The sequence below is a fragment of the Ipomoea nil genome, unplaced genomic scaffold (genome assembly GCF_001879475.1).
Source record: "Ipomoea nil cultivar Tokyo-kokei standard unplaced genomic scaffold, Asagao_1.1 scaffold3162, whole genome shotgun sequence".
NCBI lineage: Eukaryota > Viridiplantae > Streptophyta > Magnoliopsida > Solanales > Convolvulaceae > Ipomoea > Ipomoea nil.
In genome coordinates this window covers 664576-736664 of record NW_017619590.1, presented here as the reverse complement: position 1 = coordinate 736664, position 72089 = coordinate 664576, and the positions used below count along the sequence as shown (strand labels likewise).

At 37.3% G+C, this 72089-nt stretch overlaps 2 protein-coding genes and 1 long non-coding RNA gene across 3 annotated transcripts; all 3 read right to left on the bottom strand.

Annotated features, from left to right (window-relative positions):
• Positions 1–7038: 7038 nt before the first annotated feature.
• Positions 7039–7984, bottom strand: LOC109167425 (adenylate isopentenyltransferase 5, chloroplastic-like). Its single transcript, XM_019316439.1, has 2 exons — positions 7546–7984; positions 7039–7388 (listed from the first exon to the last, which is right to left on the bottom strand). Exons 1-2 carry the CDS (start codon positions 7982–7984, stop codon positions 7039–7041), a joined length of 789 nt encoding a protein of 262 aa, XP_019171984.1.
• A 19168-nt stretch (positions 7985–27152) lies between these two features.
• On the bottom strand, positions 27153–28244 carry LOC109167423. Its single transcript, XM_019316438.1, has one exon. It carries the CDS (start codon positions 28242–28244, stop codon positions 27153–27155), a length of 1092 nt encoding a protein of 363 aa, XP_019171983.1.
• Positions 28245–49064: 20820 nt separating this feature from the next.
• On the bottom strand, positions 49065–60758 carry LOC109167457. Its single transcript, XR_002051862.1, has 3 exons — positions 60672–60758; positions 57076–57077; positions 49065–49074 (listed from the first exon to the last, which is right to left on the bottom strand). It is a non-coding gene; the product is annotated as an uncharacterized LOC109167457 (long non-coding RNA).
• Positions 60759–72089: the final 11331 nt, after the last annotated feature.

The following is a 72089-nucleotide window of genomic DNA, read 5'->3' as shown; positions in this document are numbered from 1 at the left end:
TCATAGCCAATATTAATGGGCATCAAATCCCATAGCCAATGTAATGGGTATATATAAAATCCCATAGCCAATATAAATGGGTATACAATCCCATAGCCAATATAAATGGGTATACAATCCCATAGCCAATATAGTCATTTATAACACAACAACAAATTCCACAATTTCTTTTTAATACTATACTCACAAAAACAAGATTGATCATCATCTCTGAGAATAAAATACCGCTAAACCATTATTATTTAAATTTACTAATTTTATTAACAAAATTTTATTTTACACCTACGGCAAACATATAAATATATATATATATCTTTTATTTACTTATTTATTTATTATTTTGTTTTTTCTTGTTTTTTTTCATATAAATAAAACAAATAATAAAATACTATATATATACATATTTTTAGAAAAACAAAGCGTAGTTAATAAGAAACTATAAGTCTCTTTCTTTTTCGTTCATACAGTGCATACAAATGCATTTTATTTATTTATTTATTTCAAATACAATCTAACCAACACATCATACAATATCAAATAGTCACTTAATCATTTCATAATCTATATCATTTCATCTCATGACCATCAACCAACAAAATTCATTATTTTGAAAACGATAAGGGCAAAGTAAAAAAAAGAAACACAACCACTTACTTGAAGCGAATTTCTCTTAAAATTTTCCTCGTAATCTTTTAAGGATTCAAAGGCTCCTCTTTAGCTTGAAGGGACTTCTTAAGTCTTGAATAGAAGAGAAAGAACAAGGAAATATTTTTTTTTTCTATCTTGGGGATGAAGGGGTGATCGGCCAAAGAAGGAGAGAAGAAGAATAATTATATTGTTCATCATCCATACTTAGTCAACTTAATAATTAATAGGAGAATATTCTAGGTTTGTAACTTCCAATCACACATTTGTTACCCCCAATCTATAATTCATAACTCCCAATCAATAAAAAATATTTAGTTTATATTATATAAAAATAATTATACACCATGTATTATATCACATACTAGATATATAAGTATTACACTCATAAATATATATATATATATATATATATATATATATATATATATATATATATATATATATTATCACACGTTACTACATATATATATATATATATATATATATATATATATATATATATATATATATTACAAAGTATCTACTAATAACAATAATTATATATATCTATACACATACATACTTAGTTAATTTACTTAGTAAATTTATGTACATATAATATACGCACATAATTATATATGTACTAAAAATGTTATAAAATACACTTTATATTCAAATGTATATAAAATCATACGGTCCAAAAATAATTATTTTGTAGTTCAAATTAATACATAACTACTTATAACAAAAATATTATTTTTATTTATAACGACAAATATAATAGAGATGAGATTCTCTAATGGCTCAATCAAAATGGCTCGATCAGAAAGAAGTAATAATTTTGAAATGTAAGACTTTCTAATTTTAGAAAGGCTAGAAAAGCCGGGTATCACACCAATCCATGAATTAATTGAGTAATTGATTCTAATTCTTTTGAGGAATTGATTCCTAAAATCCTGATTTTTAATACTCAAGGACTAGTATTTGACTAGTCAATCTTTAAGTTGTGTTGTACCTTGTGCTTAGAGAGGAGTTTCCTTGTTCCTTACACTTTCTAAGGTTTATTAAGAGTAGCCTTGTCTTTTCACCAAGAGTTAGTATTGTATCCTAACCTAGAAGACTTCTTCATTTCATTCCTTACAATTCCTTGAAAAATATCTCTACCTTCTCTCTAGAATAGAAGTGTAGCTTATTCTCCAAGCCAAGTTGAAACCCTTGTCAAGATTCCAAGTTTTGCTTCCAAGATTCAACCTTTCACCTATTTGGGCATCTAGAAGGGTAAGATCTAAGGTTGTCTAGTCTTTTTGGTTCCATCTTAGTTGTCTTTTTCTTAAAGGTGAGATCTTTATGATCTTTTGGTTTGATCTTGAAGTGGGTTTGGCTAGTGAGCTTAGTGGAGAGCTTGTTGTGGTGTTAAGAGAAGTCTTTTGGTCTTCAAGAGGTAACCCATGCTCTACAAAACCTATTTTGCTTACCTATATGTGATTTCTTGGATTCTACTTGTGTTTTGCTATGAAATGTGAGGGTTTATGCATTTATCTTGTGATATTGCATATCTAGAGCTTGTGTTTAGGGTTCCTTTGTGCCATTGCTTGGCATTTTCCTTGGTTCAAGTCATTTTGTTGTGTTTGGTGAGATTTGGCATGTTTTGGACTTGAATTTGTGTTTGGAGAAGAAAATTCCCGAAGGGATTTGTTGTGGAACAGGAATGTTCCCGCGGGCGGGGCACCACCCGCCGGCCTACCCGCGGGTACAGGCCTCGTGGGATATTGTTCCCGCAGGCGGGACCCACGGGTGGGGCACTACCCATGGGTCCACCCGCGGGTACATGGTTGTGGTGATGTTGGGATTTGTTCTCCGTGATTTGGTTGCCTTGGTGTTTGATCTTTTGACTTCCCGTTGTTCTTCTGTGGAACTATTTGAGTGTCTTCTTGATGTTTCATAGGTCTAGAACTATATGCTAGGTATCCATGTAGGACTTTGGTGTCTTGATTCGTGCAAAGTGTTCAACATTGTGTTTCGTTGGACCAAGAGGTGTCTTGTGTGTTCCTCGGAACTATCTTGAGTTTCCCCGTTGATAAGCATGCTAGTTTGTTGTCTTAATGCTAGCGTGTGTGTTGTGTGTACCTTCCGTTTGGTTGATGATAACTTGTGTTATCCATCGTTGTTGTCGTTGGGTTGTGACCCGTTCCTTGATTGAGTATGTTTCATACCTTCATTGTAATCCGTTGTTTGACTCTCGTGTGAGTGGTGGTGCGTGTGTGGCTCTACCTGGATTGCACGATTAGTGGTATGGGACACTAGTCACCAAGGTATTGCAGCGGTCATCGTGGTGGCCGTGACGTGATTATGGAGTTGTGGCCTGAGTGATGGGTCCACGTGATTGGGGGATAACATTGTGTTATCCGGGCATGTGTTGCCGTGATTGGTGGTGGTTCGTTGGTGGTTATAGGTGGGGGACGACGGTCCCGGCGGAACAAGGTTGGACTTGGCTGTACAGGGGATCTTGGAGGTAATGGTTGGCTTGAAGGTACAAGGTTGGGGGTAGCCATAAGGTTGGAACAGGGCATAAAGAAGGCATACCAAACTCGCGATGGGCGGCAGGTTAGAGCTCTACCCGTCGTTCCGCCCGCGGGTACAAATACCTGTACAAAATAATCCCTTCGGGGATTTTTCTCTCCAAACTCAAATTCAAGCCCAAAGCATGCCAAATCTCACCAAATACAACAAAATGACTTGAATCAAAGGAAATGCCAAGCAATGGCACAAATGAACCCTAAACACAAGCTCTAGATATGCATTTTCACAAGACAATGCATAAACACTCACATTTCATAGCAAAACACATGTAGAATCCAAGAAATCACATATAGGTAAGCAAAATAGATTTTGTAGAGCATGGGTTACCTCTTGTAGACTAAAGACTTCACTTTACACCTCAACAAGCTCCTCTCAAGGCTCACCTTCCAAACCCACTTCAAGAACATACCAAAAGATTATAAAGATCCTATCTTTAAGAAAAGACACCTTAGATAAAAACCAAAAACACAAGATGAACTTAGATCTTACCCTCCTAGATGCCCAAATATATGAAAGGTTGAATCTTGGAAGCAACTCTTGAAGTTTTGGCAAAGCTTCAACTTGGCTTGGAAGAAAAGCTACTCACCTTTTTAGAGAGAAGGTGGAGCTAGATTTTTAGAAAAGTGTAAGGAGAGAATGAAGGTGGTCTACTAGGTTAGGTTACAATACCAACAACAAGTGAAAGGTCAAGAATACCCTTACTAACATAAGGAAGTGTAAGGAACAAGGGAACTCCTTACAAAGCTCAATGTACAACTTTGACTTTGGCGTTGACTAGTCAATTACTAGTCCCTAACTATTAAATTTCAGGAATTTAAGGAATTAAATTACAAATTGAAATAGGATTAATTACTCAATAAATCCCTTAATTGAATTTGGATTTCGGGGTGTCACACCTTCCACCCACCAAGCAAACTATTGGGTGCAAATGAGTGTATAAAGTAAATCACAAATCTAATGGAACCATTGAAAGATACAAGGCTAGACTGGTGGCCAAAGGTTATACACAAACAACTGGATTGGACTACCTTGACACTTTCTGTCCAGTTGCTAAAGTCACAATTATTAGGACTTTACTAGTTATTGCTGCTGCCAAAGGATGGAATTTACATCAATTAGATGTAAAGAATGCTTTTCTTCATGGAGGTCTACATGAAGAAGTATACATGACATTACCAACAGGCTTTGTTGCTCCAAAACCATGAATGATGTGCAGATTAACAAAATCTCTTTATGGCCTAAAGCAGGCCAGCAGACAGTGGAATGCCAAGCTTACTGCAGAGTTGATTCAGCTTGGTTTCAAACAGACTGTGACAGATTCCTCCTTGTTCATCAGAGGGATAGGTGACACCTTCATTGCTCTTTTAGTCTATGTGGATGATGTAGTTCTAGCCAGCCCAGATAAGTTGCAAATACAGAGAATTAAATAGCATCTTCACAGTGTCTTTCAAATCAAAGATCTAGGTCCTCTCAGATTTTTCTTAGGCTTGGAGATTGCTAGAAGCAAGAAAGGGATCTCAATAAACCAAAGGAAATATGCCCTGGAATTATTGGATAACATTGGCTTCATGCATAGCAAACCAGCTAAATCCCCTATGATCACTTCAACAAAACTGACAAAAGGGAGTGGCAAAATCCTAGCTGACATCACTCAATACAGAAGATTGGTTGGTAAGATGTTGTACCTCACCATCACCAGACCAGACATCAGTTTTGCAGCTCAGCAGTTGTCAATATTCTTGGATTGCCCCACAGACATTCACCTACAGGCTGCTCATAGAGTCTTGAGGTATATTAAGAGTGATCCTACTCAGGGTTTATTCTTTCCAGCAGATAACCAGCTCAGTTTGAAGGGATTTACTGACTCATCAGATTGGGCTGCATGTCCAGATACCAGACGTTCTGTGTTTGGCTTTTGTATGTTCTTGGGATCAGCTATCATCTCTTGGAAGTCCAAGAAACAACCAACCGTGTCCAGGTCCTCCTCAGAAGCTGAGTATAGAGTTATTGCTGCTGCATCATGTGAGATTCAATGGCTGCATTATTTGCTTGACTCTCTGGAAGTGAAACTTGAATCACCTGCTGCTCTATTCGCTGACAGTAAATCAGCCATGGCCATCGCTGAGACTCCAGTTTTCCACGAGAGAACCAAGCATATCGAGCTAGACTGCCATTTAATCAGGGAAAAACTGCAAAAAGGAGTGCTTAAACTATTATATGTTTCTACCACCAATCAACTTGCTGATGTCTTCACTAAGCCACACACTCCAGTCACCTTCAATGCCTTCATGTCCAAGCTTGGCCTACATAACATGTATGATCTAGCTTGCGGGGGGATATTAGAGGAGATAAATCAAGATAGCCAAGTCAGCAAAATTAGTTAAGTTCACAGTTAGTTTGCTTAGTTTGTTTCTTCAGTTAGCAGACTATTAGCTTCATGTATATAGCTTCCTTCTTCCTCTTCTTGTAATAGATGATAAATATACAGAAACTAGACATCTTTCTCCCAAATTCTTCCTTCTAAATCTTCACACATTTGAGATACAACAAAAATACAGAAAAGATCAGGAACAAAAACTGGATCATTTGATATTTTAGGCGTGTAATCACTTCCCTATAAGCATTATTTAAATCTCCCTCAGAAAAAAGCAACAAGGTTCAAGATTTAATCTTATGGGATACAAGAAGATGAATGAAATTCTCAAGTTGCTTTGTTTGAGAATTTCCTGTAGAACTGTAGGACTGTGAAACATATATCTTGGTGTCCTGCAAGTTGATTGCCTCCATCAATTGCCTGTTTGTTTTTTTTTGTATCTTTCAAATGTCTCTACAACATATTTATATAAAAATATTTTGACGGTTAGAAGAGGTTACATGAAAATTACAAAAGTTTAAAACTTCAACTTCCACAAGATATATCATAAATAATATTTCTGCCATGGGAAAATATAATTACTTAAACCATGCATGTACATTTCGTAATAAAATGTATCCACTTAAGTTATCTACATCTAGTAAATAATTATGTAAAATATATATTTATATCATCTCATGCATCTGACCCTGCAAAATATAATATACAAATATATATATTGAACCTTCATGCATTTTGTTTGCATATAAAACATATTACATACTGTACATTTTAATCCACCCGAATGCTAAGTATATAATCCATTCGTGTGTCAATTTCTTAACCCGAAACATGGCTTACTACATGAAAGGTTAATTACCTTCATGCCACCTGAATGTACAAAGTACATTATCCATGAAGTCCAGCACGAGGCATTCATTGTTTTGTTAAAATCAAGCCGAATTGATAAAGAACACGCATATACATAACAATTCAATACTCCAACCTGAATTGATGCATATACATACCCATGCCATCCGAATTGACCTATTCGTTAAACAACGAATTGTACAAATTTAAACTAAAATAACATTTATAACTCCACAACTCCAAATATTATTTAAGCTTTCATGGTAGTCCGGCCATCTGAAACATTACCTCCATTACTATATAAATTTCCAACATAATAAAGAATCACATATATAATACGTCTGGCATTCATTCAAATCTTTCAAAGAAATAAATAATAATATAGAATGTATAAACATAGTACTATATATATGGAGAAGAATTATATTATTTAAGTTAACTTGTTGTTTTATTCATAGAAACACGATTAATGCAAAGAAAACACCACAATGAAACTCAAAATGTTCATGTCTAGTAAAAATTAAACATTCCCTCTACTTTGGGAATTAATTATTTTGAAAGATATTAGGAAATTAATCATTTGTTTTTAAAGTATTGTTGCAGGATGTTCAAGCTGGCTTGGGGTTGAAAACCATCTTCATCCATGCTGCTTCTTGAGCCTGTTTGTCACCTTCGATCTGGAACACGGTGGTGGGATCGATGCGTTGAATGGGCCATGCCAACTCGTCCCTGAGCTGCCGGATTTTGCCTACTTGATGGCGGATTAAGCCTATGGTGTTGGTCTTGATTTCAGCAATGGCGGTTTCAAGCAGCGCCTTCTTCTCATCAGCGTCGGACATGTCTTTGTTGGCTTCAGCTCTCAGATACTTGTCCATTTCAGGAACTCCAATGGCTCTTCGGATACCCTTTGTGTAATCTTTGTCCGGAGCAAAGATTCCTCGTACCTGCTCAACAAGACCTACATGCATATAATTAGTACACCAAACAAAAATTATGCATGAATGATGAATCTATGTCTCTCATGATCTCTTTTATAGAGTCATGCAAATAGACCAGTTAACCAAATTAGTCTGACCAGTTATATACGATTCTACCTAGAAATGAATTTAAGTTACCTTGATTAACCATTTGGTCAACTCGTTTGGACACAAAAGTGTTCAAAACATTTGGAGAAACATCAAGCGAAATGAAGCAGACAAGGTCCTCCACCAGGGCTTCAATGAAAGAATTTGACCCTCCGACGACGATCGGAACCTTGCCGGAGTTGATCATTTGCTCGATCACCGACGTGGCCTGGAAGCAAAAGTTGGGGGCAGTGTATTCTTCATCGGGGTTCCCAACATGCCCTCGCAAATGATGAGGCACGCCAAGCATCTCGACCTCAGGAATCTTGTTACCCAGAACGTCAAGTCCTCTATAAACCTGAATCTTGTCGGAGTTGATTATCTCTCCTCCAATGCGGGCGGCGAGGCTGACAGACAGCTTCGATTTTCCCGATCCGGTGGCTCCCATGATGGACGCCACCACCTTCTTGTTCACAGCGTTCATCGCCATCTTCAGTAAATCGATTGCCTGCCGACGCCTGCCTGTTTGATCTGTTCATAGCAAATGATACATAAACACACATTAAAACTTAAAATGATATGTAAATACAATGATCAAAGTCCGATATGGTCTATGTAAAGTGTATGCATCCATATACGATAGATCTATGTCAAGTATATATATAATATGGTCTAAGAAAATATTACTCATATTGAAAATGTCTGTAAAAACGAGAGTGATAGGAAAATGGGGGTATGGGTGAGGGTATATATATATATATATATATATATATATATATATATATATATATATATATATATATAGAGGCGGGTTCAGGTGCGGCAGTGTCTTACGGTGCGGTTATTTCTTACGGTGCGGCAACACCAATAGTTCACCAAATATGCACCATCAACGTTAGGAAATACACCACACAAAACAGAGTAAACAGAGCCCTGCATCACCAAACACACACCATTAGGTGTGAGTAAAAACACCATACACTGTTCGGAAATACACCATTGGGGGTGGTGAGTTATATGGTGTGTTTTTTTGAGTCTGTGGTGTATTTTGTGATGTTTTATTACATTTCATTGGGGTGTGTTTTTATTACACTGTTGGTGCATATTGTTAACACTGTTGGTGTATTCTGGAATTTGACCACACCGCCGCACCGTAAGACATCGCCGCATATGAGCGCTCTTCTATATATATATATATATATTTCTATAGGAGTGACGAGTATGGCAAGTGAATATTAATAGATATATGAATTTAGTAAAAAATTAACTTATTATTTTTTTTTTCTAATTTTATTAATTCAATTTAGTATCCTAATTTGTTAAATTATTAAATGATTTATTGAGGAAATGTATTGTTCAACTTTTTATTTAATTTAAAATTAGTACAATAATTATATATATTCCAAAAATATAGATACATTGATCATTTGTACAAACTGGGACGAACCCAAAATTTTATTTAGGACAGAAAAGATTTTTAACTAATTAAGGAGCTTTACTGAAGAGAGTAAATGGCTCTCCAAATTAGTTTTGATTTTAATTTAACATAAATATTAGAGCAGTAATACTTTTTAGTTAAAATGTACGCAGTAATTTTGTATATGCACCTCTAAAAAGTATTATAGATCTCATATTAAGACTATAATACAAGACTTATTTTTATGATAATCATTTCAAGGTAACTATTATTTTCTCTAAATTACACAAATTTTATCACTCTCATAATTTCAAATGTTATTATTTAAAAGTCATTGTTGCTCCAAAATTATTACCGCCGTTTTAAATGCTTCAAATGAAACCTACACTCTTACAAGCATATTGTTTTTAGAAGTATTGTATGAATCAAATTAACCACACACCAAGCATGTTACGTTGCTCATTTTTTAAATTTAAATATAATGTGCTACTGATCTTTATTTTTAAATGATGTAAATATATGTATAGATGTTGGGATTATACCTCTAGACCCGGCCCAGTGGAGTGAGTATATTGAGTCTAACCTACTTGGAATAGCCAAGGAGTTGAGAAAGAAGAGACAGGGCGAGGTAGTAATATAATATTATAGAGAGTAGTTGACCGGCGTTCATGAGAAAAAATAATTGTGTGGGGCAAAGTGAAATTAAAGAATGGCGTTATAGCATTATTGTATTGTCATATATATATATATATATATATATATATATATATATATATAATATATATAATATATATATTTTGTTATAGTATGTTTTCAACTATACATTTAGATTTTAACATAATTTTAATGTACTTAATTATTATTTATTGTTAGAATCAATTTTATTGAAACAATGTATTATTCAAATTTTAATTTAATCTATAATTATTACAAAACTAATTTTTTACGCGCATTGCGCGATTGGGATAATGCCCAATGTTTTTTTTTTTTTTTTTTTTAAATAAGTACCTTAAAGTATATCAAGGCAAGATTATATTGGAATTGTTCATGCATAGATAATCGAATGTTGAATTTATGTATTTAAATAGGTAATTCTAAGTTTACAAATGCAAGATAATATAGTCAAGATTGATTCTAATTGTCAATAAAATAATTGTATAGGTATGGTTGCATGAAACCAAATACGGGACATAAGGGAGAGTAAATAAAAATTAGGGCATAAAATGTTAAATATATACTAATATTGAAGAGCTAACTGCTGATTGCCAAACAGGGACATTGCGAGGTAGTTTCCCACTTCAATTTGTTGTGTGATTTTAATACTCTTTTCAGTCAATAAATCCCCCCAAGTAGTTAATATGATTGGCTAATTATAATTTTTATTTTTTTTATTTTTTTAAAACAATCATTGTTATTTTACCAAAAAAAAAAAACAATTACTATTATTATTATTATTATTATTATTATTATTGTTATTATTATTATTATTATTATTATTATTATTATTATTATTATTATTATTATTATTATTATTATTATTATTATTATTATTATTATTATTATTATTATTATTACTATTACTATTAAATATATGTATACCCTTAGGTCATTTTACATGTTAATCTAAAAAGCAAATTTTTTCAAATATCTTTTTACCAACCGTTGATATAATTTGCTGATCAAATCCGCTAATATAATCCGCTAACTACTGATTGTCAAACAATGACATTGCGAGCTAGTTCTCACTTCATTTTGTTGTGTGATTTGAATACTCTTTGTCAACAAATCTCTCAAATAGTTAATATGATTGGCTTTATTAATTATATTTTTAAAATTTTTTCATGATATTAATAAAATACTTGGTAAATAAATATATAGCATTATTTTGTATTATAACTTTGATATTTAATTAAAATATAGTGCACAAAAATGATTATATAGACAATGTAGTGAATATAATCAATTGATGAATTTGAATGTAAAGAATTTTTACATTGGAGAAATATAAAGACAATATAACTAATAAAATTATTTCTCTTAATTAATTTATTGATAATGAACAATTTTTTTTAGTGAAGACAATGTAGCGAATATAATCAATTGATGAATTTGAATGTAAAGAATTTTTATATTGGAGAAAAAATAAAAACAATATAACTAATGAAATTATTTTTCTTATTTAATTTATTGATAATGAATAAGTTTTTTTGAATAAAGACGTGGTAGACACATAATTCTAAATTAAAGAAATGCACAGGGCCGGCCCAGAGGGGCGGGCGGGATGGGCACCCGCCTTGGGCCCAACGTTGGGAGGGCCCCTAGTTTGGCTTTTTTTTTTTTTTTTTTTTTTTTTTTTTGATAAAGTTAAAAAAAAAATGCTTACATATGTAAAGATTTGAATCAATGATTTCAAAATTATTTTATTAGTTTTTAATATACTTAATGTCAAAGACCTTGTTGTCCAATGACATTAAGTTGTTCCCTCATAGGGGAGGTTGTGGGTTCGAGCCTCAGTGGAGGTGATTTGCTCTTTGTGCTTCATTTGGTTGAGAAAATAGTTATGAATAGCTACTACATTGTAATATATATTTGCAAACGTCGAATTAATCTATAATTGCACTTTATATAGGGTCCAAAGTTCTTTGAGCTTCATTTGGTTGAGAAAGTAGTTATGAATAGATACTACATTGTAATATATATTTGCAAATGTTGAATTAATTTATAATTACACTTCATATAGGGTCCAAAGTTTGAATGGGTACTACTCCTTTGGCAAATTATTGTATGGACCATGAATATCAGGTACATACATTTTTAATATATTAAAAGTACATTATTTTTGTATTGAAGATACATTATATAAAATAATGTATCCTTAATATTTTAAAAATGTACTTTCAAAAAATGTACCTTACGTACATAAATAATGTACCATTAGTATATTAAAAATGTACTTTTTATTTATGGTCCATACAATTGTGTGGATCATGGTCTATGTAATAATGATTGACTCCAAAGCTAATCTAAAATGTTTTTTTTTAATAAAAAAAATTATATATTTATAAAAATTCAAAATTATCATTTAATTGTTTTCAATTAACTCATACAATCTTTTAACTTCATATAGGGCCCTTGTTTTTATTTTGTCCCGGGCCTATAAAATGATACGACTAGCCCTGGAAATGCATATGTATTATTTTTTGTTGTAGCTACTAAATTATTATTTAATACAAGTAAATAGATTACTAATTATGCCAACTTTGATTGGGATGAGGTTCAAACCTAAGAACTTTTTTATTGAAATCAATGAGTAAGTTAACAGTGAACTAACAGAAATTAGCGGAAAAGATAATATTTAATGGAAAAGTTAATGGATAATCATATTTATTAAGGATAAATTAGGGAATCTTAAGGAAAAATTAAAATATGATTAATCTGAGTTATTCATTTGATTAAAAATTTTGACCGTCATTTTTTTTACCCGCCTAACTCTCTTAGACTCTTATTAGTATATAGTAGATTTAGATATATTCTAAAAATATAGATACATTCGATCATGTGTACAAATTTAGATTTAGCCCAAAATTTTATTTATGGAGGCAAAGATTTTAACTAATTAAGGAGCTTTATCAAGTGAGTCAATGACTCTCTACTTCAAGTCATCGAATTTTGAACTTCAAATTTAGATTTAGCCATAAATATTAGAGTAAATTTTATATGACATCGTTCAATGTAAAAAGTTATATAATTTTTAGTTAAAATGTATTAGCCATATAAAAAGTATTATAAGGCCCCTGATGAGACAGTCTTACAGAAATTATTCTTATGACCATCATTTCAATCTTACAGCAATTATACTATGGACCGCGGTCTAAAAACGGCGCCTTTCTTTAAGTAAAGAAACGACGCCATTACAGTTAATCGAGTGCGCATTTTTTGGTGTGTTAATTACCAACTGAAACTACAGTGTATCTAAACTAACACTGCCTCACGTATTATTTTTATATTATCAAATGAAACTGCAATTGAATTGAAATTAACTATAGTTGTGTTGAGATGAAACTGCAGTGTATGCAAAATGAAACTGCAATTGAATTGAAATTAACTATAGTTGTGTTGAAATGAAACTGCAGTGTATGCAAAATGAAACTGAATAACAATTTCACATATTTGAGGGAATATTGCCCAACGAAATTGTAGTTATATCATAATGATACTGTAGTTGTATTGAAATGAAACTGTAATGTATATAAAATGAAACTGAATAATATAACATTTCACATATTTGAGTGTGTATTGTGCAATGAACCTGTAGTTATATCGAAATGAAAATGTAGTTGTGTTTTAATGAAACTATAGTGTATATAAAATGAATTAAATAACATTTTCACATATTTGAGTGTATAATATCAAATGAAACTGTAGTTATATCGAAATGAAACTATAGTTGTGTTGAAATAAAACTGCAGTGTATACAAAATGAAACTGAATAACAAAGTTATTTTTTGCTAACCGCACGGAACGGGTGCCGTTTCTTTTCATTAAACAAAACGACGTCGTTTTGATGCGCAGTCCACAGTATAATTTGCCTCAATCTTACCATTATTTTATAAAAATTACACAAATTTTATCATTCTCATAACTTCAAACATTTTATTTTAAACTCATTGTCGCTCCAAAATTATTACCACCATTTTAAATGTTTCAAACTCATAACTTTCCAACGAAATCTACACTCGTACAAGAAAATTGTGTTTCAAAGTATTATATCAAATTAGCCACACACCAAACATGTGCCTTATTTTTTAAATATAAATATAACGTGCTATGGATTTTTATTTTTAAAATTGTGTAACTTTAGATATATAGGTGTTGCAATTCAATCATTATATCATGCACCAGGGCGCACAATGCATTGTGCGCCCCGCCCTACACAAAACGACGCCGTTTTGATGCATTGTAAAAAAAAATTCTCTTATAATAGAATACACATAAACTATTAGCAGAATACACATAAACTTTTAACATAATACACATAAACTCTTAACTGAACACACATAAACTGTTAACGTAATACACATAAACTCATAACACAATACACAGAAACTTTTAACTGAATACACATAATGAGGTTTGGTCCGTTTTAACGGACGGAGTGGCGTTCGTTATGTCAATCCCCGTCAATAGCAATTGAAACGACAACGTTTTGTGCCTGAGTGTACATTACTATGTGCGTTGTGGTGCACGATATAAATTGCCATTGGAATTATACCTGGCCTAATAGAGCGGGTATATTGAGTTTGGCCTGCTTAGAATAGCCCAATGAGAAAGGTGAGAGAGGGCGAGGTGGCAAATAACTCAAGAGTAAAGTTATAATAGAGATCGAGTTGACTGACATTCATCAGAAAAGGCAATTGTGTGAGACAAAGTGAAATTAAAGAATGGTGTTTATCAACTGTTATCATTCCAATATTATATTGTCTTGTCATATATATTTTTGTTCAGTGTTAAAGTAAGTTTTGTCAACCACACATTTAGATTTTAACAAAAATATAATGTAATTAAGTATTATTTATTGTTATAGTAAGTTTTGTATAAGATTGTCTCAAAAAGAAAGAGCGAAGAGATAGATGAGAACTATATTAATTGTATTAAATAATATATTATAAATGTGCAGATTACAGGAATATATAAAGAGGGAGTCTTAGGTAGACTGTGATAGGGAAACATAGTCTAACTCATGAATTGTTATGGATGGTAATGAGGTAAGGTGGGGCAAGGGAGTATACTCCCTATATATCACTGTCGTCTTCCACGAATTCCCACACATACTGGTACACACTTTGGCATTCTTGTTCCTGATAGAAAACCTTTCTTCATCCCGATCCCCGTCTCTGCAAAGAATTTTCGGAAACGATGAATCCCCATGACCCATCATCTATCAACCTTAAGTCATGCAAGTATAATTCGTAATACTTAAGTAAAAAATAAAATTCAATAACTATATTTTTCCCGATCCTCAATCCTGTTGTAATGGAGAAGGGGTATCCTCATCAAGAACATGGGAAACTGACATTCCAATTAATTCAAAAAAGAATATGAATATGTAATTATAAAACGTACACATCCAATATGTATACAATACAAGCACTCTACAACCTTATAATAATTTTAATTCAAACAAGAATATGAATAATTTCCATTACCCCTGCCTAAATCCCTAGATTTTCCCCATCCCCAATCCCGTTGTAATGGATAACGGGAATCCTCATTAGGAACTTGGGAAATTGACCTTCCAATTAATTGTGTCTAATTTAATACTTAGAACAATAGATACGTTGTTTATTATATATCTTTCTATTATAATTTGTGTCAATGCAAAGGGATATGAAATTTGATTTGATATATTTATTATGTATTTTAGGAATGAAGGGTTTTGTGCAACTCAAATTTGTCAATGCAAAGGGATATGAACTTTGATCTTTAATATTTATATATTTTGAGAAGGATTTTCTGCAACTCAAATTTACACCCATGTTTTCTTAACGAAATAGGACATCTTATTTTATTATTAATTGAACTGGAAAAAAACAAAACAACATCTGGCAAGTTCATGAACCTACCAATCAGCTCTTGAACCCTTTCAACACTAGGCCATATCACTGTCCCTGCTCAAACGAGCTATACATTATCATGGCAGCATCCGCTCCGCACCGCAAAAAACGGTGAGCTCATTAAGCTTTTTGAGCACCCCTCTTGGTGAGCTGTCGTAGGCTTCCAAATTAAAACCTTACAAACGTAGTTGTGGGAGTAAGGATCGATCCCACGAGGAGTAACTAGTTTAACTTTTGTGCTCAAATTAAAGGTAGGGGGGTTTGGAATATATCGAGAATAAAGATAAAATAAAAGAGAATTTAAATAAACAAGAAATTTAATTGAACGAATAAAGCAATGAAAATAATATATCGAAAACACTTATAATAGGAGACCTTGGTTAGTAAAGATCCACCACCGGAATATAACACTGATCATTGATTCATAAAGCAATTAATATGCAATTGAATATTTGTCGTGAAATTATTTCATTTCCGTTTTCCCTTAGTTGTAGGTAACTAAAGCACACGCGGTTTAATTACCCCTAACTACTAAATAACCTAAGACAAGCGCTATAGATTTAATTTAATAGCAGCAATAGGAACTAGGAAAACCGACAAACTAAATAACACAAGCACAAGCGGTTGCATTTAATTTAGAAAAATATTCTACCCGAGTCCAATTATCACTAAGCCGTCAATAATTAACCCAGTTGCTACTGAATATTAGGATAATTTGTAGCACAACATTATCTAATATAGCAAATAATTATATCAAGTAAATAACTAGTAGGCCTCCCTAGCAATTAAATGATACAACTATTCAAATAACTTAGAAGAATATTTAATACCCAAATGCATAAAAATTATATAATAAAAATAAATAAATAATCTTACAGCATAATCAATTCTGGGGCTTCAATTCACTAAACCAAGCTAAAGAAATTAGCAATGAATGGACATTGATAACAACTTTACAGAATAATCGAGAGGGGAAGAATGAACGTTTTAGAATAGAAATCTTCCACTATTTATAACTTTCCAAAATGGACCTAGGCTATTTTCTACCACTCATTTTCCTAATTTTTCTCCACCAAGCGACGAAGTCTTCCGCAGGAGATGCCGCACGCTGTCGCATAAATTGGTCGACGAGATTTTCTGCCGTTGCCTTCGTATTGTACGTGCTGCTTAGGAACATAACAACAAACAAAAATTCTCTTTTTTTTTTTAATTATTAAAGTTTAAGACTTATGTCTTGGGCTTTGAATTCACTTAGTAATTAAGGAAATGGGCCCTTGAAAAGCAAATAAACATAAAACCCAATACTAAGCCCAAAATTAAAGTAAAACATTTATTTTAACTACTTAACTCTTGAGCTCTAAAAACATTGCAAATAAAATATAATAACAAACAATAAATATAAATATATTATAAAAACCTATATAAATTAAAGTGTAAAAATATGTTTGTCAAATTCCCCCACACTAGAACGTTTGCTTGTCCTCAAGCAAAAAATATTATTTGCGAAGTAAATCAAAAAGAAATTTCCAAAACTCGTAACACATCATGAACAACAATCTGAAGCACACTGCAATTAATAAGGTAGCACCCCTGTCTGAAAATTGAGAGAACTAAATAAGTAAGCCATCACAGGGATATCACTCATCACTCAAGTGTTTGATGGGTATTAATTTCACTCAAGTTCATTCCTATAAAATTGCTCTACCATAGGCTTGCATATCTTCTCAATCACCACTACAAGAGTCATGCATGACACAAATCATAAGGACTTTCCACAGGTTGCAATGGGGCTAGGGTTAAGGTAGGGAATATTTAGGAAAGTAGCTTAAACAAAAGCTTCAAACTAGAGGAGCAAATAAGTACAAGTAATCTAACACCCTCAATTTCCATTCAAAGCATTTCTCATTGACACTTCAACTGTCATTCTAAAAAATAAAGACTTCTTCAATATTACCAGAAATTCCCCTTGCTTCATTTATTTAGAGGTAACTTCAGACTCAGAAGAAACTGCTGATTCTTTCTCATTTTTCATATAAATTTTCAGCAACATCTTTTTTTTTCGAACATATATTCTCCATTTTTTTCATTTCATTCTTTCAAATTTCCATACTTTTTTTTTTTTTTTGAATCATGAACTGTCTCCATTTTCTTTTTCATAGAAGACCAACGACAAATTGGCAATGAAGATACAACCCACCTCACTCTCAATCATATTAACAAAAGTGATCTCCCCCACACTTATTCTTCACAACTCACGTAGATTTCAAGCATAATCCAGAATTTGCTCCACTAGTTATTCAGCTGGGTGAAGGCATTATTTTTAGATATAAAAGGCTTGTAATGTGGTTCAAAATAAAGAAAAGAATGGCCATAAAGCTCAAAGTGCGTGGTTAACAAGCGGAAATAAATCATAGGACAAACCGGTTATTTGGCTAGTGAGGCTCAAGATCAAATAATGGCCTTAATCACACTTGAATCATGCATGGTCTAATTAGCTTTAAAAGAGAATCAAGGCAAGTTCTAGAGAAACAAAATTATGGAAGAAATCTCACAATAGAAAGAAAATAAGACCGAAGTATCAGTCAATGGCTCAAAACACTCACAGGTTTATTGCTTACTTAATATAGCCACTACATATCAAACAAGAAATGCTAACAAAGTAGTCACAATTTGCCAAACTATTTATTCAATCATGTTATGAATTCCAATAAAGGAAAAATAAAATAATTTTTTCCAAAATAATACTTATTTTGCATAAAATACTAATAAAATATTTGTGAAAATTTTTGAAAATTTTGACATATGCAAACAAATAATAAAACTAAATTCCCTCCCCCACACTTATTATCAACATTGTCCCCAATGTTGAACAAAAAAAAAAAGCACAGAAAAAGGGTTATTGAATGGGAAATGGAATAAAAGAAAAAAAATGGAACAAACACACCTTAGGTTGCCTCCCAAGCAGCGCCTTTGTTTATCGTAGTTGGCTCGACTTATGATATTTCTTTAAATTTCCATCGTCTTTTTGAGTACCTTCGATGATTATGAGTATTCAAAGAAACAGTCCCTTCATGCAGATTAGTACTCAAAGATGATTTATTATTTCTTTCTTTTTCATTCGAAGCAAATTCATCAAATGTAACAAAGTTCAAAGAATCAACAAAAATTGCAAAATTATCATCACTAGGAGATTTCATGGTATCATAAATATTAAAAGTCACAAGTTTACCATTAGACTCCATAGTAAGCATACCACTATGAATATCAATTTTTGTTTTTGCAGTTTTTAAGAATGGCCTTCCTAACAAAATATGATTATTATTTTTCATATCAAGCACATAAAAATCAGCAGGAAAAACCAAGTTATCAACGTCAACAATCAAATCCTCAATCACACCCCTAGGATATGTAGTAGATCCATCAGCCAATTGAATTATTATACTAGATTTATTCAGGGGTCCAAGATTTAAAGAAGCATAAATAGAATATGGCATGACATTAATAGAAGCTCCTAAATCTAACATAGCATTTTCAAATTTCACCCCACTTATCATGCATGGAATAGTAAACATACCTGGGTCTTTGCACTTTTCAGGAAGATTGCTTTGACTAGCCATAGAGACATTCTCTTGCACTTTCACTTCCTTAGTTCTTTCATTATTTCGTTTCTTTTTCATAGTGCATACCTCTTTTAGAAAATTTGCATAGCGAGGTACTTTTTCCATAGAATCTAAAAGTGGTTTATTAGCATCACATTCACGAAAGGTCTCATACAGATCATTATTTGAGTTTCCTCTTATTGGTTCTAAAAGAGCTTGAGGAAATGGGGGTACTGGTTCATAATCAGAAAAAGAAGAAAGCTTACCTTGGGACTTCTCTTTATTATTGGCAATGATTCCTGCACTTATTTCCTTATTCAAATCAACATTCTTTTCCAGCGACATACTTTCAACATTAATTGCAGTTACATTCTCTTTAGGATTGACAATTGTTTGAGAGGGTAGTTTGCCAGAGCTCTGTGCTTCCAACTGACTAACCGTAGTTGCTAGTTGGCCCATTTGTCTTTCCAAGTTTTGAATACTAGCCTTTGTTTCTTGAATACTAGCTCTTGTCTCTTGTTGGAATATTTGTGTTTCTTGTTGAAACTGCAAAGTGTTAGTAGCAAGAGATTTAACAATATCTTCTAGATTCATACCTGAGCTAGAGCTCTGGGTTGGTTGTTGTCTTGAAGGAAATGGTTGTCTGTACTGCTGAAAATTGGCACGATTCTGAACAAACTGGTTCCCTTGTGAGTTCCCATAGCTAAAGTTTGGGTGATCCCTCCATCCAGGATTATATGTATTGGAAAATGGATCATACTTACCTTGAGGTTGTCCAGGAAAACCTCCTGCCATGTTGAATTGTTCAATAGGTTCTTCTTGAAGAGTTGGGCAGGCATCAGTTTGATGCGCAACTACCGAGCAAATTCCACATGCTTTAATAGTTTGCATATTTCCTACTGCTAATTGACGGACAAGAGTAGTTAAACCAGAAATTTGTTGTTCAAGGGCAGAAATATTTACCTCATTCACTTGCTTAGACGGTTGGACTATTCTATTGCCAAACTGTTGAGAATTTGCAGCCATGTTTGCAATTAGAGTTCTTGCAGCGTCCGGTGTCTTGTCAACTAAAGCACCACCGCTTGCAGCATCAATCATGCTTCTATCCATTGGAAAAAGTCCGTCATAAAAGTACTGAATGAGTAATTGCTCACTGATTTGATGGTGTGGGCAGCTTGCACAAAGCATTTTGAAACGCTCCCAATATTCATATAATGACTCTCCATTGTTTTGCCTTATACCACAAATTTCCTTTCTAATGTTGGCCGCCCTTGAAGCTGGGAAATATTTTTCAAGGAATAGTGTCTTTAAGTTATTCCATGTGGTGATGCTTCCGGAAGGTAAATAATATAGCCAATCCTTCGCTGAATCTTTCAAAGAAAATGGGAAGGCTCTCAACTTGATTTGTTCTTCAGTAACCCCTGTGGGTTTCATACTTGAACACACCACATGGAATTCCTTCAAGTGCTTGTGAGGGTCTTCACCTGCAAGTCCATGAAAAGAAGGCAAAAGATGAATTAATCCAGATTTTAATTCAAATTGGACATTAGCATCCAGAGCAGGGAAAGTGATGCATAAAGGTTGGTGATCTAAATTTGGAGCTCCGAGCTCTTTTAAGGTCTGATTTTGAGCCATGGGTTCCTCTTCTAAATCAGAATTGGTAGAATCGGTAGCCAGATCACTAAACTTCAATTTTCTCGAAGCTTGTTTCCTCCACCTGCGTACAGTTCTTTCAATTTCTGGATTGTATGGCAAGACTTCTTTGCTAGCAGATCGAGTTATAGGCATAAACCGTTAAAGATAGTGCAACAATTATGTAAAAGTAACGAAAGAAAAGATTTTTTAATTTTTTTTGGGACAAATGAAAAACAATTAAACAAATAACGAAATAAATAAATAAATAAACACAAAATAAGCTAGAAAATCTCCCCGGCAACGGCGCCAAAATTTAGTGAGCTGTCGTAGGCTTCCAAATTAAAACCTTACAAACGTAGTTGCGGGAGTAAGGATCGATCCCACGAGGAGTAACTAGTTTAACTTTTGTGCTCAAATTAAAGGTAGGGGGGTTTGGAATATATCGAGAATAAAGATAAAATAAAAGAGAATTTAAATAAACAAGAAATTTAATTGAACGAATAAAGCAATGAAAATAATATATCGAAAACACTTATAATAGGAGAGCTTGGTTAGTAAAGATCAACCACCGGAATATAACACTGATCATTGATTCATAAAGCAATTAATATGCAATTGAATATTTGTCGTGAAATTATTTCATTTCCGTTTTCCCTTAGTTGTAGGTAACTAAAGCACACGCGGTTTAATTACCCCTAACTACTAAATAACCTAAGACAAGCGCTATAGATTTAATTTAATAGCAGCAATAGGAACTAGGAAAACCGACAAACTAAATAACACAAGCACAAGCGGTTGCATTTAATTTAGAAAAATATTCTACCCGAGTCCAATTATCACTAAGCCGTCAATAATTAACCCAGTTGCTACTGAATATTAGGATAATTTGTAGCACAACATTATCTAATATAGCAAATAATTATATCAAGTAAATAACTAGTAGGCCTCCCTAGCAATTAAATGATACAACTATTCAAATAACTTAGAAGAATATTTAATACCCAAATGCATAAAAATTATATAATAAAAATAAATAAATAATCTTACAACATAATCAATTCTGGGGCTTCAATTCACTAAACCAAGCTAAAGAAATTAGCAATGAATGGACATTGATAACAACTTTACAGAATAATCGAGAGGGGAAGAATGAACGTTTTAGAATAGAAATCTTCCACTATTTATAACTTTCCAAAATGGACCTAGGCTATTTTCTACCACTCATTTTCCTAATTTTTCTCCACCAAGCGACGAAGTCTTCCGCAGGAGATGCCGCACGCTGTCGCATAAATTGGTCGACGAGATTTTCTGTCGTTGCCTTCGTATTGTACGTGCTGCTTAGGAACATAACAACAAACAAATTCTCTTTTTTTTTTTTAATTATTAAAGTTTAAGACTTATGTCTTGGGCTTTGAATTCACTAAGTAATTAAGGAAATGGGCCCTTGAAAAGCAAATAAACATAAAACCCAATACTAAGCCCAAAATTAAAGTAAAACATTTATTTTAACTACTTAACTCTTGAGCTCTAAAAACATTACAAATAAAATATAATAACAAACAATAAATATAAATATATTATAAAAACCTATATAAATTTAAGTGTAAAAATATGTTTGTCACCTCTCTTTCTTTTTTGGTACAATGTTTTTCTTTTTGATTGATTCATAATATATGCCAATCTTAATTTCCTTTTTGCCATTATATATATATATATATATATATATTCTGAGATGATATGATATTTATAGGGCTACAAATATGTGGAAAATTGAATAAATTATTGATTGTATTTTTCTTACAGTAATGTTACACGTTGTCACGAATATTTTTTCCTAACATACATTATATGACTTATTATGGTTATTTTATTGGATTTTTACTGTTTTTTTTTTTTTGAAAGATACTGGCTCTATTACAATGTAGTATTTGTTCCTTACTGTTTAATGATTAAGAGATCGAGTTCTATATTAATAGTGATGCGATGTTTTCATTTTAAATTTACTTGTTAATATATTATCATCTTGACATGTAATTACATATTTACATTTCTTTATAGTTGGTTATTAAATGTATTAAAGTCCAGCAGCGCCTTCTTTGGTGCTATTTTGTGCTAATCTAAACAAGAGTCCACAGAAATGTTGATATTTTTCTAAATTTATTAATTCAACAAATTATATGAAACTATTAAAATTTACTTCGTAATAATTAACGTATAAATATATTTTTGTGCGTTTTTTTTTTCAATTTAATTTTTTTTTAAAATGACATAATAACTATTTAAATTTATATATTCATCAAATTCAAAAATTAGATGCAACCTTTAGAAGTTTTTTTTTTTTTTGAAGGTTTATAATGCTGTATATTAATGAATAAACTGAATGATAGAGTCAGGAGGGACAGAGTCCCAGTACATAGAATGATCCTGATCGAACGCTAACGAAGCTAAAGTATGGGCATGTAAATTTAAATTTCTAGAAACATAATTTAAAGAATATTTTGCAAATAGCGATATAGCGGTCCTACATTGGTCGATGATGATCCCAAGGTAAGAGTAGTTAGCCGTACGACTTGAGTATAGATAATTCCGAAATTCCAAGCAATCCGTTAATATGTCCACCTCCGTAATATCCCGATTTTTAAGCCAAGATAGTACCTCCTTGCTAGCGAGCGCTTCGGCCATAGTAGTGGAGAGAGCCCCGGAGATCTTTCCACTTGCTGCTGCAATAAACACGCCGTGGTGTGAGATGAGTACTGCTCCATAAGTTGCCTCCCCGGTATGTGATCTGTATCCCGCATCGACGTAACATCGTGGAGCGCTGCCAGGTCCGGCTACGGCTGTCGTGGCGGGCAGTGACGTGGAGACCGTGGGCCGTGATTGGCGATAGGCCTGTACGGCTGCCACCGACTGGCGCCAAGTCTGATTTGGTCTCGGGAGGGCATGCTCCCATACCGCAGTATTTCGGGCACTCCAAATATTGTATAGAATAGCCGCAGCTAGACCACACTGTTCCTCTATCAAGACATTAAAAATCCCCATAAGCCATGTTGACAATGAATTAGTAAGAATATTAGTAACAGGCAATCCCAACAATTCCCATACTAATCTAGAATAATCACACAGTATTAACGCGTGCATGGCGTTTTCTTGCGTTACACGGCACATTGGGCAATTCGGCTCAATCTCAACTCGCCTCCTTATTAGATTATCGGTAGTAGGGAGGATATCAGAAACTGCTCTCCACAAAAAAGTCTTCCATTTGGGTGGTATCCTTAATTTCCACAAAGTAACCCATTTATCAAAATCACCTGGGTTATGCTCATAATTCCCTTGAATCTGTCCATAGGCATTTTTAACCGAATATATTCCACTCATTTCCCCCTTCCAATACCATGTGTCCTCATAGTCAGGGCTGACAGGAATCATAGAAATTCGTGCCACATCCTCGGGAATAAATAGATCAGCCAAAATATGAGGGTCCCAGGTATTAGTTTGCTGATCAATCAATCTTGCCACCTGGGCATGTCGCAACTCCTCCGGCATTTCTGTCTGGACTAACGGACTGGGATTATCCGGTAACCAGGGATGACCCCATATTAAAGTTTTTTCACCATTCCCTATCCGCCTTCTCACCCCTGAACAAACCATTCCATGCGCAGCCATTATACTCCTCCAGCAAAAACTTGGGCAATTCCCTATAGTAGCATCAACAAAAGTAGTATTCGGATAATACCTGGCTTTATAGATCTTCGCTGCTAAAGTATTGGGATTTATGAGAAAACGCCATGCCTGTTTTCCCAACATAGCCAAGTTAAAAGCCCGTAAATCCTTAAATCCCAATCCCCCATATTTGTTAGGGATACACAACTTATCCCAAGCTTTCCAATGTATTTTCCTTTCAGTCCCTGACCCCCACCAGTATCTATTCATGGTTCTCTCAATAGATGTGCACACTGTCTCAGGTAACAAAAAAACACTCATAGAAAAGGTTGGCATAGATTGAGCCACACTTTTTAAGAGCACCTCCTTACCAGCCTGAGTAAGCAGCTTTTTACTCCATGAACCAATCCTTTGTCTGATCTTGTCCTCCACATAGGAAAAAACAGCTCTCTTATTTCTGCCTACAAATGACGGGAGCCCCAAATATTTTCCAAAATTCGTCGCCTGGTTGACTCCTAAACACGCCGCCACTTCCCACCTTATTTCTTCCTGGGTATTCCTGCTAAAACATATATTAGATTTATCATAATTAACCTTTTGACCAGACAACTTTTCATACTGGCGCAAGCACCGTTTGATCACACCTGCCTCCTCCATATTTGCTTTAAAAAATAGTAGACTATCATCCGCGAAAAATAGATGGGAAACGGGGGGTGCACCTCTCGCCACCCTACAGCCATGTATTTCTCCATCCTTCGGTGCTTTCTGTAATAGCATGGAAAGACCCTCTGCACATATGATAAACAAATAGGGAGATAGGGGATCTCCTTGCCTGAGCCCGCGGGTCGGCATTACCTGTCCACCAGCGGCTCCATTGACCATAATCGTATATCTCACAGTTGTGACACAATGCATAATCAGATTCACCCACCGCTGATTAAAACCCATAGCACATAGCATTCTTTCCAAGAACGACCATTCCATCCTGTCGTATGCCTTTGACATGTCAAGTTTAGGGCACTCCATCCTGTTAGACCAGACTGCTTTCTATTCAAGTAATGGCCCACCTCTGCCGCAGCAAGAATATTATCCGTGATCAGACGCCCTGGAATAAACGCACTCTGGGACTCCGATATTAGATCCCCCATAAATGGTTTCATCCTATTCGTTATCATCTTGGCCATTACCCTGTATATAACATTACTGAGAGCAATCGGCCTCATATCAGCCACCCTTTCCGGTACGTTCTTCTTGGGGATTAAAACAATATTAGTATCATTGAGACCCTATGGGAGATTGCCTGTATTCAAGCAGGTTATTATAAACTCAGACACATCCCCCCTACTACATCCCAGAAGTGCTGATAGAAACCTGGATTCATTCCATCCGGGCCAGGCGCCTTGTCCGGATACATAGAATTTATTGCATCTTTCACATCTTCTGGTCCAAATGGACGCAATAAAGATTCATTCTAACCAACAGTTACTCGCGGCTCAAAATCATCAAACAGAGCATCATCATAGGCAGTATTCTCAGTTTCATAAATTTGTCGAAAATAGTCAAGTATAACAGAGCACATATCATTTCCCTCCACCCATATACCATCATTATTCAAAATTCTATTCACAGTATTCCTTTTTTTACGAGCAGAAGCATACCTGTGATAGAATCTTGTATTCGCATCCGCACCACGAAGCCAGTGTTGCTTCGCTCTCTGTCTCTAGAACACATCCTCCTGCGCCTCCAGCTGGGCTAAGAGCACATCAATGTGATGAAACTCGGCTAGTGCAGTCGGGTCCCTCCTATTCCTGATAACACCCTGCCTCTTCTTCAACTGCCCTATTCGCTCCCCAAACTTATGAAAACTCTCACCACCCCACTTCATCAGCCTTTCCCCACACCGCTGCTGACAATTCAGCAATCCCTCAACCCTCCCCCCTTCCCATGCCTCTGCCACCACCTCCCTACACCCCTGATCTTGCAACCATGCCATCTCAAACCTAAAACCCCGCGCAACCCTTCCCCCACGTACGCATGGCGCGTCCACACTAAGGAAGAGAGCCGTGTGATCCGAGGGTCGAGCTATAATATTATCCACCTCCGCATTGTCATTTAGCCCACACCAATCAGTTGTTGCTAAAACCTTGTCGAGCCTTTCCTCAATCCAATTCTCCGTTCCCTTACTTTTTTCCCAAGTAAACTGGTGGCCCCTCATAGGTAACTACATTAAACCACAAGCATCCAGAGTCTCACCAAAGCCTCGTAAGAGATAATTCGGGTATGGATTCCCCCCTCTCTTCTCGTGCTGGAACAGTAGATTATTAAGGTCCCCAATAACCACCCATGGCAACAAAGATCTAGCCTTCAAACTCTGTAACAAATCCCAGGACTCCCATCTCCTACCACGATCAGAATGTCCATAAAAGCATGTCATTCGCCATTGTTTCCCGTTCTGAGCCCTTACCTCCACATCAACATGATTCGTAGAATAACTCAACAATGTTGCCAAATTATTCTTCCTCCAAAACAGAGCCATACCACCATACAAACCATCATTATCCACATAAAACAAACCCTCGTATCCAAGTGTGACACGGAGCCTTTCTGCATGTATCCGTGCCACCATAGTCTCCATTAGAAATACAAACTCAGGCTTCTTATGGGACACAATGTCCACCACCTGTCGAACTATTCGTGGATTGCCCAAGCCACGACAGTTCCAGCTGAGCGTACTCATGAGGACGGGCGGGGCTGAATAGTAGCTCCCGCCATACACAAGTTTTTTGAAACATCGTTCATTGCTACATCCCCATCCTCCGATCCAACACATCCTTGTTGCCCCTCCCTGCGGCGTTTCCCAGTTGCCACCACCTCACCACCCCTCGGCATGGCACTACCCGAACCCCCACCACCCCTACGGCCTTCGACCGGCCTCCCTCCATCCCCCTCGTCACTCTCCGGCTCAGACATCGGCATCGGCAACGGTTTCCCCCCAACCGGTATAAGCCAACTCTCGCCAACCCCTCTTGCCGAACCCCGATTGCCTCCTGCCCTCAACTCAGCACCGTACGAGAGCTTGTCCACCGGCACCCGACTCTCCCGGGCCTTCAAGCAGAAAGTGTGGACATGCCCCATGAGTCCACAGAAGAAACAAAATTTGTGGAGTCGTTCATATTTAAAAAAAACCCAACATGTAGTCTTGTCTCCTTTAAGGAGCTTCATACCCCTCCTCAATGGCTTGTTTACCGCAATCGAAACCCGAATACGATAAAAAGTTATCCATGGAGCCCCAACAAATCGGTCATCATGCTTAACGAACTTGCCAATAAAATTACCTGCTTGTTCAAGAACTTTCTGCGACGTATAACCCATCGGTAAATCATGCAACTGAACCCACATATCTACCGTATCCAACGGCACATCACCCGGGCTCATCCCCCCCACAACTTCTCGACAAACAAGCGTGTTATTCTCAAACGCCCATGGCCCCCCATCCAACACGTACTCAACATCCGTGTCATGATAAAACACAAACAAGAAAAGCCCCGGTTGAATCTCAGTTACCTGAACCCCTCGTACCGGTTGCCACACGGATGCCATAACCTGTCGCATAAACTCAAGCTTGATTGCCTTTGCCGTGAGAAACCGGCCTACAATAGCCCACAATTTCTCCCCGTCCACCTCGACCTCCCCTACATCATCACCGGCCGGGGCAAACTCCTCCGCCTCTCCCTCCACGGCCATCTCCGCCCAACTCACCGTCAACTTATCCACTGCCTCCGCTGAAACTGCTTGCGCTGCCCCCCCAACGTCGGAGTCGTCCATTACTGCTAGTAAACGCCGGCGATCGCCGGATAAAGGAGAAGAAAACGGTCGGAAAACCCTAGAAACCCTAGAGAAGGTGAGAAAACCCTAGGAGCCCTAAAGAGAGATTTTAATAAATAAGTGTTAATAAAATTTACCTTTAGAAGTTATTATTTCATGTATAAATAAATTTTGAAATCTATTTAATATAACAACCAATTCAATATTATAAAAGAAAAACATATTCCACGATGAATTTTCATGATTCATGTTTGATTTCATTGTTCTTTTAAAACATTATCAACAATAAGTTAAATTTTATGCCGTGCATCGCACGGGGGCAAATATATTGAAAAGATGGCACTAGCTAACAACATCATGAGAGTCCTAATATAAAACTATATTTTTAATATGATTGTATATATTTGACCCGATTGAATAGTTTTAAGTCGAAGATACTCAAATCTATGGCAAGGATGCCGATCCCGGGGTCGGCCTAGGAGCGTTGGGTTACGGTTCAAGCCAACATATGAGGTCGGAGAAATGTGGTCAATTAATATCCGTTACAACTGTTATAACCGTTACGAGTTCTCACTCTATTTGGGAAGCATCTGAGTCATTATGTGCGGTATTGAAGTATGTAGCCATTAAAACTTATCCTTAATTATATAATTAGACATACTTATTACGTACTAAAAATGAGTTGAACCTAATTACTTAAAAAAAATGAGTCGAACCTAATTACTTTAAAAATATTATAAATAATGTCTTTTCATACAAAGAAAATAAGAATGATATTTCAAATTATATAAAGTTTAATTTTGTTGTATAGAGTGTCATCCATTGCTTCATCCTGTCCTGCAAAAGTTTACTTTCTTAAGAGGTCATAGAAAGAGAAAATGGGAAAGATGAGAAAAAAGAAAAAAAAAAACTGAAAAGTAAAATAAATAATAAATATTAATGTTTGATTACATTTAATGAGGTGGTGCAAATAGCACTTTAATATTTACACCACCTATAAAACTATTACACCTATTAAATAAGTGGTGTAAATAGCACATAGGGATGCAAATAGAATTTTCCTTACATAATTTGTATCGGCCCATGTGATTTCCATTGATGAATTGGTGCCCATTGAATTATATTTTTTTGTACACGAGCGAAAAGAAGTCGCCATTTTTTTCAAGGTAATACCCATACAAATAAATGCCAGTACATCAATATGATGTACTGGTTCTCCAAAATAAGAAAAAAAATCAAAACATATGGGTCCTGTTTGGTAAAAAATTAGTTTATAGGCTAATTTTAACTTATTTGACCACTATTAATTGTTGATTTAGTTAAAATCTCTATATAAATGTTTGGTTAATTAGATTTTTGCAACACCAAAAGGCTAAAATTCAAAAAGTTACTCCAAGCAACTATTTCAATTAGCTTTCTGAGAAAAGAAATTATACCAAACAACTATCAGCTAATAGTTAAATTACCAAACACTTTTCTACAATCAGCTAATGTTTATCAACTATTTATACCCTCTAATTAACACCATCTAAGAGCTGACAGCTATCAACTATCAGCTAACAGTCATTTTGCCAAACAGGACCATGATTTTTATTTCTAAATTTGTCTACATAGCATTATTCAATTTCAAATGTGAAAAAATATTAATGAAGTTTTTGTGTATCTTTTCGTGGACCTTTCTGTTTCTTATCCACGCACGTGCATCAGAAGACAAGAATCAACAGTATAAAGAAGAGTCGGACTGATCACCTCACTCGGCATTGGCTCAAGACCCTGCGTTCTTAGAACTCCAAATATCAGATTAGGGAAGGGCAACCGTACCTTCTGCTCTCGAGGATGGATCAAAGTGAGGATATGATAATAGATCCAGGACCCCAAATCAATAGACATTTTTGTTCCAATCCGAAACAAGAGAGCTACCAATTGCTTGCCGACCGTATGAAAATGAGCCGATGGAAGCCTGTTGTGAAGAGAAAGACGGTGCAAGATGACATATTTGGAGGTGAGCTGTGAGCTAGGTAGATAATCTTTTTCACCAGTAGGCCATGTATCAGTTTGTCCACCTGTGAGGGTCTTTGCCACCAAATCCCAGTCCTTGATTTCTTCCACGTGCAGTCCTTTCAGATCATAATACTCATTTATCATGTCAGGGTCGAAGACATACAATTTACCTCGAATGAAGATTTGCACTGGTCGCGTCCCGGTCAAATTGTCAATCTCCTCATTAAGGTTACAGTAGAACTCGTAGGTCAGAAGTTTCGAATAAGGACAAATGGAGGAGACAGTCTTCAACAAGCCCACTTCACTCAGCAAAGGCAAGATGTCGCAAACAAAGTTCAACTGGTGTTCATCAACAGACCGCTGAACAATAAGATCTCTCCGGGTCATTGTGGACCATTTTCCCTGAGCAGTAGAGGAGGCAAACTGAGGTCTATAGATAGATGTATCAGGATTCACATCAGTATGTTGAACCTCAGGCGTAATACTTCGTCATCTGGAGCGAGTATTTGGTTTCCCCTTCCGGGTAGAAGATGTGGGAACCACAGCAGGAGCTTTTTGCTTGACATATGACCACAGGATTTTGAACACTTGTTGAACAGGAGGATTAGTTTCATTATGGACAGACTCATCAGACATTCTCTTCTTCTCAGGTTGAGCCACATCAAGATTGTCATCACCAGATTCCACAACCACTTTCACTGGGGCACTCTTCCGTTTAGATTTTCTCGTCTCTTTGGATGGGGAATGAGCAGAAGGGCTTGGAGACACAGAGTGACTTGTCTCAGAAACTTGGGCAGACGAACCTCCAAGCAGACTGGTAACTTCTTGAATCTTGAAGGTGGTTGAATCAGGATGCGTAGTAGCCTCAACTGAAGGAGGTTTAGACACATGGGCTTGTGAGCCATATACTTCAACAAGAATCTTCTCATCTTCACTAGAGGACTCAGTAGGATGAATCACACGATATGGTTCTGGAATAGAAGCAGCGGGTAAACCTGCAAAGTGCCGGACATGTTCAAGGCTCTCAGCCAACGTTGAAGGAGTGTAGACTGGTACCCCATCTATTTGACCAGAAGCATGGGGACTAGAGATACTGGTAGCCTCAATTTCAGCGGGAAAGCTGGAGGGATTCTCAGACGGACAGACTTCTCTTGGAGACACAGCAATTTCAGTAGAGGACAGATCAACTTTTTCAGCAGAGTAAACAACCAAACTAAGATTGTTGGCCAAATCGGAGGATTTATCTTTCTCATCAGAAGCTTCATCAACAACATCTTTCAGAAGATCAGATTTTTTAGAGGGGATACAGGGGGGATCATCAGACACAGAGGATCTCACAGATAATAAAGCATTCACAGAATCAGTTTCAATAATAGGCACAGTGGTCGGAATAGCAGCAGAGACTAAATCATCAGGCTTATCAGGAGAGATTTCGATAGGAGATTCAGAAGTGTTTGACCTGTTACGAAGAATCTCTAACCGATGTTTGGTTTCGTCCTGGGCAGCTTGTAGATAGAGGGGTTGAGATGCTACTCGACGACGGGAGACCTCGTCTGATTCAAGAGCCCTTTGTGCAAAGAATTGGAGGAATACCCCGGCACGATTCTTTTCTGCGGGCTCTGGAATGGAAGATGGGCTAACCTCATCACTCGCTTCGGAGGCCAGCAACAAGAGCTCACTGGTATCTTCCTCCGACCAGTCTGCGTAAAACTCCAGATAATCGGAAAGCACCGTGACCATGATTTCATCCCGTAGAATAGGATCAAGCTTCAACTTCTTCTTCATAGCTAACTGGAGCAGTGTTTTCACATGCTTAATGGCTGTTTCTGGTGAATGAACCTTTCTCTCAAGCTTGATGATGATATTTCGTACAACGTCTGCCATTTATAAGCAATTTGGGTATGCAAGAAGGTAAACCCTAGGTAGAAGAGCAGAGAGAAATCAGTGAGTATAGATATGTTGAACTCTTCTTCCTTTCAAGCTTGACCCGATACACATATATAATCCCAAGGGAGAAGAACCCTATTCAATGCGGTTTGTCAGATTACATGCAGAGCTGATGTGATTGACGCAACGGTATACCTCCTTTTTAGGAATGAAACGGAGGAGTTGTAGATTTGAAATTCGAAAAAAAGGCTAATTACTTTATGGTAACTTAGGTTAAGATATTCTCTTAACAAAACATAAGGGAGTTTTAAAAGGAAGTCAAAGGCTGAAATTTGACCCATAAAAATAACACCATGTACTCTCCTTCTGTGTAACTTACTGCCTTATTAATCAATCTTGCGGATTCCCAGAGCGGATCTGAGAATCTCAAATCGATTTGCATCTAGAGGCTTAGTCAGAATGTCAGCCAAGTGCTTATCAGTTTGAATGTATTCCAACTCTATCTCCTTGGACTCTACAAAGTCTCTGATGTAGTGATGCGTTATATCAATATGCTCCGTTCTAGAATGTTGAACTGGATTCTTCGAGATATTTATTGCACTGACATTATCACAGTAGAGTGTCATAATTCTTTGAGTAAGCCCATAGTCCAGAAGCATCTGTTTCATCCAAACCAACTGAGTGCAACATCCGCCAGCGGCTATATATTCTGCCTCTGCAGTACTTAAGGAAATTGAATTTTATTTCTTGCTCAGCCATGATACCAAATTCTTACCAATAAAGAAGCATCCACCCGAAGTACTCTTTCTGTCATCAATATTTCCTGCCCAATCAGCATCACAGTATGCAACCAGACTAAGTTCACTGTCCTTGGAGTACCATAGCCCATATTGAATTGTTCCTTTAATATATTTCAAAATTCGTTTAGCAGTTATCAGGTGTGATTCTTTTGGATTAGATTGATACCTTGCACATATTCCAACACTTAACATTATGTCTGGCCGACTAGCGGTTAAGTACAACAGACTTCCTATCAGACTTCGGTAGACTGTGTTATCCACTGATGCACCAGTGTCATCTTTTGATACTTTCGTGGAGGTAGAAATAGGTGTCCTGGATGGTTTACACGATTCCAGATCAAACTTCTTGACCAGATTCTTGCCGTACTTTTCCTGTGAGATAAAGTACCCTTCAGAACTTTGTTTAACTTGCAGCCCTAGGAAATAAGGCAGTTGGCCAACCATGGACATTTCAAATTCTTCCTTCATGACCTTTACTAGATTATCAGTGTACTTTTGTAAGGTAGAGCCAAAGACAATGTCATCCACATAAATCTGAGCAATGGTAACATGACTTCCAGTAGTTTTTACGAACAAGGTTTTGTCAACACTTCCTCGCTTATACCCATGGTCTAGCAGATACTGTGTCATACGTTCGTACCATGCCCTTGGAGCTTGTTTGAGACCATAGAGAGCTTTTCTAAGCTCGTAGACATGGGATGGATGATCTGGATCTTCAAATCCTTTCGGTTGAGCCACATAGATATCTTCATGCAGATACCCATTCAAAAACGATGTCTTAACATCCATCTGAAACAGTGTGAATCCCAGTATGCATGTGACTACCAACAAGATTCTAATCGATTCTAACCTTGCCACAGGAGAAAACGTTTCATCATAGTCAATTCCCTCTATCTGAGTGTATCCTTGAGCAACTAACCGAGCTTTGTTCGTTGCAATATTTCCAGCTTCATCAGTTTTATTTTTGAAGATCCACTTTGTTCCGATTATGTTGACACGATCAGGTCTTGGAACCAGATCCCAGACATGATTCCGGTCAAACTGGTGCAGCTCCTCTTGCATAGCCTTGATCCACATATCATCCTGTAATGCTTCTTTTACACTTTTTGGTTCTATTTTTGAGGTATAGCAGGCTGATCCGGATATTTATATTAGATTGTTTCTCATTCGGCTTCTGGTATTCATCCCATCTGTTGGATTGCCAATAATATTGTTTGAAGGGTGATTTTTCTGAGTTCTGGTGGGCTTGTTCTTCCCCACATTATCGACGAGAGATATCTCTTGTTCAGAAATTTGTTGATCTTCTTCTGATGAATCTTGAGTTTTGGATTTGGTGTCCTCAGCTGTGTCTAACTCACTCAGAGGAGGTTCTGTCTCTGGTTCAGTCACTGATGCTTCTACAGATTCGTCAGTGTAGTCATCTATAACAACATTTACAGATTCCATTACAGATTAAGTTCTTTTGTTATAGACTCGATCGGCTCGACTGTTTGGAGAATACCCCAGGAAGATGCCATCATCACTCATAGGTTCAAACTTCCCCCTTTGTTCCCTATCGATCAGCACATAACACTTTGTCCCAAATACATGAAAATACTTCAAGTTCGGCTTCCTCTCCTTCCAAATCTCATATGGCGTTTTGGACGTACCTGGTCTCAGGTAGACTCTATTCACTGTATGACATGCAGTGTGTACTGCCTTAGCCCAGAAACGTTGTGGTAGATGAGATGCATGTAACATAACTCTAGCCATTTCCTGCAAGGTTCGATTCTTTCTTTCCACCACACCATTCTGTTGAGCTATTCTGGGAGCTGAGAATTCATGGGTTATACCATTCTCAGAGCAGAAATCTGAATATAAAGAGTTCTCAAACTCTTTACCATGATCACTTTTTAGTCTCTGAATTTTTATTATAGGCTCGTTCTTTTCTTTTTGAACCCTTATGCACAAGGTTCTAAAAGCATTGAAGGCTTTAGATTTTTCTCTTAGGAAATATACCCAGCTGAACCGAGAGAAGTCATCTACACACACAAATATGTATTTCTTTCCACCAATGCTTTCAGTTTGTGTTCGCCCCATAAGGTCTATATGAACCAGTTCTAGGCATCTCTCAGTAGTAATAACTTTTACTGCTTTGTGAGGAGTTCTTATTTGTTTCCCTATGGCACATGCACCACAAACCCCTTCTTGTTCTATTCTGATCTTAGGTATCCCTTGCACAACATCCAATTTGATCATTTTATCCATGTCTATATAGTTTATGTGACCCAGTCGTCTATGCCAGAGTTTTGATTCATCTGATTTTGATAGGTGACAAGCATTTTCATTTGTCAGTACATAACAGTTGTCAGAGGATCGTGTTCCTTCCATTACCAGTTGATCAGCTTTATCCCTGACTCTACAACAGTTATGATTGAAGCAAACATTCCAGTTTTGATCACACAACTGACTGATGCTAATAAGATTTGCTTTCAGACCACTGACTAATAGAACTTCTTCTAGATGTGGTAAGCCTGGAACATTTAGGGTACCTTTTCCAATTATTTTCCGTTTTTGTCCGTCTCCATATGTAACTGATCCACTGCTCGATTGAACAGCCATAAGACACTTGACATTGCCTGTCATATGTCTGGAGCACCCACTGTCGAAGTACCATCTTGCTTCGGTTGTAGAGGCGGTCAGAACTATAGTGGGGTAGCATATTACTTCTGACTTCCTGACCCAAACTTGTCTTGTGAACGGTGTAATAGTCTTGTTGTAACACCCCGTGTTACGGCCTCCAATCCCGGATTAATTATTTAATTAATTCCGTTAATAATAATTAAAAAGAATTTAATTTGGTTAGGATTCCCTTTAATTAATTAATGTGGTCCACCATGGATTGTGGACCCTTGCCTAAACTAGAGTTTTAAGCCTATTAGGAATACAGAGGGAAAACCTTATACTAGTTAGATTCTAATTAGGAATCCTAGACCTATATATCTATTGGGAATAAATAAAGTAGGCCTTTATTATTCAGATTATGATTAGGATTCCTGATTCTATAAATAGGGGATTAGAAAGCAATTAGAACCCTTATCACCCATAGTTATATCACACGAAAATATTCCCGGGAGATTCCCCACCACCAAGCCTAGGGAGATCAAACGGATGGGAAATCTTAGAGAAGAACCTTAATAGCCAAGGGAGGATTAATTAAGGCTAAGAGGTAACCCATGTCTCAACAAAACATATTTTCCTTGCTATGATCTCCTTCTTTGGCTCCCTCTATATACTTGTGTCTTGATGGATTTCTTTATGATATTTGTGATATAATCTTGATTGATTGATGTGATGATTTTATGAGGGATCTTGATGATCTTGATGTTAAAAAAGCGATTCTTGATATTTATGTGATGATTCTTGATAAATCTTGATGGTTCTTAATAATGAAAATAAAATATGATTTTGATGATTTGGGTGGGATTAGAGCCCTAGGTTGAATTGGGAATTGGTATTCTGATGTTCTTGATTTATATTTGGGTGGGAATTTGCATATTCGGGTGTTGTTCGTGTCTAGAAGCCCTGTTAGGATGTGTTCTATATGATTCTTGCTTTCGATCCATTAAATGCCTATGTGGTGTCGTTAATTGCGTTTAAAAGTGTCTAAGCATGGTTTGGGGTTTCACAAAGGATCCCGCGACGCGTATTTGATAAAAGAGTCAGTGGGGGGTAGGTGGGGGTAGGGGTACCCGCCACCTACCCGCTGCCCAAAGTGAGACCGCCAGGCAGCGGGCAGCCGGCGGGCAGTCATCTGCCCGCTGGGCACCCGCTGCCCGGAAGTTGTTGCCGGCGGGCAGCCGGTGGGTCGCCCTCCACTCACCGGCTACCCGCTAGTTTGTCACCCACCCCGGGTCTTTAGCTTCCCCGTTTGATGTTCCCTATTCCCCGTGGAGTCCCAACGGACCCCGCTTGTCGTGCTTGAGTCTAGTTTGATGTTTCGGGTGCCGTTCGTAGGATAAAAGAGTCTAGGAATTGCATGCTAGTCGAATCGGTAACTCGTTGGCCTAGGTGGAATTCGTATGAACCCCTTAGGACTATTCTTAGTATGTGAATGATCACACCTAAGCTTATTTATATGCCTCCCCCTTCGCAACATGCTATTATGTGTTATGTGTTGCATTATTCCCCAATTTGGTTGCGATCAAATTGGCTATACGGGCAGTTGGATGGGTTGAGAACCATCCCAACTATTAACCAGACCGGTTGCGATCGGTCATGTATATAAATATTATATAGAGCTGCGGTCCACTGTTTGGTTACTTATGAGCTGCGGTTCATTTCCCTGGCTGCGGTCAGTGATTCACTTCTTGGGCTGCGGTCCACATGGGCCTCGGGTGCTATGACCCACCGACCTGGAGGCGCCAGGCGGTGTGTAGGGCCAATAAGCCCGAGGAAGGCTGTAGTCCACCGACCTGAGTAATCAGGCGGTGTGTAGGGCTACGGCTGGCTGCGATCCACCGAGTGATGGGCCAGCGGTGTGTAGGGTCGTAGTCTCCGAGGATCATCGCCCACCGACTGAGTCCCTCAGCGGTGTGTAGGGCTTGATCCGCTATGACCCACTGACTGTGCCCGTCAACGGTGTGTAGGATCGTAAGTCCCCCCTTGTAAAGTGGATCACAGTCCACCGACTGAGCGCGTGAGCGGTGTGTAGGACTGTGATCCGCCGCTGAGTTCGTCAGCGGTCTATAGGGTTGGTTGCGATCAACTCCCTTCATGCTGCGGTATGAGGTAGGGTGCTGCGGGGCCGTGTTAGTGCTAAATGCACTAACCCCCATGTTCGGGGCATGTGATTGGTCCCGTGGCGCCACCACAGTGTTATTGTGTGTCACAAATGATGATTGGATGATGATATGATTGATTTGAAAGTAATCTGTGACCTTAATTGCGTATTCTTTATGATGGTTGTTTCTATTAACTTTTATCATTGATTATTGTGCTTGCCCCTATTTGCTGAGTCTATTCCTGGTTTTAAAGCTAGAGTCTCTTAAGTATATATCTTTCTGCTTCAAAATGGTTTTCATATATCTATATCTATATATATATATATATATATATATATATATATATATATATATATATATATATATATATATATATATATATATATATATATATATATATATATATATATATATATATATATATATATATATATATATATATATATATATATATATATATATATATATATATATATATATATATATTGTGACACCCCGAAATCCAAATTCAATTAAGGGATTAATTAAGTAATTAATCCTATTTCAATTTGTAATTTAATTCCTTAAATTCCTGAAATTCAATAGTCGGGGACTAGTAATTGACTAGTCAACCCCTAAGTCAAAGTTGTACCTTAAGCTTTGTAAGGAGTTCCCTCACACTTCCTTATGTTCGTAAGGGTATTCTTGATCTTTCACTTGGTGTTAGTATTGTAACCTAACCTAGTAGACCACCTTCTCTCTAAAAAGGTGGATAGCTTTTCTTCCAAGCCAAGTTGGAGCCTTGCCAAAACTTCAAGAGTTGCTTCCAAGATTCAACCTTTCATATATTTGGGCATCTAGGAGGGTAAGATCTAAGTTGATCTTGTGTTTTTAGTATTATCTAAGGTGTCTTTTCTTAAAGATAGGATCTTTATGATCTTTTGGTATGTTCTTGAAGTGGGTTTGGAAGGTGAGCCTTGAGAGGAGCTTGTTGAGGTGTAAAGTGAAGTCTTTAGTCTACAAGAGGTAACCCATGCTCTACAAAATATATTTTGCTTACCTATATCTGATTTCTTGGATTATACATGTGTTTTGCTATGAAATGTGAGTGTTTATGCATTGTCTTGTGAAAATGCATATCTAGAGCTTGTGTTTAGGGTTCATTTGTGCCATTGCTAGGAATTTCCTTTAATTCAAGTCATTTTGTTGTATTTGGTGAGATTTAGCATGTTTTGGACTTGAATTTAAGCTTGGAGTTGAAAATCCCCGAAGGGATTATTTGTTCAGGTGTATGTACCCGCGGGCGGAACGACGGGTAGAGCTCCAACCCGCCGCCCACCCGCGGGGAACATGAGCCGGTGGGTTGTGTACCCGCGGGCGGAACCACGGGTGGGAGCCTACCCGTGGGTCCACCCGCAGGGAACACTGTGGTGTTTGATTGGGATTTGTTCCCCGTGATTCTTTTGACTCGGTATTTGGTCTTTTGACTTCCCGATGTTCTTTTGTGGAACTATTTGAGTGTCTTCTTGATGTTTCGTATATCTATAACTATATGGTAAGTATCCATATAGGTTTTTGGTGTCTTGAATCGTGCTAAGTGTTCAACATTGTGTTTCGTTGAACTATGATGAGTCTTGTGGGTTCTTCGGAACTACGTTTGGTTTACCCGTTTGATAAGCATGCTAGTTCGAGGTTTAAATGCTAGCGTGTGTGTTGTTTGTACCTTCCTATTGGTTGATGATAACTTGTGTTATTCATCGTTGTTGTTGTTGGACTGTGATCCATTCCTTGATTGAGTATGGTTTCATATCTTCGTTGTGATCCGTTGATTGATTCCTGTTGTGGTTTGATGTGTGCGTGGCTTTACCTGGATTGCACGATTAGTGGTATGGGACACTAGTCGCCAAGGTATTGCAGCGGTCCTCGTGGTGGGCGTGACGTGATTATGGAGTTGTGACCTTTGTGTAAGGTTCACGTGATTCTTGGGTGGCATGTGTTGCCGTGTGTGTGTACGGTACCCTCGTGTACTATGAAATTGGTGGTCTTGTTGGTGGTTTGTTGGTGGGGGACGACGGTCTCAGGAGGGAAAAGGTTGGACTAAGAAGTACAGGGGTCCTGGAGGTAATGGTTGGAAGAAGATACACGGTTGGGGGTAGCCATAAGGTTGGAACCGAGCATAAGGAAGGCATATCAACTCGTGATGGGTGATGTCACGAGGGCTTGTGTAGCCGTTGTTGTGAATCCTCTTCTTGTGACGTGTGTAGTCATATGGGCATGTGTTGCCGTGGGTGAGTCTTATTCTTTTGTTTTGTGCATGTCGGGTTTTGATCTATTGAGTGATGATAGATCATGCCTTGAGCCGTTCTTGTGTGAAGTGTTGTTCCTTGTAGTCTTGGGATGTATTCCCGTGTTGTTGTTGAGAGTGGCGAGTCTTGTGTTGACTATTACTCTTGGTTTTGTACTTATATATATGTATTCTGTTTCGAAAATGACTTTACAACCTATATTGTATCTGTGTATGATATTTCACATGTATTGGTGGGTTACCAGCATTATTCGCTGACCGGGCGTCATCCCATGTTTTATTGTGCTCTTTCAGGTGATGTCTAGACGAGTGCGCGGTCTAGTGCTTGCTAGAATAGCTTCTACCTCTTTGTTTTGTGGCCTGTGCGCCAGTTTAGATATAGCACTTTGAGACTATGGATTTAGATGTAAACATTGCAGATGTTGCCGTAGCGTTCATCCTTTTGGTGAACGTGGCATAACACCCCGTGTTTTGGATTATGTTTATCTAGTTATCTTTCAGTCTTTCGCTGTGTTTGTTGTTTAGTTCAGTTATCTGCATGTTTGAGGCTTTTAAATAGCTTGTTTTTAGGGGGTGTTACATATATTGTATTTCAACGCGTTGGAGTGGGTTACCAGCATCATTCGCTGAACAGATATATTTGGCTTTCAGGCACAGATGAGTAGACCCCGGAGCGCGCTAGATATCCAAAGCGTAGATTAGTTAGTTTTCCTTTCGGCCTGCGTGCCATGATTATGTATTGCATTGAGGATAGTTAGTTAGTTAGCCTGTGCATCTGGGTTCTCCAGCTCAGATGTGGCATAGCACCCCGCACTCTTATATTTGATTTTGGGATTTAATGAGAAGTCACCTTTATTATATAAGCTTTAAAAGTTTTAAAATTTCGAGGTGTTACAGTTAGTATCAGAGCCTAAGTTTGACCTTAGGATAAGACTCTTAAGACCAGACTTTAGGACATTAGGCTTGAACTCTAGGTATTTAGGAACACAGGATTCAGGAATCTTAGGACGCACGGTGAGATTGTGAGCCTACCTATCATCACATAACTTTCTCTCACTCTATCCTGCATTTAGCTTAAAGAACTCCCCCTACGCTTACCACACCAAGGTAAGGGTGCAGCACACTAACTCATCAGTACAATAAATATTGACCCTAAAAACCAACAGCATGGCGCCAACAAGAAGTCAGTCTAGGACTCCCGAACCCTCCGCTCACAAATCTCTAGCTCAGAATCTACAAACTAGCCCAGGTCACTCAGGCACTAAGCGACGCAATCCTCCGCAACAACAACCGACCACCACCACCACCAAACGGAAACTCAGATGTCGCTCAGCAAGTTTCGAACCATCGCTCACCCACCTTCACAGGGGAAGAGGACCCCACACTCCTTGAAGAATGGATCCGAACCCTTGACAAAATCCTCGGGTTAGTGGAATGCCCGAAGGAAAGCCACGTAGAGATAACCTGATTCTACTTCAGACACGAGGCCGATCTTTGGTAAACCCACGAAGGACCCATTTATGAGCAACAACCGGAGGTTCAACTGGGAATTCCTAGATGCACGGCGACAAGAACGATTCCACCCCGAACCCCTAACAAAGCCTATACAGTGCTGCCGAATCCAACTTCTACAACGGGAAATTCAGGAACAAACCCAAAAGGAGGAGTAACAGAAGTGGGGGACCACTTGTAAAGAGGACGGGGAAATGCCAATTAAATGCAAGGAAGTGAAGTAGCACATAAACAACAGCTTTTCTTAATCTTTAGCATGAATTGTCGAAAAAGACTCGACATGACAAGAAAAGGCGACAGACGCGTCGAAAGTATCATACAACTAAAGCTTCCCTGCAATAAAGGTCTTACCTTGGAACAAGGACCTTGATGGTTTTAAGACACCGTAAGAAGTACATGTGACACACAAAATCGCCAAAACACCATGCGACGTCGAGGACAGCCAATCAAATGCATTCCAAGGAAGAGAAAGGCATCACTAAGCATTTGGTCACCAAAGGATTGCACAAGGAACGGGTGACAAGCCCAACCCCAAGAAAAAAAAAATAAAAAATAAAAAAATAAAAACTAAGAAGGCTTGTCATTAATCAAGTAAGGAAAGGACAAAGTTGGCTTATGACCGACTACCCGGTGAAGGTGACGAGACTGCTAATTGGAAACCGGACCTGACCTACTGGGTGGAAAGAACATGCGAGGGTCTTGACTCATCTAGAACTCGTACTTAAGGATCAACAAACACAGTACGATGAGTCATTCTATGTATTCAAGTCTCTTTTATTGTTCACGTGGGCATGGGGCTTGTCGGGACTTGAATCTGTGCATTTTTGGGATTTTTCCCGAAGGAATTCCCCCTTCCTAGTCACCTTCCCGCGGGTCCCCAACGGGACCTTGATGGGACCCTAGCGGGTCCTTTACGGGACCTTGACTGGACCTTGACGGGACCTTGACAAGAGCTTGGCAGGCGGACGACCGCCCACCTTGCGCCCACTGGTACAATGCGTTAATTTCTTAACTCCTCGTTTTATTGATTCATGGCGCACTTGTGTGCCTCGGTTGATGAACGCGAGTCTTGAGAAAGGAATCATGGGTTGTCCAAACATGGTGACCTCGGTAAAAGGCCTTGACCCGCGAAACACCGTCAGAAGAGCACAACCAATTGCATTACACAGGGAATTGTAGTTGGACTCTACGATGCAACCGACTAGGGATGATCGCCGAGAAGGATTGTGCAAACCAAGGAGGCGAGTTGGGAACTCGTGCTAAGGACTCACAAAGGCCTTAAAATCAAAACGCTAAGGATGGACCGGGACTTCCCCAAACCATGAATATCGTCAAGTAAATCAGAGGACTCCTTACAAGTTGTACGAAATCAAGAATGGCGTTGTCCGTGGTGCTAAGGAAAGAGTAAAAAGCACATTTGTGCCAAGGCCTCAAGGGTTATTAAGTACCAACGAGGAAATAAGATGACTCGTGAAGTCACCGAGATATTCCGCAACAAGATTAGGTAACCAACTACACTTCAAGAAGGAGAGGAGCATGCAAAGGCACCTTCATCATTAAAAGTAACACAAAAGGGCACAGCAAGCCGAACCCCAGGTAAGACATGAAGTCTTACTAAGAATTTCATTCACTAAAAAGGAGATGAAATTTAATAAGGAGAGAAAGTCAACCCAAAGTTTATTGACTCCCAAGAGACTTTGGGAAGAATTTGGGAAGTGCGCCCTAAAAGATTGTCTTGGTTGACCAAGCTTGGTCAAGACCTTGGGCGCATTAAAGAAGTAAGTGTTGAATCATCACGAGATTCATCACAAAAATTCCTTCAAAAGCGGTAAAAATGGATGAGACCTTAGCATGGGAAGAAAATATCAACGGAAATCTTAGAGCCAAGCAGAGCCAAAACTAAAGAAAAAGGGCCATCAGTTCATCTTGACGTCATAATCGGGCTTCAAACAGGAATAATCACTCAATGTCAAGAATCCTTAAAACCATCCTAGCCGAATTCCATCCCTTCCCTTTGACAATCGAACCCCGTCTTATTGCAAAACCCGTTATACCCTTCAAGCCTCAATCTTGATTCCCCATTTTAACGATTCCATACAAGGTAACAACCTCACCTTCTAAGTTGCAACTTTGAAAAACTATGATCCTAATCCCTAAATTCAACTTGTCCTCAAATTTGAAACCTGAACCGCCCACTCTCTTTATCCTTCTAACCCAATCGTTCCCAAAAACCCAGCATACATAGATATATAATTATATATTTTCTACGTAGAATACTTTCTCTACATAACCACCGTACTAGTTTTGACTCGTTATCCCTGTAATAATTTCTAAGCTTCGGGGACGAAGCTTCTCGTAAGGAGGGGAGAGTGTAACACCCCGTGTTACGGCCTCCAATCCCGGATTAATTATTTAATTAATTCCGTTAATAATAATTAAAAAGGATTTAATTTGGCTAGGATTCCCTTTGATTAATTAATGTGGTCTACCATGGATTGTGGACCCTTGCCTAAACTAGAGTTTTAAGCCTATTAGGAATAAAGAGGGAAAACCTTATACTAGTCATATTCTAATTAGGAATCCTAGACCTATATATCTATTGGGAAAAAATAAAGTAGGCCTTTATTATTCAGATTATGATTAGGATTCCTGATTCTATAAATAGGGGATTAGAAAGCAATTAGAACCCTTACCACCCATAGTTATATCACGCGAAAATATTCTCGTGAGATTCCCCACCACCAAGCCTAGGGAGATCAATCGGATGGGAAATCTTAAAGAAGAACCTTAATAGCCAAGGGAGGATTAATTAAGGCTAAGAGGTAACCCATGTCTCAACAAAACCTATTTTCCTTGCTATGATCTCCTTCTTTGGCTCCCTCTATATACTTGTGTCTTGATGGATTTCTTTATGATATTTGTGATATAATCTTGATTGATTGATGTGATGATTTTATGAGGGATCTTGATGATCTTGATATTGAAAAAGAGATTCTTGATATTTATGTGATGATTCTTGATAAATCTTGATGGTTCTTAATAATGAAAATAAAATATGATTTTGATGATTTGGGTGGGATTAGAGCCCTAGGTTGAATTGGGAATTGGTATTGTGATGTTCTTGATTTATATTTGGGTGGAAATTTGCATGTTCGGGTGTTGATCGTGTCTAGAAGTCCTGTTAGGATATGTTCAATATGATTCATGCTTTCGATCCATTAAATGCCTATGTGGTGTCGTTAATTGCGTTTAAAAGTGTCTAAGCATGGTTTCGGGTTCCACAAAGGATCCCGGGATGCGTATTTGATAAAAGAGTCAGTGGGGGATAGGTGGGGGTAGGGGTACCCGCCACCTAGCCGCTGCCCAAAGTGAGACCGCCAGGCACTCACTGCCCGGAAGTTGTCGCTGGCGGGCAGCCGGTGGGTGGCCCTCCACCGACCGGCTACCCACTGGTTTGTCACCCACCCGGGTCTTTGTCTTCCCCGTTTGATATTCCCCATTCCCAGTGGCGTCCCAACGGACCCCATTTATCGTGCTTGAGTCTAGTTTGATGTTTCGGGTGCCGTTCGTAGGATAAAAGAGTATACGAATTGCATGCTAGTCGAATCGGTAACCCGTTGGCCTAGGTGGAAGTCGTATGAACCCCTTAGGACTTTTCTTAGTCTGTGAATGATCACACGTAAGCTTATTTATATGCCTCCACCTTCCCAACATGCTATTATGTGCTATTATGTGCTATGTGATGCATGATTCCCCAATTTCGTTGCGATCAAATTGGCTATATGGGAAGTTGGATGGGTTGTGAACCATCCCAACTGTTAACCAGGCCGGTTGCGATCGTTCAGGTATATAAATATTATATAGGGCAGTGGTCCACTCTTTGGTTACTTATGAGCTACGGTTCATTCCCCTGGCTGTGGTCAGTGATTCACTTCTTGGGCTGCGGTCCACATGGGCCTCGGGTGCTATGACCCACCGACCTGGACGCGCCAGGTGGTGTGTAGGGCCAATAAGCCCGAGGAAGGTTGTAGTCCACCGACCTGAGTAATCAGGCGGTGTGTAGTGCTACGGCTGGCTGCGATCCACCGAGTGATGGGCCAGCGGTGTGTAGGGTCGTAGTCTCCGAGGATCATCGCCCACCGACTGAGTACCTCAGCGGTGTGTAGGGCTTGATCCGCTATGACCCACCGACTGTGCCCGTCAACGGTGTGTAGGATTGTAAGTCCCCCCATGTAAAGTGTATCACAGTCCACCGACTGAGCGCGTCAGCGGTGTGTAGGACTATGATCTGCCGCTGAGTTCGTCAGCGGTCTATAGGGTTGCTGTAACACCCCAGATTTTCAAGACATTTTAAGCTTATATAATAAAGGTAATATCTCATTACATCCCAAAGTATATCATAAGTGTACGGGGTGCTATGCCACACCTGGGCTAGAGAACCCAGGTGCACAGGCTGTCTAACTAATATCCATTGAAACACAATGCATAATATGGCACGCAGGACGAAAGGGAAACTACTCTACTTCTACGCTCCAGTTCTAGCGCGCTCCAGTGCTCTAGTCCTCTGTGCCTGAAAGCCAAATATATCTGTTCAGCGAGAGATGCTGGTAACCCACTCCAACGCGTTGAAATACAATACATATAGAGATATATACAGATATACGAAAAACCATTATAAGCATGAAGATATATCCTACGAACTCTAGCTTTTAAAACCGGGAATGACTCGACAGATAAGGCTAGACACGAGCAACAGTTATAACGAGCATAAGCAGTTCACAACAAATAAGGCAGATAAGGCAAAGCATAAACAATAATCATAACCCAACATGAACAATCCCCAATGAAAATCCCTTAGTCACATCCCCCAAGACACTCATAATCACAACTCATCCATATCACAACACATAACACACTTTGTTGGCGCCACAGGACCAATCGCATGCCCATACATGAGGGTCAGCGCATATAGCTCTGACACGGCCCCGCAGCACCATGCCCGTATCGCAACACGGGGAGGTCGATCGCAACCGACCGATGAACCGCAGCTCATCATAATGTTTGATCGCAAACAAAACAGTGGACCGCAGCCCAAGAGAGTGTCATCTGACCGCAGCGAGGATAAAGGACGAACCGCAGCTCGTATAGAAACGTTTGATCGCAACCAAACGGTGGACCTCAGCCCAAGAGAATGTCATCTGACCGCAGCCAGGAATACCAATCTGACCGCAGCCAGCTTCTGAACCGCAGCTCAGGATAACAAATCCGATCGCAACCGAATTGGGGTAGCACACACACATAACACATAGCAAGCACATGCAACCCACATTACACATTAGGAAGGGGGAGAAAACGTATAACAAAACCTATGCGTGATCCATCGCATACTGAGAATAGTCCTAAGGGATTCATGCTTCTACCACCTAGGTCAACGGGATACGAATTCAACTAGCATGCAATATAATAGACTCATAAACCTACGAACGGTACCTGAAACATCAAACTAGACATAGGCACGATAAACGGGGTCCGTTGGGACACCACGGGGATCGGGGAAACATCAAACGGGGAAGCCGGGAGCCCGAGGTAGTGTAATTTCCAGCGGGTAGCCGGTGGGTGGGGGTCCACCCGCCGGCTGCCACTGTTCCGGGCAGCGGGTGCCCGGCGGGCAGCTGCCCGCCCGCCGGCTGCCCGCTGCCGGAGCTGCCCGAGAATGCCACGGGTAGGTGGCGGGTCCCCTACCCCCACCTACCCCCCACTGACTCTTTTCATCACTTTTCGCCCCGGGAACCGTTGTGGAACCCGAAACCATACTTAGACACTTTACAACGCAATTAACGACAACACGTAGATAATTAACGAATCGAATACAAGAAACGAACGGCACATAACCTATCATGCTTTTCTAAATATAATCAACACCCAAACATGCGATTTCCCCACCCGATAATCTAAGAATAAGATCATACGATACAACCTACGGTTCTAATCACTTTTATATCAACAAGAATACGGTTCGTCTTCTAATTGCAAGATTCGGTAAGAATAACACATAAACATCAAGAGCATCACACAATTATCAAGAACAACACATAATCATCAAGAACTCCATATAATCATCAAGAATCTCCCAATATCAAGATTATCAAGATCCCCCATGAGATCATCATATCACATCAATTACCAATAATAATCATCATAACTCGCCAATATGCAATAATATGGGGAAACCCTAAGGGGGAATTATAACTATGAAAATAGGTTTGTTGAGACATGGGTTACCTCTTAGCCTTAATTAGTTCCTTGGCTATGAAGGGTCTTTCTTTAAGCTTTCTTGCTTTCTTCTAAGGGAATTCTTGGAGCTCTCTTGGGGAGGTGGGGCGTTTAGGCGTGTGGGAAGTTCTAGGTGTCTCCTAAGTCCCTTATTTATATATTTAGGAGTCCTAATTAGGAACTAATACTATAGGCTTGCTAATTCTATTTCTCTCGGAACTAAGGATTGGGTTTAGGGGTTGGGTTTATATATGAGGGCCCATGGACTATGGTGGGCCTTTTTCCCTAATTGATCATTATGATTTATTCCTTCTCTTGGGTTTATTGATTGATTAATTAAATGGTTTTAGGGGCCGTAACACGGGGTGTTACAGTTGCTTGCGATTAGCTCCCTTCATTCTGCGGTATGAGATAGGGTGCTACGGGGCCGTGTTAGTGCTATATGCACTAACCCTCATGTTCGGGGCATGTGATTGGTCCCGTGGCGCCACCACAGTGTGATTGTGTGTCACAAATGATGATTGGATGATGATATGATTGATCTGAAAGTAACCTGTGACCTTAGTTGCGTATTCTTTATGATGGTTGTTTCTACTTAATTGTTATCATTGATTATTGTGTTTGCCCCTATTTGCTGAGTCTATTCCTGGTTTTAAAGCTAGAGTCTCTTAAGTATATATCTGCCTGCTTCAAAATGGTTTTCATATATATATATATATATATATATATATATATATATATATATATATATATATATATATATATATATATATATATATATATATATATATATATATATATCTATATTGTATTTCAACGCGTTAGAGTGGGTTACCAGCATCAATCGCTGAGCAGATATATTTGGCTTTCAGGCACAGATGAGTAGACCCCGGAGTGCGCTAGAGATCCGAAGCGTAGATTAGTTAGTTTCCCTTTCGGCCTGCGTGCCATGATTATGTATTGCATTGAGGATAGTTAGTTAGTTAGCCTGTGCATCTGGGTTCTCCAGCTCAGATGTGGCATAGCACCCCGCACTCTTATGTTTGATTTTTGGATTTAATGAGAATTCACCTTTATTATATAAGCTTTAAAAGTTTTAAAATTTCGGGGTGTTACACTTGTTCTGATATTTCTCCTTCCTTTGGTCTCTGTAAAAAGATATAATACTCAGGTCGAGTGTGGCCTTTTGTTCGACATACAGCAGTGACAAATGGGTGTATATTGTCTGATTTTAGCAAATTTAGCTTTGAACTTTGAATACTGAGATTGAAATGCCACTCTGCCAAAATCAGTTTCTGCATGTGTCTTCCCTTTTTCCTTTATCTGGACTGACCTGGATGACTGTCCTATTTCATACCTGCGAGCTGATGTATCAATTGATGTACCCTCTTTGACAAACGCAGGAATAGTTTTCGAAGATTCTCCTCGTTTATAACCAAGACCCTTTTTGTCATTTTGATTTCGTCCAGAATCCAGAATTTTGTCTAGAGTTGATGTGGTGTCCATCATCTTTATGTTTTTCTTCAAATCCTCCAACTCTTTTATCAGTTTTCGTTCTCGAGATCTTATCTGAGTTATAAGATCTTCTTTTGTGACAAGTGTTGTGTTCAGTTTCTTCAGAAAATCATCCCGTTGTTTTAGATCTTCATTCAGATTTTTATTAACTTTCACCAGTTGCTCCCAGCTTGCAACAAGTTTAGCAAATTCCATCTCAAGTTGGGTATGCCTCTCTTCAAAGTCAACTGTCAAAATATACGACTCTTCATCAGATTCTTTTCCTTCGGACTGGTTTTCTATAGCTGAAAAGAAAGCCACAAAGTTTCTCACGTTGTCATCTGACTGACCATTAGATGCTTCTTCCTCATCATCACTTAGTGTAGCCACAATCATAGCCTCTTTCCTTTTGAGATAAGTTGCACATTCAGCCAGTATGTGTCCAAATCCTTCACACTCTCGGCACTGCACTGACCGGTTGAGGGACCTGCCTGTGTCAGTTGAACTGCTTCGGGGTTGTCTTGGTCGACCAGTTTGAGACTGATAGTTCTGTGTGAAAGAGGGTGTGTCTGTTTTCTGATACGAGGAGTTACTACCTTTGTATTGTGTCTTGTTAGATTGTCCTTGACTCCGTTTATTAAATTCTTTCAAGATCTTCTTAAAGTTCTTGGTTAGTAGGGCCAAAGCTTCATCATCTATGTCATCTGTGTCTGATGAGCAACAAACGCCACTGACTTGCCTTTTCTGTTGACAGCAAGATCATCATCAGTCAACACTTCAAGTTCATATGTGTGTAAGCTTCCCATAAGCTCTCCCACACTCTTTTTTTTCCCAGCCTGTGTGTTCCTGAATTGCGGTTACTTTCATTCGAATCGTTTTAGCAAAGATCGAAGGATCTTTTTGACTACTCTTTCATCAGTGAATGGTTCGCCGAGTATTAAGGCTCTGTTCATCAGATTCTGAACACGACTGTGAAAGACAGAGATTGTTTCCTCTTCGTTCATTCTAAGAGCTTCAAACTCAGGCAGGACCATTTGAAGCTTTGATTGCTTGACATCACTTGTACCCTCATGCCTGGTTTCAAGAATTTTCCATACTCGTTTTGCTTCCTTTACCCAGTGACTAAGGTAAACATAGATTCGTGCAAAGATCCTACAATAGAGTTCAGTGCTTTATTGTTCAGGTCAGAGGCCGTCATCTCATTTTCCGTCCACGTCTCAATAGGTTTTGTCGTAGTGGTTCCATCAGGGTTCTGAATAGTTGGATGGCTCCATCCAGAGAGAATAGTACGATAAACCCTGGTACCTTGTGCCTGGAGATAGATCTCCATACGAGCTTTCCAGAATGAATAGTTGTGACCATCCAATTCTGGTGGTTTCATGCTTGCATCCATCCTGAATAAAAACAACTAGCCAAAAACACACAAGCAGGCAGACTACCAACCAGAGATACTTCCAATAAAAAGAGAGCAATGCAAAAGCAACAACTTCCCGTACGGATCAAGTCACTATGTAGACTTAAAAGCTCTGATACCACATGTAATTTTGCATTTTCTCAATTTAAAGATATTAATTAAACGACTTATGAATTAGTTTGACAGATTCAGCGATGATATCAGTCAGATAGTTGAAACACTAATTCGCTTGCAGAAAGGATAAAGTAATGCAGTCAGCGAAAAGATTAACACACAAGATGTTTACCCAGTTCGATACAGTGTGTATCTACATCTGGGGGATGATCACATAGGCGTCCAATCCACTAACAGATAATCCAATGTACAAAGGTAGAGAACAATAATATTACCCAAGTGCCCCACACAAGGTACTTACCCAGTCTACACTGATTTAGTGGATTGTTGAAGATGGAGAGCCGAGCATACAGAAGTCCAATGAAATCCCTTCACTTGGAGAGCTAACTCTGATGCAGTCCACTTCAATGATGCAGTCCAATGTTATTCCCACAACTGTGTGATCTTTGTGTCCTTTTCGTTTAAGCAACGATATCTCTTCTCAAGTTCTTCATCATAATCAACAAGAACAAATTGTCTTGAGAAGAGTCATGATAATCAAAGATGTGATCTCTTGGTATATCCCGGAGTGTTTCTTTCTTCTGAAAAGCGTAACCCTAATTCTTGATCGAATAAGAGTACTTATAGTTCCATAATAAGAACACTCTCCTTAGATATCTCTGATTGTAGATGGTAGGACAATATAAGAAGAATGTAATCTTAAAGATCCGGTCCATACCTTTCCAAAATAGATACGCTGATCTTCTTTCCAAAACTGACTTCTTAATCCGCGTTCTGCAAAAAGGAAACATCTTCGTAAAACAGATCTTCAGTGTCAGTCCCTCTATTGCTGTATCTGATCAATCAGTCCTCTGTAGAACAAACTGACACCAAGCTAACCCTATCTTAGTTTTCCATAATAATATTGCCAATTATATGTTGGGGGTTTTTTGAGCAATTAAAATATTAACAGCTTCGTCCTCGCATGAAACACGGGATTAGCACAAAGATATGTCGCACCAAGATTATCACACCACAAGCGCGGCGTAGCACCAGAAAGAAAACCAATCTCTCGTAACAATGACACAAGTAACCTCCGCCCGAAACATCTGCAAGGGCCTTGTACTCAGCGTCAATAGTTGTGACAGACCCACGACACCAAATTCAAACCACAATACACTGCAAAACCATGGGCAGACTTCCTATCAACAGAACAACCAGCCTAGTCCGAATCTGAGAAGGCATGAAGATCAGTAGATGAAGAAGCAACCAACCATAGCCCAAAGTCTATCGTAGCCTTGAAATAACGCAAGACACGCTTCAGAAGCTCCCAATGACCAATTGTAGGAGAGTGCGTGCATGAACTGACAGAGACGATTTACCGCATAAGATAAATCTGGTTGGGTAATAGTAAGATACTGCAAGGCACCTACTAGACTGCGATACTGAGTAGGATTTTCATACAGCTCATCAGAAGACTCAGCCCGAGAAACCGAGGCCGGAGTAGCAAGCGGTTTACAATTAGACATGCCAGCCTGCTTCAGAATGTCTCCCATGTACCTGCGTTGAGAAAGAACCACCCCCCGTCAACAAGAACAGTCTCGATACCAAGAAAAGACCGAGGATACCCCAAGTCACGGATCTTAAACGAAGACAAGAGCCGACCAAGCAAAGTATCCAGTATAATAATATCATTACTCATCAAAATTATTTCATCAACATAAACAAATAAAAACACCATGGAGTCCCCGACCGACTCCACCGAATAGTAAAACAATGAAACATCAGTTTTAGAAGACTAGAAACCCACAAAAATAAGAAAGTCATGCAACCGTTTGAACCAATCTACTAATCTTCCCGACAACGGCGCAAAAAATTTGATGCTAGTGGTTATAACACCAAATAATAAGTTAAAATTTTAAAAGTCTATTCAAGACCAACCCTTTTAGACTTTTACCTCCCCGGGACAAACATGATCAAAATATGAATGAATATCATAAGCATTGTCTTTTGTCAAGATAATTTGTGTAGCTAAAAGAATAAAAAACAATTGGATTTCACGTATATATATTTTATAACTTATAAGATAATATGATTAATATATGGTCATGAATATATTTTCTATTTTCGAATGAAAAACTTGGCGTGATGGGAGCCGGACGGAAGCGAGGCAAGGTGAACGGAGGTTAGCCGGACGGCGAGGCGTGGCGAACAGAGGCGAGGCACCCAGACGGAGGAGGTTTTTTTTTTTGTTTTTTTTTTTTTTTGTCGTGAATGAAAGCATCATATTTGAATTGCGATTTGGGGATTTTTTTAGTGATTTTCCGCGGCACCCTCAGGGGTGGGAGCCGCAGAATGTTATATTATTATTATAATGTATAACTTCCGCGGCACCCTGTCAGGGAGGGGTGCCGCAGAAAGTTTTATTATTATAATAATTATAATAATAATAATAATAATAATAATAATAATAATAATAATAATAATAAAAATAATAATAATAATAATAATAAAAAACGTTTCGCATCACGCTAACCAAGAGGGTGTCGCGGAACGTTTTGTTATTATTAATTACACTACAAGAAATTTCACATTTAGTGACAACAGAAGTTGTCACCGAAACTATCCATTTTGGTCACTATTGAAATTAGTGACCAATTTTTGAAGTCGTCACCTGTCGTCACTATATCCTCCGTCACTATTGTAGTAGTGACGAGTTTTGAAAAGTTGTCACAATTACTCACTATTTTTGTGACAATGTTTGCTTACACTAAAAGTAGTATTTGAGTGATAACGATAGTTGTCACAATAAATGTATAATTTGAGACCAAATATGTTATTACAAAAAATTGATCTAGTGACAAGTAAAATCGGTGCAATTAATTATTTTATTGTGACAACACTTTAGTCACAATCGTTATACTTATTTGTGAGAATTGTTCTTGACGCAAAAATCATTATCAGTGACCAAAAAAGTGGTATCAATAATTACTTTGTTGTGACCATTACTTGGTCACAATTCCTTTTCGAAATAATACTAGCCAAATACACAAAATATAAAATTATTTATTTCAAAATTTTGTCATAATTAAATGTTTTAATTTAATTATTATTTGAAATAAAATGATTCATTCAACAAATGTTACTCGTCAAATTAAAAAATATATATATAAAAAGACAACATTGTCTAACAAATATACTTTGTAAGAAATACAACTGAATTCAAATAAAAGCGTTTTAAAATAAAATGTCTTGATTATTCTTCACTTCAGGTGGTTGATAGAGATGCATTGCGTAGCATATTTTGAAGCCCTTGATTGCTTGCTAAGTGAGCAAAATTTCTCTAAAGCTGCTTGTGCGATTTCTTTAAATTTTGTAACTTCTTCTTCTAAATTCTTTTCACGCTTCTTTAATTTGGAACTCGCTTCTATTTCTGCTTGAAGAAGAATCTTCTCCTGGACTTTTGAAGTTATCCCCTTAAAACCTAAACCACGTGCATAGCTTGACTTTCTTTTTAATATCAAATCAAAATGCTAAACAAGTGGTAGAGGTGCAGCTGAAATCTCTTCTTTATTCTTCTTTCCCTCTTCTTGAAATTTATTCTGCAATTAAGATAAATATTAATATTGAGTAAATTAATTTAAGGAAGGTCACAACAGGAAATATATATACTTTTATTATAAATATAAATGTAAAATACAGTAGTTAACATATATATATATATATATATATATATATATATATATATATATATATATATATTAATTATGTACTTTGTTTTTGTACGGCACTTATATTTATATATATTATATTTTGTTTTATTTTTTTTTTATTTTTATCTTTTGTATAAAAGAGGTAATAAATTTACAAGGAAATTATATATATATATATATATATATATATATATATATATATATATATAAATATAAATACGATAATAATAAAATGTTTTTTTATATACAAAATACATACGAAAGTATATATGTGTGTAAGTACAGAACATATAATAAAACATTACACTCATTCTTTTTAGCATAATACATGTTCAATACTAAAAAATTATATATTTCAACTATTATGAATATAATTTATCTAGATATGATTCATACAACAAAATCAACTAACCAAAATCTCATATTTATGAATTTTTGACTAATACATCATACCAAAATTTTGAGATAACACTTGGTCATTTCATAAAATAATTCATTTGATTCATAAATTTTAACCAAACAAAAATTCATTTAACAATAAAAAAAAAAAAAAAAAAACACAGATGGGCAAAGTAAGATAAAGGACAATCACTTACTTGAAACAAATTCTTCCAAAATCTTTTTAATCTTTTAATTCTCTAAGTTCTCCTCCTTAGGCCTGTGTAGTTTGTTTCAACTCTTGAGAAGAATAGGAGAAGAATTTCTTTTCTTTTCTTTTTTTTTTTTAGAATTTCATAAATGAAGAGATGGGAAGAAGAGAGGATTTTTTTTTTTCTTTTGTTAGTAGAATCGGCCAAGGTAGGAAAAAATGTAAAAGAGAATATCTATATTGATCATCATCCAACCCTAGTCAACTTAATAATTAATGGAAAGAATAATTTTAACCAATTACCTAAAGATTTCTATAATATAAAAGCATACAATATATATCTATTAAGGTAATTACAACTAAAATATATATTTTTTTATTTAACAACACACTTACACACGTATATATTAGGTAATTATGTGTGTGTGGCGTGTAGTATCTATATAATTACTACACGTCACACACACATAATTACCTATATATATATATATATATATATATATATATATATATATATATATATATATATATATATTACTTACATACAAATAATATATGTAATACACATATAATACATAAGTATATAAAATGTACATATATAATTATATGACCCAAAATGATATGTACACACTTTATATTAAAATAATTATTTTGTATTTCAAAATATTACCCACATATTTATATTCAAACATTATAATTATACATACTTTATTCTGTATTTATTTATAACAATAATAATAGGTTAAGGATAATGTGATTTTAATTTTTTTTAAGGCTTGAGTATAAAAGAAATGAATGATCAATCGGAAAAAGAAGAATTTAGAAGGGCTAAAAAAATCTGGTTTCACATTTATCATTCAAGGTTCTAATTTGGAAGATATATAATAATGATGTTATGGTATTGGATAGGCCTGATTTGGATGCTGCAACTATTGAAGTAAGCTCATCAAATGTTCATTCCATGAGCATTGAAGAAGATGAAATTGATAGTGATGGAGATGCTTTAATTTTATTAATGATGATGATGAGATTCCAACATCCGAAGATGAGGAAGGTGGTGATGATGATGATGATAATTGAGTACTATATGAATTTGTATTTATAACTTTTGAATTCTTTACTTTTTATATTTTGAGTTTAAAGTTTTTTTAAAAAAATATTTTGAGTTTGAATGGTTAATTTTAATAAATCTTTTTGAAATATATTGTTGGTACTAAACATATACATGTATATTTTTTTTTTAAAAAAAATTAATATGAAAAATTAGTAAAATAAGTAATAGTGAACTTATCTGTCACATATGATTATAAAATGTATTTTTACAATTACATTTATTTCACACAATATCCATCTTTTTAACTATAGTGGTGAAGTCATTCTAACAATTAATTACTCGTCACAATTATAATAAACTAGTGACAAAAAAAGAAATCAACACAATTATTGTCACAATTCAATAATTTTTGTTATGGAATTATAGATCATCACAAATATTTGTAACAATTTCATCACAAAAAATGACAATATTAGTGACAACAATATTTCTTCTCACAATTGTTTGTCATTTCTAATGGTACAAATCAATTGTATTTTTATTGACAAAAAACGTTGTCACGAATATTATCAACAATAGTGACCAACAATTATTTGTCACAAAAAGTACAAAAATTTGTGTCAACATTGTTTTGGGAGTTGCTAGGCCCTGGTCTCTCTGAGTTGGGTCATTTTGATTACTGAAATTTGTGAATGAAAAGGGATATGAACTTTGATCTTTTATATTTATGTATTATGAGAGGATTTTCTGCAACTCAAATTTTTACCCAGGTTTTTTTAAAAGAAATAGGACAGCTTATTTTATTATTAATTGAACTAGAAATAAAAAACAAAACAACATAAAAACATATAGATGCATTAGGCTAGGCTATTCCAATATAATGCATCAATTTCAATAACAAACAAAAGCACTTGCATTAAGAGTAGTTATGAACACTGAGAAGTTTGCAGAAACGACTTAAGAATTTTGTTGGGAAGTGCTAGGCCCTTGATAGCTTTGCCCTGAAAACACATCTGCTGGAGCAACAACTGAAGGAGGAGCCAGAGTTGGGAAATCTCTTACCAATCTCATAACACTTTCAGCGATATTCGTGTTTAAATCTACGGAACTCAGATAATCAAATATCTGTTCTCCGCGAAAAATCTGATGCATCACTGCATTCATTTCCTTCTCCCTGTTCTCTTGCTTCAATTTTAGAAGTTGAGTACCAAACTTTTCAAGCCTTTGTGCAACAAAGCTGTCCTGGCTCATCATTTGACGTGTTTGTTGCACGTCCGGCAACTGCATGAACCTAGCAATCAGCTCTTGAACCCTTTCAACAGTAGGCCATATCACTGGCCCCTGCTCAAACGAGCTATACATTATCATGGCAGTATCCGCACTGCAAAGAATGGTGAGCTCATTAAGCTTTTTGATCACCCCTTTCTTTCTGTTTTGGTAGGATGCTTTTCTTTTCAATTGATTCACAATATATGCCAATCTTAATCTCCTTATTGCCATGATATATATAGATTGATTGGAAATGAGAAAAGAAGAAGAAGCTATTATAAGTGCTCAAGATCGATTTGTGATTTTTTATTCTTTATTGATCTTGTGTATGTGGGTGATTATACATGCTGAGATGATATGGTATTTATACGGCCACATATATGAGCAAAACTCGATAAATATTTGACTAATGAATGAATTGTATTCTTTTTACAGTAATTTTATACCCTGCCACGAATATTTTTTCCTAATATACATTATATAACTTATTATGGTTATTTTATTGAATTTTTACTTTTTAATGATTAGGAGATCGAGTTCTATATTAAGAGTGATGCATGCTATGTTCTCATTTTAAATTTACTCCTTAATATTATCATCTTGACGTGTAATTACTTATTTTCAATTTTTTTATACTTGGTTATTATTAAATGTATTCCTTTTATGACATGTGGTAGCTACACTACTGGAAATTCTGAAATTTCTGACTACCTGATAGTGATCTTAAATCAAGTTGAAAGTCTTGTTCCGACCACTTTTGGTATCCGGAAAAACCTTTGTTGCTATTTCTGACCACTTTTTGGACTTTTTGGTATCAACTTAATTTAAGATCATTTTCAGGTGGTCGGAAATTTCAGAATTTCCAGTAGTGCTAGGTCAATTCTTGACAAATAATAAATATAAATATTTTAATGCAATATTTGGATTTAAACATTAGAATATAAATTTGGAAGCTAAAAAAAAACATATTTATTTCTTTGATTAATTTCTTATGAGGTTGGGCGATTCATGGGAAACAATGAAAATAAGGAATATCCCTTTATGTTATTATCTTCTTACTAATAGTAGAATAGAATATCACACAAAGGGATATATTGAATTGTAATTGCCTAAAATTATTATTTTTTAAAATTGTTGCTATTAGGTCAAATTTGTTTGTCTTTAGTTATATTCATTGCTTTTTGAATGAGTTTTCCATATTAAACAGAAAAAAAAAGAAAGATAATTACTCTACAAAATATAATTGCCTTTTCAGTTTAATTGTGTAATTATATTGTTTTATTTTTTTTGTTGTATAAGTTAATTTGAAAATGTTATAAGAGATATGAAGAAAATTGGATATGTTTTTAACAGATAATTTAGATTATATTTTTTTTACAGTAATTTTACACCTTGTTACCAAAATTTTATATAATATTATTTATATTATTTATTATTGTTATTTTATTGATTGTATTTTCTATTTAATTATAAAGTGATTTCTTTACTTACCGTTATCCAATAATCCCTCTTTAATATACTTCATAATATTAACATCTTTACGTTACACAACTTTATTAGTCTTTTTCTTTATTAGTCTTTTTTCGGTAGTTGGTAATTTAGTGTATTCCATTCATAGCATGTCATAGGTAACCCAATTCATGAAAAAATTAATGCTTAGGCACATGTAAGTTTTGTTAGTGGAAGAATGTGCATGGAGATAGGTGAGATGAAAACTTGTAAGCTTATTTATAATTTTATATATTTTAATTTAAAAATTCTTTACGATATTATTTCCGGGTATTAACATCGACAAATCTACAAATATAATAAGAGTCACTAAAGTTAGGCCCTTAAAGGGAGCAAATTAAAAAAATATTGGTGTCATTGTTGGTTGAAATGAATGGTTCATATTATTTGATTTTAGTATTTTTTTAATGATTTTCCTTATTTAACATCTATTATATTATTTTCTTGTCTTAAATAACACATTCTGTTAGTACGAACTTAAGAAACGGAATATTCCGTTAACTATTTGTTATTATATAACATACTCATTAATTTCTATAACAAATTAAAGGTCTTAGGTTAAAACTTCTATCACAATCATAATTAGCATAATTGTTAAACATATACTACGGATTAGTCGAGATTTTTCACAAATTTTAGGAACAATAACTCTTATTTTCATATTTCCAATTCCTTACCTTCATTTGAAATCTAACTTTTTAAAAAAATGTTTCTTGATATTTTGCGTCTCGAATTATATTTCCATGAAAGACATGTTTGTTAAAGTTGAAAAACGAATGTTTTCCGAATTTAACTTATTGGCGGTATCTATATAAACCTACCTATAAATAAACATGGAACATACTATTTGGAAGCGATTCATAATGAAACCCTTAGGAATTCATTTTTGTTCTTTCATCCCAAGTATGGTAAGTGATCTTGAAGTATCAGCTAATGGAGGTAGAACGATATTCAATAACTCCCCCATATTTTTTCCTTTTCAAAATTTTACAAATAAGAAGTTTTTGATCCAATTTTTATATTCTATTCAAAATATTACCATATATATATATATATATATATATATATATATATATATATATATATATATAACACAAAATTTCTCCCCTGATTCTTTCTAGTTGAGCCTCTCGGTCTGTCATTATACCTCGCGAAGAAGAAAGAATTACAACTCCCATCCCACAAAAATTTCAGGGATTTGTTGATAGTTAGAATAGATTGGTAAACCGGGTCGACTGATCCATTTTAAATTGAAAATATTTCTATAGGGTGTTTTTATATTCCTTCTATGTCGCAGGGTTAAAATAATTTTTTTTTGTTTTTTTTTTCTCGATGCTTTCTCACCTTTTCAATAAAATCTTCTCGTAAAAGTTTTCCTACAATATTTATGGTAATATTGGTGGATGTTATTCGAGTCACTCTATTTCGATCCATATTAGCATTTCGTATAGAAGTGATTATCTTAGTAATAGTGTCCCTTACCATGATGAACTATAATTATTTTGGCAAAAAAATTGGATACTATTAACGTGTTTTTTTTTTTTTTTTTACTTATTTGTCTATGAATTCTATTTTTCAAGAAAGTTATATGCCTGAGACACATTCTATTCAATTTTGAATCTCTTTATTTCAAATACTCCCCTAGAAACATATCACAATTTACTTTTCTAATACCTTTCTTTCAAATACTCCACTAGAAACATATCACGATTTCCTTTTATAATACTTTGGAAGCTAATGAAACTATTTTAGTAAAATTGAATTGTCTCAACTCTCCGGCGATTACACCAAAAATTCTAGTTCCTTTTGGATTTCCTTCTTTATCAATAACAAATGCGGCATTGTCATCATATCGTATTATCATTCGTCTGTCACGTTTGAGTTCTTTACAGGTATACACAATTACCGCTCTGACTACTTCAGATCATTCTAGAGGCATATTAGGTACTGCTTCTTTGATAACAACAACAACAATATCACCAATATGAGCATATCGACGATTTCTAGCTCCAATGATTCGAATACACATCAATTCTCGAGCCCTGCTGTTATCCGCTACATTTAAATGGGTCTGAGGTTGAATCATATCATGTTTTTACTCTGTTTTTCACAATGCAAAGGGCTCAATGCAAAAGGATATGAACATTGATTTTTTATATTTATGTATTTTGAGAAGGATTTTGCATGTGCAACTCAAATTTATACCCAGATCTATTTTTTGTTATAAGAAATAGGACTTCTTAATTTATTATCAATTGAACTGGAAAATACAAAACAGCTTAAAATTAAAATATATTAGAATGCATGAAATCTATAAATAATGCATAAAACAGCATTAGAGAAGTTTGGAGAATCTTTAAGGTGAGGCCTATTAGGACTATATTATTCATATTAGACTAGGACTATATTATTCGTGTTAGACTAGGACTCTATCTAGCATCTCTATATATTCGCTCCATGTACTCTCAGACATTATTATTGAATACAACACAATTATATTCTCATCTGGTATCAGTTACCTAGGGTTTTCCTTTCCAACATCCATCTCCCACCTCACTTCATAGCAGTAGCCGATGGCATCAAACCAAGATACACCGTATGAGAAGCGGTCTAGTCAACGACGTGGCATTGATGATCCGTGTCAAATTTATATATATGTCTTCCCCCTCCCTATGTGTTAATGTGGGTTGCATGTGCTTGGCTATGTTTTCTGTGTGCATGATACCCCAATTGGTTGTGATCAATTGGCTATACAGGAAGTTTGATGGGTTGAGAACCATCGGCTGTTGATAATAAACTGATACAAATGCCTAGATTATTCTGTTCTGTCACATACTGACATGGGTGCACAATATATATATATATATATATATATATATATATATATATATATATATATATATATATATATATATATATATATATATATATATATATATATATACACACACACACACAGACATATGTAGATACCATTTTGAAGCCGGAAGAGATATATACTTATGAAACTCTACTTTGAAACTGAGAATAGACTCAGCAAGTAAGGGTAGGCACATTCAGTAGATATAATCACGCATATCAAGATACTAGCATATACCCTAACGTCATCCGATTATTTCACATCAAATATATCAGTATTCAATCATTATCTCAACATGCAAACACACTTTGGTGGTGCCGCAGGACCAATCGCATGCCCATACATGAGGGTCAGCGCATATAGCTCTGACACGGCTCCGAAGCACCCTGCCGTGTACCGCAGCACAAGGGGATTGATCACAACCAATCGATGAACCGCAGCTGATATAGTAACGTTTGATCGCAACCAAACGGTAGACCGCAGCCCGAATAGTAAGTGTATATCTGATCTCAACCAGATTATGGACTGCAGCCCTATATATATATATTTATATACCTGACCGATCGCAACCGGTCTGGTTAACAGCCGATGGTTCTCAACCCATCAAACTTCCTGTATAGCCAATTGATCACAACCAATTGGGGTATCATGCACACATAAAACATAGCCAAGCACATGCAACCCACATTAACACATAGGGAGGGGGAAGACACTAGAGATATGACTAAGGGGTTCATGCATCATTCACCTAGGCCAACGGGATACCAATTCGACTAGCATGCAATACACAAGACTCTTTTATCATACGAATGGTACCCGAAACATCAAACTAGACTCAGGCACGACAAACGGGGTCCAATGGGACACCACGGGACAAGAGGAAACATCAAACGGGGAAAACCACCATATTCCACACTGGGATTCCAGCGGGTGGCCGGCCGGTGGAGGGCCACCCGCCGGCGGCACAACTCAAGGCAGCGGGCAGTCGCCTGCCCGCTGCCGGGCGACCTATTGGGGCAGCGGGTAGGTGGTGGGTACCACTGCCCCCACCTACCCCCCCACTGACTCTTATGTAATAATTTGGTCCCGGGATCTTTAGTGGAACCCGAAACCATGTCCAGACACATTTAAACACAAGCGACGACACCACGTAATCAAGTAATGGATTAAAATCAAGAATCACATTAAATACATCCTAACATGACTTCTAAACATAATCAAGACTCAATACCCGAACAGGCAAAATCCCGCCCAAACATACCAGGAATATCACAATATGAAATCCACGATTTAACCCTAGGGCTCTAGTCATATTAAAATCAAGAACATCAAGATTATCAAGATCAACACATAAATATCAAGATCACATCATAAACATCAAGATTATCAAGATCACATAAATATCAAGATCATCTCATCAACATCAAGTGTTAGTGTTTTTATATGTCCAAAAACCCCATATTATAATTGGCAATATTATTATAGCATACTAAGATAGGTTTAGAGTCTGTTCGTTTGGTTCTACAACTAACTGATCAATAAGAAGCAACAACAGAAGAACTGACACTGAAGATCTGATTTAGGAAGCTGTTTCCTTAAAAGGCTCACGCGGTTTTATCAGACCAGTATGGAAAGATGATCAGCGTATATTTTCAAGAAAGGTATGGACCTAATCTTCTGAGATTACATTCCTCTTTTACAGTCCTACCTTCTACAATCAAAGTCAACTATGGAGAGTGTTTATTGAAGGATTTATAAGTACCCTTATTTGACAAGAATTAGGGTTACGCCGAAAATAAGAAGAAACACTCCATATCTGCTATATGAGACTAGAACTTTGATTGACATGCGTCTTCTCAGTACAATATGTTCATGGTGATTAAGATGATGAACTTGAGAAGAGTTACTGCTGCTTAAACGAAAGGACACTGTGATCACACTGTTGTGGGAACAACCTTATAGAGCGTCATTGAAGTGGACTGCATCAGAGCGGGCTCTCCAAGTGAAGGGATTTCATTAGACTTCTGTATGCATGGCTCTCCATCTTCAACAATCCACTAAACCTGTGTAGACTGGGTTTGTACCTTGTGTGGGGCACTTGGGTTAGATTATTGTATATCTACCTTTGTACATTGGATTATGATTTAGTGGATTGGACGCCTATGTGATCGTCCCCCAGACGTAGATACACACCGTATCGAACTGGGTAAACATTCTGTGTCTTTGGCTTTTGTGCGGTTATCTTTCCTTTATATTCTCTTCATGATTTATCGTTACTGATTGTCCCCTTAACTGAATCAATCAGTAATCTAAGTCAGTTATCTAATTCTGTCAATTTACTTAAAATGAGGAATTGCAAAATTACATGTGGTATCAGAGCTTTTAAGTCTACATAGTGACTTGATCCGAAGGGCTGTTTTAATTTTGCATTCTCTCGTTTTTTTTTTTGTGCGAGTCTGTCTGTGTGTTCGTTGGCTGGTTGTTGTATTCAGGATGGATGCAAGTATGAAACCACCAGAACTAGATGGTCACAACTACTCTTTCTAGAAGGCTCGTATGGAGATATATCTTCAAGCACAAGGTACTAGGGTTTATCGCACCATCCTAACTGGGTGGAGTCAGCCTACTACCCCAAATGCACAAGGAGTTGCTCAAGAAAAACCCATGGAGACTTGGACAGACGATGAATTGAATGCCTCTGATCTGAACAACAAAGCATTGAACTCAATTGTAGGATCACTGCATGAATCTGTTTTTACGCTTGTTACAGGAGTAAAAGAGGCTAAACGGGTAAGGGAGATTCTTGAAACCAGATTTGAAGGAACCAGTGATGTCAAACAGCCAAAGCTGCAAATGGTTCTGTTAGAATTCGAAGCACTCAGAATGATTGAAGACGAAACCATTTCGACCTTCCACAGTAGGGTTCAGAACTTGATGAACCGAGCCTCAATACTTGGGGAACCGTTCACTGATGAGAGAGTGGTCAAAAAGATCCTTAGATCTTTACCTAAACGTTTTCGAATGAAAGTAACCGCTATTCAGGAACACACAGGTTGGGAAAAGAAGACAGTCGGAGAACTCATGGGAAGTTTAAACACATACGAACTGGAAGTTCTTGCTAATGATGATATTGGAAGCAACAGGAAAGGAAAGTTGGTAGCCTTTGTGGCTGAGGCTGATCGAGAATCTGACACAGACGACATAGATGATGAAACCTTAGCTCTTCTAACCAAAAACTTCAAGAAAATCTTAAAATGTTTCAACAGAAAGGGTCAAGGTCAGCCTACCAGGACACAATACAAAGGCAACAACTCCTCATATCAAAAGGTAGAAACAACACCTTTCTCACAAAACAATCAATCTCAGACTTGGTGATCAAGACAAATCAGAAACAGTTCCACAGACTCAGGAAAACCTCTCAATCGGTCAGTAAAGTGTAGGGAATGTGAAGGATACGGTCACATACAGGCTGAATGTGCAACATATCTCAAAAGGAAAAAAAGGCTATGTCTGTAGCTACTCTTAGTGACGATGAGGAGGAAACTTCAAATGATCAATCAGATGATAATGTGGGAAACTTTGTAGCCTTCTTTACTGCTACAGACCTTCAGTCAGACGGAGATCAATCAGATGGAGAATCATACATATCAACTGATGATTTTGAAGAGAGACATAATCAACTTGAGACAGAATTTGCAAAACTTGTTGCTAGCTGGGAACAACTTGTGAAAGTGAATAAAAATCTGAATGACGAGCTGAAGCAAAGAGATGATCTTCTATAGAAATTAAATGCAGAACTGATCATAAAAGAAGATCTCATCACTCAGATATGGTCCAGAGAAGGAAAATTAATCAAGGAATTGGAGAACTTGAAGAAAAATATCCAGATGATGGACACCACATCTACCTTAGATAAGATTCTAGACTCTGGCAGAAATCCTAATGATAAAAAGGGTCTGGGATTTGAACAAGGAGAATCTTCGAATAACGCAACAAAGTTCATCAAAGAGGGAATGTCTAAGACTACAGATGATCGCAGATATGAACAAGGACAGTCATCTCAGTCAGTTCAAAACAAGGGAAGGAGGTACGATCAGAGTACTGATACTGACCTGGGCAGATCAACTCATCAATCTCATTATTCGAGGTTCAAAAATAAGATTGTCAAAGTTAAATATTACACTCCCATTTGCCACTACTGTCAAACAAAAGGTCATACTCGACCTGAGTGTTACTTTTTCTACAGAGATCAAAGGAAGGAAAAATATCAGAATAAGACTATTACACCATTCGCTAGATAGGTTTGGGTCAGAAAGTCAGAAGTTATCTGCTACCCACCATTGTTCTGACTGCGTCTACAACTGATGCTAGATGGTATTTCGACAGTGGATGTTCCAGACATATGACTGGGAATATCAAGTGTCTGATGGCGGTTCAGCCTAGCAGTGGAGCTGTAACATATGGAGATTGACAAAAAGGTAAAATCGTTGGGAAAGGTATACTAAATGTACCAGGTTTACCTCAATTAGAAGAAGTCCTGCTAGTCAGTGGGTTGAAAGCAAATCTAATTAGCATCAGTCAGTTGTGTGATCAAAATTGGAATGTGTGTTTCGATCGTAACTGCTGCAGAGTTAGTGACAAAGCAAATCAACTGGTTATGGAAAGAACCTGGTCCTCAGACAATTGCTATGTTTTGACAAATGAAACTGCATGCCACCTATCCAAATCTGATGAATCGAAACTCTGGCATAGATGACTAGGTCACATAAACTTCAGAGATATGGATAAGCTGATCAAACTGGAAGCAGTAAAAGGTGTACCTAAGATCAGAATTGATCCAGAAAAAATCTGTGGCGCATGTGCCATTGGGAAACAAATCAGAACTCCACACAAAGCTGTAAGAGGTATCACCACTGAGAAATGCCTAGACCTTGTCCATATAGACCTCATGGGACCAACACAGACTGAAAGCATTGGGGGAAAGAAATACATATTTGTGTGTGTAGACGACTTCTCTCGATACAGCTGGGTATACTTTCTGAGAGAAAAGACAGAAGCTTTCAAGGCCTTTAAGACGCTGTGCATAAGAGTTCAGAAGGAAAAGGATGAATCTATTATAAAAGTTCAGAGATTAAGGAGTGATCATGGAAAGGAATTTGAGAACTCACTATATTCAGACTTCTGCTCCGAGCATGGTATATCACATGAATTCTCAGCTCCTAGAACTGCTCAACAGAATGGAGTAGTGGAAAGAAAGAATCGAACTTTACAGGAAATGGCTAGAGTTATGTTGCATGCTTCACATATGCCACAATGCTTCTGGGCTGAAGCAGTTCACACAGCGTGTCATACTATAAATAGGGTCTACCTTAGACCAGGAACAACGAAAACTCCATATGAGATCTGGAAGGGAAAGAAGCCAAACTTGAAATATTTTCATGTGTTTGGGACTAAGTGTTATGTGCTGGCTGATAGAGAACAAAGAGGGAAGTTCGAACCCAAAAGTGATGAGAGCATCTTTCTTGGGTACTCTCCGAACAGTCGTGCCTACAGATTCTACAACAAGAGGACTCAATCTGTGATGGAGTCAGTAAATGTGGTTATCGATGACAATCCGGAAGAATCAGTAGACTCAACAGTGATAGAGTCTTCTCTAAGCGAGTTTGATGCAAGTAATAACAACAGTCAACTCAAACCACAAGAATCGTCAGACAAAGATCAAGAAAGTTCGGAACAGGAGATAGATCTCATAAATGATGTTGGTAAAGACAAACCCACCAGAACTCAGAAAAACCATCCATCAGATAACATTATTGGAGATCCATCAGATGGGATGAAGACTAGGAGCAGAATAAGAAATAATCTGACAGAAATATCTGTATCTGCTTGCTATACCTCAAAGATAGAACCCAAAAATGTCAAAGAAGCTTTACAGGATGATCTGTGGATCAAGGCAATGCAGGAGGAGCTACATCAGTTTGAGCGGAATCATTTTTGGAATCTTGTACCAAGACCTGATGGTGTCAACATAATTGGAACGAAGTGGATCTTTAAAAATAAAACTGATGAAGCAGGGAATATAGCCAGAAACAAAGCTCGGTTGGTGGCTCAAGGTTATACACAGATTGAAGGGATTGACTATGACGAGACTTTTGCTCCTGTAGCTAGACTCGAGTCAATCAGAATCTTGGTGGCTGTCGCATGCATTTTGGGATTTACATTATATCAGATGGATGTCAAGACAGCATTTCTGAATGGGTATCTCCATGAAGATATCTATGTGGCTCAACCTAAAGGTTTTGAAGATCCAGAACACCCTTCTTATGTCTATAAGCTTCGAAAAGCTCTCTATGGCCTTAAACAAGCTCCACGGGCCTGGTATGAACGACTGACACAGTATTTGCTCCAGCATGGGTATAAACGCGGAAGTGTTGACAAAACTCTGTTTGTAAAAACTACTGGAAGTCATGTAACCATAGCCCAAATCTATGTTGATGACATTGTGTTTGGATCAACCCTGCAGAAATACACTGATGAGTTGGTAAAAGTGATGGAGGAAGAGTTTGAAATGTCCATGGTTGGTCAACTGACATACTTCCTAGGTCTACAGGTCAAGCAAAGTTCTGGAAGGATATTTTATTTTGCAAGAGAAGTACGCTAAGAATCTTGTCAGAAAGTTTGATCTGGAATCATGTAAATAATCCAGAACACCTATTGTAACACCCCAGATTTTCAAGACTTTTAAAAATTATATAATAAAGGTATTCTCTTATTAAATCCCAAACAGAGCATTGTTAAACATAAAGGTACGGGGTGCTATGCCACACCTGAGCTGGAGAACTCTATGCACAGGCTAACTAACTAAATTCCGTAATAATGTAAATGGCACGCAGGCCGAAAGAGAAACTATCTACACTATGCCTTGAATCTCTAGCGCGCTCCAGTGATCTACTCGTCTGTGCCTGAAAGCCAAATATATCTGTTCAGCGAGAGATGCTGGTAACCCACTCCAACGCGTTGAAATACAATACATATAGAGATATATATATAGATATACGAAAACCATTTTGAGCATGAAGATATATTCTATGAACTCTAGCTTTTAAAACCGGGAATGACTCGAAAGATAAGGCTAGGCACAAGCAACAGTTATAACAAGCGTATACAATCCACAACAAGCAAGACAGATAAAGCTGAGCACAATTAATAAACATAACCCAACATAAACAATCCCCAGCATAAATCCCATAGTCACATCCCCCAAGATACTCATAACTCATCCATATCTCATCACATAGCACACTTTGTTGGCGCCACAGGACCAATCGCATGCCCATACATGAGGGTCAGCGCATATAGCTCTGACACGGCCCCGCAGCACCCTGCCCCGTATCGCAACACGGAGGGGTCGATCGCAACCGACCGATGAACCGCAGCTCATCATAGTTTGATCGCAACCAAACAGTGGACCGCAGCCCAAGAGTATGTCATCTGACCGCAGCCAGGAAAGTATGAACCGCAGCTCATGTAGAAACATTTGAACGCAACCAAACGGTGGACCGCAGCCCAAGAGTGTAAATCTGACCGCAGCCAGCTTCTGAACCGCAGCTCAGGGATAACCAATCCGATCGCAACCGAATTGGGGTGTCATGCACACATAACACATAGCAAGCACATGCAACCCACATTAACACATTGGGAAGGGGAGAAAGCATATAACAAAACCTATGTGTGATCCTTCACATACTAAGAATGGTCCTAAGGGGTTCATACTTCTTCCACCTAGGTCAACGGGATACCAATTCAACTAGCATGCAATATAAAAGACTCATAAACCTACGAACGGTACCCGAAACATCAAACTAGACACGGCACGATGAACGGAGTCCGTTGGGACACCACGGGGATCGGGGAAACATCAAACGGGGAAGCCGGGGTCCCGAATGGGGGAGATTTCCAGCGGGTAGCCGGTGGGTGTGGGGCCACCCGCCGGTAAGCACTGTTCCGGGCAGCTGCCCGCCCCCCGGCTGCCCGCTGCCGGAGACGTCCCTTCTGGCCGCGGGTAGGTGGCGGGGTCCCCTGCCCCCCACTGACTCTTTATACACAAAACGCCCCGGGAACCATTGTGGAACCCGAAACCATGCTTAGACACTTTACAACGCAATTAACGATCAACACGTAGACAGTTAACGGATCAAATACGAGAAACGTACGACACATAACCTATCATGCTTTTCTAAACATAATCGACACCCAAACATGCGATTTCCCCACCCGATACACCAAGAATAATATCATACGATACAACCTAGGGTTCTAATCACTTTTATACCAACAAGAATACGATTCGTCTTCTAATTACAAGATTCGGTATAAATAACACATAAGCATCAAGAATGCCATACAATTATCAAGAACGACATATAAACATCAAGAACTCCACATGATCATCAAGAACACCATAATTATCAAGAATCTCCCAATATCAAGATCACCCATGGAATTATCCCATCAATCATCAATAATAATATCACAAATCATCAATACACGATAATATGGGGAAAACCTATGGGGGAAATCATAGCTATAAAATAGGTTTTGTTGAGACATGGGTTACCTCTTAGCCTTAATTAATTCCTTGGCTATGAAGGGTCTTTCTTTAAGCTTTCTTGCTTTCTTGATTTCTTCTAAGGGAATTCTTGGAGCTCTTTTGGGGTGGTGAGTCGTTTATTGTGGTGGGGGGTTCTAGGTGCCTCTTAAGTCCCCTATTTATATATTTAGGAGTCCTGGTTAGGAACTAATATTATAGGCTTGCTAATTCTATTCCTTTTGGAACTAAGGATTGGGTTTAGGGATAAGGGTCCATGGTCCGTAGTGGACCATATTAATTAATTAAAGGGAATCCTAATCGTAGTCTGAATAGTAAAAGGCCTACTTCCTTTATTCCTAATAGATAACTAGGTCTAGGATTCCTAATTAGAATCTGAATAGTAAAGGGTTTACTATCTTTATTCCTAATAGGCTTAGGACTCTAATTTAGGCAAGGGTCCACGGTTCATGGTGGACCTTATTAATTAATTAAAGGAAACCTAACCGAATTAAATCATATTTAATTATTATTAATGGGATTAATTTTAATAATTAATCCGGGATTGAAGGCCGTAACACGGGGTGTTACACTCTCCCCCCCCCCCCCTTACGAGAAGCTTCGTCCCCGAAGCTTGGAAATCATTGCGGGGGTAACGAGTCCAAAGTAGTACGGTGGTCCTATGGCGAAAGCGTTCTACGGGGAAACTGTATAATTGTATGTTTATGTGTGCTGGGTTTTTGGGAACGATTAGGTTTAAAGGGCTAAGAGAGTGGGTTTCAAACTTGAGGACAAAGTGAATTTAGGAATTAGGATCAAAGTTTTCAAGGTTGCAACTTAGGGTGTGAGGTTGCCACCTTGTATAGAATCGTTAAAATAGGGGATCAAGAGTGTGGTTGAAGGGTAGAAAGGGTTTTGAAATAAGGAGGGGGCCGATTTTCCGATGGAGGGAAGGGAATTCGGCTAGGATGGGTTAAGTGTTCTCGATCTTCAAGTGACTATTCTGGTTTGATGCTTTGATCACGAAGTATTGACGAACTGATGATCCTTCTTCCTTGGTGTTGGCACTTGCTTGACTTTAAGATCCTTGTTAGACCTTGCTTCCCAGGCTAAGGTTTCATCCTTCTCCCCTATCTTGAGGGAATCTCCCGTGATGATTTAACACTTACTTCTTTAATGCGTCCAAGGTCTTGACCAAGTTTGGTCAACCAAGCCAATCTCTTAGGGCTCACTTCCCAAATTCTTCCCAAAGTTTCTTGGGAGTCGGTAAACTTTGGGTTGATTTTCCCTTCTTATTGAATTTCATCTCCTCTTTAGTGAATGAAATTCTTAGTAAGACTTTATGTCTTCCCCGAGGTTCGACTAGTTGTGCCTTTTTGTGTTACTTTTAATGGTGAGGGTGTCCTTGCATGCTCTTTTTCTTTTTGAAGCGCAGTTGGTTACCTAACCTCGTTGTGGAATGACTCGGTGACTTAACGAGTCATCTCATTTCCTTATGGGTCCTTAATGACCCTTGAGATCTTGGCACAAATGTGCTTTTTACTTTTTGCCTAGCACCACGGACTACGTAGTTCTTTTTTTTTTTTTGAAAAAAGACTACGTAGTTCTTGATTCCATACAACTTGTAAGGAGTCCTCTGATTTGTTTGAACGATATCCATGGTTTGAAAGAGTCCCGGTCCATCCTTAGCATTTTGACCTTTAAGGTCTTTGTGAGTCCTTAGCACGAGTTCCCAACTCGCCT

What these genes read in the sequence shown, in the direction of transcription:
- LOC109167425 (XM_019316439.1), bottom strand. Translation starts at nt 7,984, where the DNA reads ATGGCGATGAACGCTGTGAACAAGAAGGTGGTGGCGTCCATCATGGGA. An exon ending in TGACCAAATGGTTAATCAAG is followed by an intron (nt 7,389 to 7,545) that starts GTAACTTAAATT and finishes ATATGCATGTAG; the next exon opens with GTCTTGTTGAGCAGGTACGA.
- LOC109167423 (XM_019316438.1), bottom strand. Translation starts at nt 28,244, where the DNA reads ATGGACGACTCCGACGTTGGGGGGGCAGCGCAAGCAGTTTCAGCGGAG.